Source organism: Trichosurus vulpecula, chromosome 5 (assembly GCF_011100635.1).
Source record: "Trichosurus vulpecula isolate mTriVul1 chromosome 5, mTriVul1.pri, whole genome shotgun sequence".
Classification (NCBI taxonomy): domain Eukaryota; kingdom Metazoa; phylum Chordata; class Mammalia; order Diprotodontia; family Phalangeridae; genus Trichosurus; species Trichosurus vulpecula.
Genome location: NC_050577.1, coordinates 255,846,645 through 255,918,733, shown reverse-complemented (window position 1 = coordinate 255,918,733; position 72,089 = coordinate 255,846,645). Strand labels below are relative to the sequence as shown.

The following is a 72,089-nucleotide window of genomic DNA, read 5'->3' as shown; positions in this document are numbered from 1 at the left end:
GAACGTAGGCAGATTTTATAAAAGTTGCCAGCTTCATTTGATACAATAGCACAGGCTCTTATCAAGTAAGGAGTTCCCAGCTTGATGTACCCCGTGCCCTTTTTGGGGACAACCCCAAATAAGTCAAGGATGGGCAGGGAGGCCAGAGGACAGAAGACAGCTGGAGCATACTAAAGAGAGAGAAGGAAGGAAACGCAACTTGGTTACCAGGAATTCTACCTGATTTCTTGGATAACTTCAACTCCATAGCAGGAGCCCTAGAAAAAAGTAATCAGGAAGAAGAGCTATACTTGTAATTTCATTGATTTTGGGAATTCCTTCCACCAATGCAAGTTGGTACCTCCTCAGCAACTTGCAGTCTTAGAGAGTTGCTCAGGGCATTAAGTGATTGCATGTTTTGTTGAGGGGAGCACACAATGTGTCAGGCAGGATAGAAGCCAGGTTTTCCTGATTTTAAGGTTGCTTCTTCATGTACTATGCCACAATGAGCCCTGAAAAGTCAGCAGTTAATGAGTAAACAAAATATTAGCTATTACTCTACCATTTTCAATTTTTTAAAAATTACTTTTCTGGGACGCTGTTGTTTCTGTTTAACATATGTTGGACTGGATGAGCCAAGCATCTGCCCTTTCATTTTATGACAGCAACACCAGTGCCCTCAGGGCATCCCTCCTGACCCCTCTGGATGGTTTTCCAGGCGTCTTACTCACTTGGGACAGACTCCTGCTCTCCTTTCTGGCCTTCTGGATGCCTTTGCTTCCACTTATCTACTTGGGGATGGAGACTTGGCTTTCTGCCTTTAAGGCTACGCCTTGCATCATTTGTTAAAATGAATGATTTCCTTGGTGACCTTTATTTTAACTTCATCCACGGGATCCCTTACTCAGTGACCTTTGCACATTGGATATGCAGTGTACAGGGTGAAACCCGACACCATAGAAACACTGATATGATCACATTAAACAAGATGAGAGGAAACAGAAGGGAGAAAGCAAGAGAGGTAATAAAAATGCTTTTAGATCAGAGATTCTTAACCTTTTTTTGCATATGATGGCCCCCTTTGGCAGTCTGGTAAAACCTGTGGACCTCTTCTCACACCTGCGATGTTTTTAAATGCATAAAATAAAATCCCTAGAGTTACCAAGGAAACCAAGTATATTGCAATACAGTTATTAAAGTATTTTTGAAAAAAATTCATGGAATCCAGCTTTGTAATCCCTGTATTGAGGCCACCAAGTGGCTGTAGGAAAGAGTTTAGAATGAAAGGAGGTTTTGAGTAGCTGGGAACAAAACGCATGGATTCCATTTATCCTTTATTTACTTTTTTTTCTCTCTTGAGGATCATGGCCATATGTCCCCATAAGCCTTCTCCCAGGAAGCCTCCCTTTGAACATCTGTCTTCCATGTGCCTAAAGGTTCTATTCTCCCCCAGCCTCGCAGAAATCGCCATGGGAAGAAGCCTCAGTTTATCTCTCTTTTGTTGCTACTCTCTAAACCAGTAGATTCTGATATCTCTACTAATGCTGCCCTTGGCTCAAAAGACCTTAACTCATCCCAGCTCCCTTACTAAGTTTCTTTTTAGCAATCCGAGAAATGAAATTATAATTCCATTCACAAATTATGGACAAATGCTTATGCTTTCAAGAGGTTAACTCTTGCAGCCTGAATTTGACTTACTTTAAAAATGTTAATCTTGAAAGTTCATCATAACCTGCTTCGTGTTGATGCTTTAGCAAGAAATGATGTTTAAAGCAGTAATTCATATGCAGTAATAGCTACCCCAAGTGATCTGTTCCAGCCTCTTGGATTACCCTTTTTTGTTAGGATGTCGTAAAGTTAAAATTGTGGCTTTCTTTTTTTCTCCAAGAGTTCATTGTCTTTTTATGATGGGGATACCTCCTTTGTGCACTCAGCCCAGATATTTCTCATTAGCCTTAGTAAATTTCATGGTTTGGCAAGCAGGGATTTGAACGGAGGTATTACCTTGAAAATGGGTCCAGACTCCTCACATGTGGCTGTAGCAGCATGAATGAATGGGTCTCAAAAGACGTGTATCAAAGTGTATCAAAGCCGACAGAGAAGCTTCTAAAATTTCCCCATCTGCCTAACAGACTTGGCTCACGGGCTGTGTGCCCTACTCACGAAGGCCTCCCATTGAGGTCTCTGTCTGTATTAATCTTGAGCTGTAATTTCATTGATTTAAGGAATCTCCAACATGGAAATTTATTTTAATGTTGCAACTGATCCAAGACTACAATCCTAGAAAATTGCCAGGAGCAGCGAGAGGTTAAATGACCTGCCAGCAGTCACACAGTTACTATGGGTTTAGATGTTATACTTGGAACCTGAAGTCTTCCTGACTCCATGGCCCACCCTCTCAACACCATCCCTCGCTTAGGTGTTTCCTCTCTGGGGGAAAATCTTTAGAGAAGATCTGCCACCAAGATGCAAGAGCAGAAGTAGGGACTGAATTTTTCTGCTTGATGCTGGCCCTGTCTCCCATCTTATTTTAATGCCTTTCAAACTCCAGGGCTTGACTGGAACCATGTTCTTTGTCTTCCTTCTACAGAATTCCAATGGGATTTACACTGGCTTTATCAAAGTTCAGATGGATTTGTGCAGACCTATCAATGCATTAACTTCTTGGAACCCAGAAAAACACGCCTCCAACAATAATGGCTGCATGAATACACTTCACATCAGCAGCACCAACACTGTCCGGGAAGTTATTGAGGCCTTGCTCAAGAAGTTTCTAGTGTCTGAAAGCCCAGCCAAGTTTGCACTTTATAAGCGTTGTCACAAGGAAGACCAAGGTAGGCTGCTGTTTAAATTGTGCTGTTTCCTATTCCTGGGCCTCTTTATCATGATCATTCCTGTGTCCAGGGAACCTTCAGTGGCTCACCGTTGCCTGTTAACGTTTCCGACCCTGACTTGTCCATCCTTTTCTCAAGCTACTTTTTTTTATTGATCAGTAAGTAAATATCAAGTACCTAGGATGTGCCAGGTACCATACTAGGCACTGAGGATACACAGATGAAAAGGAAACCACTTCTGCCTCAAGGAAATTCCTTTCTTTTTGATAAGATCCCAGAGCTGCAACTGACCTCAGAGGTCACCTTGTCTGACCTCTTTTACTGATGGGGAAACTGAGGCCTAGGGAGTTTAAATCACTTGACCAGAGTCACAGAAAAAGGAGGTTTCAGGGATGGGATAAAAATCTATGCCCTCTTACTACAGGGCCAATGCACTAAGTTCAAGTGTGACCTCAGACGCTTATTGGCTGGGTGACCTTGGGTAGATCACTTAACCTCTGTTTGACTCAGTTTCCTCAACTGTAAAATGAGGATAATAATAACCCCTACCTACCCAAGGTTGTAGTGAGGATCAGTAGACTAATACGTGATTAATATTTATTTTGTTTAATTTAATTTAAGCTTAAGTATTAAGCTTAATATTAGATATTATTTAAATACTTTAAATATTTAATTTTTATATTTAAAAAAATGCTTAACACAGTGCCTGACACATAGTTAGGTACTATATAAATGGTGGTGGTGGTGGTGGTGGTGGTGGTGGTGGTGGTGGTGGTAGCAGTAGTTGTAGTAGTAGTATCATCCAGCTAGCTATTGACTGTCCCTCCCCCCTCTAAAACACACACATGTGTATGTATATGCATGAACATACACACACACACACACACACACACACACACACACACACACACACACACATATTACTGGGTGGTCCAGGGGATAGAACACTGGGCTTAGAATCAGGGAGACTCATCTTCATGAGTTCAAATCCAGCCTCAGATACTTTCTAGCTGAGTGACCCTGGTCAAGGTACTTAATCCTATTTGCCTCAGTTTCCTCATCTGTAAAATGGTCTGGAGAAGGAAATAGCAAACCTCTCCAGTATGTTTGCCAAGAAAACTCCCAGATAGGGGCTTAGAAGAGTCAGACACCACTAAAACAACAATAATATACTACTACTACTACTACTACTACTACCACTACTACTACTACCACCAACACACACACACACACACACACACACACACACACACACACACACACACACAGAAAGCAAGAATGAGTTGCTTCATATCACAGTAAATTTCCAAAGTGTACCCCTTCTATTGAACTCTCTCTCTCTCTCGTTCATTCATTTAATTTGTATCCAACTCTTCCTGACCCCACTTGGGGTTTTCTTGGCAGAGGTACTGGAGTGGTTTGTCATTTCCTTCTCCAGCTCATTTTATAGGTGGGGAAACAGAGTCACATAGGTAGTATTTTAGGCCTGATTTGAGTCGATCCAGGCCTGGCACTCTATCCACTGATCCTTCTAGCAGCCCACCCCTCTCCCTTGTGGGATAAAACAGCTCAGCAAAACCACCCACCCTAGTGCCCACTTTGAGAGTGTATGCACCATCATGCATTTGTAGACTCCCAGCTCTTCGCAGAGGACAGAAGCGTATTTCGTCATCTCTTCTCTGGTAGCCATTGACTCTTGCTAGGAAGTAGCCTTTGAGACCTTTTTAATTAGAAACGCTTCACTACATACATGCCTACATACTTGGCAGTTCCACGAGGTCTGAGGCACCGGTCTCCTGTGCCCAGGGCTTACTTTGGCAGGACATAACGGCATCCCTCCTCAGGAGTGAAGAAGAATATCACACCCACATCCCTTTTGGTTCATCTTCTCTGTTACTAGAGCAGCTATGTTGGATGAGTCAAAAGGGAATAAATATATCCATTGTTGGATGTTCTGTACAAGTGAGTCCCAGCAAACACGGCTTATCCCCAATGTTCATTTGACTTTGAAGTGTCTATATTTCATCAGTCACCCTTTTAATTTTTTTTTTTTTGCCCACCAGTTCTTTGCCCACTTCTTTCTGCTTGCTTAGAAAAATTATTAACAGGCAACAGTACTGTATGTACATATAGTCCATATGTGCTTTTAAATTAAAGCTATTGACTTTGAATGTGGAAAGATTTGCTTGATTTTTTTCATACATAAAACCACATGTTCTTGTGACAGTCTTTTGAAAGAGCTTCAGCATGTGACTTAATTGATTTTATTTTTCTGAAAATAATGAGAACAGCGCTCATTGTGCTTTGCCTTACCTGTTTTTATCTGATGCGTTACTTGCCCATGATGGTGATTCGTTCATTTTAGTAATGGCCAGTTGTAGTAAGATGGAGTAGGTATAGTGGACAAATTTCTTTGGCGGATGGGAAGCAGGCTAGTTCAATAGATAAAGAAGTGCTCTGTAAAATGGATCTATTGTTTCCCTGTGCAGTTTACGCGTGCAAACTCTCAGACCGAGAACACCCCCTTTATCTGCGTTTGGTAGCAGGGCCAAGGACAGAAACTCTGAGCTTTGTTCTGCGTGAACGTGAAACCGGAGAGGTAAGTGGTATTCCTTACTATTGCTGTAGGGTGTATCATCCCTGTTTATCTCAGTGGTAGTTGACCTTTGTAACCAAGTGGGACAAGGAGGCAGAGACAAACTCAGTGTCAATCTGCCGTTAACATTTTAGTAACCTTTTTTTTTGTCTAATATTTGGGATGGGGTGGGAAGAAACAGTATTTTTAAAAGGTCTTTCAAGAGCAAAAGGGGACATAGTAATTTCATTGCTATCTCTTCAATCTTAATGTTTATATAATTTTTTTTAAAATTATTTTATTTTATTTTGTTTTTTGGAGGGGGGAAGGCAGGGCAATTGGGGTTAAGTGACTTGTCCAATGTCACACAGGTAGTAAGTGTGTCAAGTGTCAGAGGCTGGATTTGAACTCAGGTCCTCCTGACTCCAGGGCTGGTGCTGTATTCACCGTGCCACCTACCTGCCCCTATATACATTTTTTAAAAACAGAAGTTTATATTTTCTTATATGCCCATCTTTCTTGTTCATATATTGAAGTGTTTGTATTTGTTAATTAAATCACCATGTAAAAAATGGTGGAGGACCAATGGAGGAGGACCTGAGTTCAAATCCGGCCTCAGACACACCACTTACTACCTGTGTGACCCTGGACAAGTCACTTAACCCCAATTGGCTTGCCCCTCCAAAAAAATGGATTTTGGGGGCTGGAATTTTGTAGTTGGTCTCCAAAGATTTCTTACACGCTGATGCTTTTACTGTTAGCTTAATTCTGAAAGTTGACACTTGCTCATTCCTAAGAAAAAGTTTCTTTGCCAATTTGTTGTGAACGGGGAAAAAAGGAGTTTCCTGCTTCTTGGCTAGCAAGACCCTGAATTAAGGACATTTTAAAAAATTTCACAAGATAATAGTAGATTTAGGACTGGAAGGGAACTTTGAGGCCTCCTAGCTCAACCCTCAAGTTTTATAGAGGAGGAAATTCAGGGTCAGAGGAGCAGGATTTGAACTCTGACCCAGTCAGTGTCCTTTCTGTCGCACCCATGTTGCCATGAATGATTAAGACATCATGCTTGCACCTGTGTACTGGGCAGTTCTCTCCCTCAAGGAAAAATGTCTTTAGGGCCGTGCAGTCTAAGGAGAAAAGCTTTACAATGACCTTTGGACTAGTTGTTAGCTTCATAGTTAAGAAATCTGTCCAGCCCCTTAATCTCAGTCTCCCATCTATAAAATGGGAGGGATAATAAATGACCTTGGGCAGGATGATGAAGGTGAATGAGAGAAATTAATATGAGACGATCTATTCAGCAGTTTTGAGCTACCAAGAAGGAAAAACTGCTTTTATAAATTATTCATGTTACTTTTTACTTCTGCAACTTTTGAGGCTTTCTGAATACAAATTGCCGTTGTTCGGAAAAATACTATTTTGGAATTCTCATTTGGATTCTTAAAAGGGCGTTCTGTCCATATATTAGCATTTCCCCTGAAAGCTCCAACTACAAACCCTTGCCTATCCTCCATAGAGTTTTATAATTTGTATTGTGCTTTTAAGTGATCCCATCTGGTTAACTTAATTTACAAACTCCTGAGGAGGGATCCAGCTTTAGCTGGTTTTGGAATGTCACCTCACACGTTGTTAGAATTCAGTAAATATTTAAATATCATAAAGTATCTTTTTAAAGGGAACCATTGTGTCCCCAACTGCTTCGTTTGATTTTCTGACAGGCTAGGGAGCTTCCAGGAAGGATATCCTTTCTGCCAGACTGATCATAGGCACCGATTCTCCCATTTATAATCGTTTAAATTTAAATTTATAGTTTATAACCTGAGGTACTGAGAAATGGCTTGGCCAAGGTCACACAGCCAGTATGTGTCAGAGACAGGACTTGAATCTCCACGTTCTGACTCTGAAACTGACTCCCAATCCACAATGCCCCACTGCTTCTCTTAACTATACAGTATATGAGGTTTCTCTTGCTTCTTAATAATTTCAGGATCAGCTGAGAGTTTGGCAGATATGACAGGTTGGTAATACTGGCTTATTTGTTCATTTTTTCCTTCCACATTTATTAAACATAATATGCATTAAAATCTTGGTGGTTTTTTAAAGCATTTTTAATAAGGTAAAAGTAGTATAGTGTGAACTGTCATTCCTCATACTTCCTTCACACAATATTCCTCGTACCTGGAATCCCCTCCCACTTGTCGCTGTCCAGCCTTAGTTACCTGTAAACCTCAGCTGCAAGGACCTTGGACTATTGATTCCACCCTATCCCTGGCTCTTAGGCTCAGAGCTTTCAATCTGGAAGGAATCTAATTACAGCACTCATTTTACAGATGAGAATACTGAGTCCCAGAGAGATCAAATAGCAGAGTTGGGATGTAAATCTTTTAGTCATGAGAATGAACCCCAAAACTGAAATACTTTTAGAAAGAAATTTATTAGGTCTTTTGGTGAAAGAGAGTGAGCTAGAAAGGAGGTATGGTTCCCTCTCATCCAGGTGTGTATACACACACACACACACACACACACACACACACACACACGTATATACATACACACATATATACATATATACGCACATGTACATATATGTATATATTCACACATATATATCATATAGAATTTAGACAAGGGTACCTGCACACATACACAGTTAAGCAGTTTTACCCAGAGAGCTAGGTGGATTGAGATAGATTATCGGTAAATGTAAACATTTAATAAAATGTGAGCAAAGCCAAAACACAAGGGGAACCCAAAATACAAGCTTATGTGGATACAGAACAATACTTGGGTCTAGGTTTAGGTGGATCCGGGACCTGCTGGTACCCACAATTCCTTGTCATCTCCTTCATTCCTGGGGAGTTATTGAGGTCAGGACAACATTCTGGGTTGAAACAATTTCTAGTCACAAAGTTAGGTTCAAATGATAGTAATAAATAATGAATAATAATCCACAAACCCAAGTCCTCTGATTCCAAATCTGGCATTTTTTAAAGTCTCAAGATGTAATATTATCTTTGTTTTACTAATAAAGAAAAATTTATTCTGTTATAATAAATACCGAACTTTATATAATGTAATATACATATTGTATATTTATAATCATATATTACATTTAAAATATCTCACATAATTCACTCATTTATATAAATAATGTAAATATTTTTATTATTATACTATTTATAAATATATGTGTTAGAATTTTTATAAATATATGTTCATAATGTTTATGTTTACATCATTTATAATAGAATATATTTCATATAACAGAATTAATATAAATGTGTTATAATATTTATAAATATGTAAGCACAATAAATTTGACATAAGTAAAATAAGTTTTATATAAATATATTTAGGTTTATCTGTTATTCACAGTATAATGATATATTTCATATATTATAAATATAGAATTTACATAAACATTGCTATAAATATTTATAAATATATTGATATATTAAACAAAAAATAAAGTTTTATTTATTTTGTCAAATATTTCCCGGTTATATTTTAGTCTAGTTGAGGCTGCAGTGTTTTTTGACACTTGCTCTAGGCAACTTTTTGAGACTCTAAGCTATAGAGACCTGTTGACCACATCTTGGGAGTTCTCTGTACCAATGAAATCTCAGGTCCAGTTTCTTTCCTTCATCTACTTTGTCCTGAGCACTGTATTGGGTGCTGGGAGATAAAAGAGACCCCCCACACACACACACACAAAAAAAATAGCAACTGTTGTAGCCCCATAAGGTGCACACAGTAGGTAGCCAGTAAGTGCTGACTTGGGCAGCTAGATGGTACAGTGCATAGTACCAGGTCTGAAGTTAGGAAGACGAGTCTTCCTGAGTTCAAATACAGTCTCAGACACTCCCTAGTTGTGTGACCCTGGGGAAGTCAGTTCACCTGGTTTGCTTCAGTTTCCTCATCAGCAAAATGAGCTGGAGAAGAAAATGGCAAACCATTCCAGTATCTTTTGCCAGGAAAACCCCACATGGGGGTCACAAAGATTCAGACATGACAAAAACGACTGAACAGTAACAAAAATACAAAATGCTGACTCACTAAAGTACCATGTGATGTATTATTCACTGCATCTATGTGTGTGTATGTGTTTCTTTGCCCCCTGCAGTGGGAAGCCTTCAGTCTTCCTGAGCTACAGAACTTCTTGCGGATCCTGGACAAGGAAGAAGACGAACAGCTTCAGAACCTTAAACGGCGCTATGCAACTTACAGACACAAACTTGAAAAAGCCCTCGAAGAAAGATGGAAGCTGGATTAAACAGCAGCCCTGGACCACTCAGGAATAGTGCAGGCTACTTAAAAAAAAACAAAAAACAAAAATTAAAAAACCAACAAACTCAGACGTAGCACGCTCAGTACAGTCAACAAGGCGGCAGCAGGTGTGCTCTTAAATGAGCTGGTTTACAGTTCTGTGATGACAGGTTACCTCTCCTAAATTTGTAGATTTAGTCCCATTCGGCACCTGGCACCTATTACCTGTCTAAGGGACCTGCAGGCTTATCATACCACCCCAGAATCCCCTGTTGGTGAGTGGCATCACCCTTCAGCAGGCTGTAAATCTGTGGTAGATTGCTAACAGGATTCTAGGATGCTTTGAAATATGAAGGATAGGGTGTGGTTTTCCCTGTACTTTTTTTTTTTATGATTTTATGGCTTTTAGCCCAAGAAATCTACAAATTGGTTATTTTTTTAAAAAGCTGAAAGAAAAATCCAGTGTGAACAGTTTTAGGCATCAAACTATACTGTTTTTCCTGTTATTAAACAGTTTATGATTTTGCATGAAAACAGCCATGTATAGTGGAAGGCATAAGGAAGCTAGGAATTTTTGAGAAATTTTTGAAGGCTTTTTGATGGAGTAGAACTAAAGAAAGAAAATAGTAAGTTAGAAAGAAGGCATGAGTAGAGACAGGAATCCTTTGGTGGCCAGCAGTGGAATTGTGAGTAGTTTGGTTATGATGATAAGAGGGATGTGGAAGTTGCTTATAACTCACTTTTAAAACAAGACAGTTTTAAGGTATAAGATGTTCTATATATGGGATGACTTGATTTCTTGGGGGGAGGGGAGTAAAGAAAAAGCCAGGTTGCCCCTGAGGTTGCCATGAGGACTGAGGGTTAGCCACTGTACCTTATAAACCTGGGCCTTTGTCTAAGCAGAGCGGTACCGTCAGATAACTTGGGATAAGCTACTTTACCTGTATGAACCTACCAGGTGTGGAATGGCAGGTCTGTTTCCTTACCAAACAGACCTAAAACCAAGAGAGGCACAGACCAGTTTCCAAGGAATTATGAACACTGGTGATGCCCAATGATGTCCCCTTAAACATTTTAGAAACCGTGTTGCCATTGTGTGGTTTCTATTACGTGAGGTTGTTTCCTAGGAAGGTCTGTCTTTGTCCTTAGCAGAAAAGACTGGAGGAAATGAATTATTTCACCTGCTTTCTCATGAAAAAGACACAGGTCAGAAGCTGCATCTGATTCTTATTTTCTAGACTAAAGTACTCAAAGCCTCGTGGAGCATCCATAGTCATTTCTTTCCTTCCCCTTCTCCTTCCATTCTACCTTTTCCTCTATTCTTTGGAGTCTGTGATATTCCAGTACTGAACCAGGATGTGTTACGTTGCCAGGTTCTCCCCTCCCCATCCAAGACTGCTCAGCCCCTGGCAGAATCAGAGCATGTAGGGGAAAAGGAGGGGAAGAGTTTGTATTTGACTGCTAATGTAACTGGTATTCTTACAGAGACATTTATTTAAACAACAGATGCTCGTTCCAACCAACCAAAGAGATGGATGGGTGTGCAATAGAAGCCTTTCTCAAATCAGGTTCAAGTAACTCCTCACTCGAGTAGTCCTAGCATAAATGGTTTATTCCAGTGGAAACATGAAAAAAGAAAATAAAGTCTGCTTAAGTTCAAGAGGGCCCATGCTGCCCATTTTTTACTCTAGACATTTATTATAAATTCCCAAGGAATTGTTAACACTTTAGTGACACCTAATGGCTTCTTTGCGAAACTCCAGGGTGGTTCAGTCCTGTGCCTCTTAATCTGCAAACTGTGCCTTGTTGTTGCTTCCTCTCCTCATTTCCAGACTTTCAGGCTGACTTGATGAAGAACAATCGTTGTGTCCTAATCGTTTGTGGGTTATGCAGTACTACACAAGTGACTGAGACAATCATATCTTCTGCAACTGTTAAGGAAAAGGTTTTTTTAAATGTAGAATGATATAAAATATGTTTGCCACACCATGTCTGTTTAGTTTGCATGAAACTGTGTAGGGCATGTATGAGGTTTTTTTAAGTGACGTTATCAACAGACACTTTACTGTAACGTTCAGGGAATGCTGGTATTTTCTTTTTATTATTCAGACCACAGCCTGGGTTTGAGTATTCTCTTAGCAACCACCACCTGACTTTTGACTAACCTGTCCCAGTTAGATGAGAAGTTTCTATTTCTTGAAACTTTGACTTTTCCTATTTGAATGCTCCTAGGATCTAACAGTAGCTGATGGGTATCTGTGAATTATCTTTTTTCTTTTTTTACTTGAAGTAGATTGTCTGTAAAATAGGCATCCGCATTTTATATGATCCAGAAACCTCAGTGGTTGTCTTAAATGCACTACAAGTTATGATTTGGAAAACTTACTGTATTGAAATTTGCAGGTCTAGAAAGACTGATTTTGTTGTGTACTCTATCCCCCATTCCCCTGCAACACTGGTTACTGCAGCAGCTTTTAAATGTTTGAAAAAAGAAGTTTTTTTAAAAGGTCTGGTCTAGCCAAAGAAATATTTTGAGTTTATTTTTTACCAGTTGCTATATTAAATGACCTAAGTTTTGCTGTAGTGTTGTTGATAGTCAGTATGTGATGGTACAGGAAAGAGGTTGAAGTAAGGTGGTGGTAATGCAGGGAAGCATTTTAAATTGTAAAAGTAAAAAAAAAAGTTTTTTTTTTAAAGTTATACTATTTATAATTTTGACAAGTTTAATTTTATTTTTATAGGGAAAATATTTTCCCCTGAAAATTGTTTCTGAAATGGCAAATTGTGGTTCCACTTATTAAAGTTGCAGTTGTTGTTTGTTTGGTGTTTGTGTGTTTTTATTTAATGACATTTTACAAGTAATTAAAGACACCTGCATCAAAGGTCGCTGGGTAGGAGGGAAGAGCCTGTGGCCCGTTTGGATGGGTCTCTACCAGAGTGTTGAAAGTAGAGTATATTTGTTCTTTTTAAATTGCCTCCTTAGGAAAGATAATCTAGTTGGTCACTCTCTGTGTTTCTACTTTGAATTTTTGGTTTAAAATCCTTGCCCTATATCTGACACTCTCCCCAGAGCCCCTATCTTGGACCTTTAGAATGGAAATAGGAGTAGGTTCTTTGTTTACATCCAACATTTAAGGTGAAGTTAAAATTTTGTCTTCTCTTCATTTATTTATTTGTTGATGGAGACTTGGTCTTGGACCTTAATTCTTGGACTTGCCAAGGCTGGAAGTGTGTGGTGGCCACTGATGGCAAGTCTTCGTTGCTGATCAGCATAGAAACTTTGACCTGCTGTTTCTGACCTGGGCCAGTTTGCTCTCTCCCTTAGGCAACTTGGTAGTCCCCATCTCCTGGGGCTGGACTTAATGAGGACCCCTGATTGGCTTTAGGTCTAATGTAGCTCAGAACCAACTCCCAAGCTTAATCAGTTGCCAGCCTCAGCCTCCCCAGTAGCAGGGATTATACCACTCCCAGCTCCACTGGGATGACCCAAACCATGTAGGTTCTCTCACTTTCCTCCTCTTGTTCTCTCCTCTGAATGACAGTGACAATTTTGACACCATTGGATTAATTCCTAGGGAGACTAACAATGAGCAGAGCCAGAAAAAGGACCCTAGGACTACAGATTTGGAGCTGTAAGGTCACCACGCCCAATCCCTTCATTTTACTGAGAAGGAAACTGAGGCACAAAGTAGTTACTTTTTGTATTACCTGTGTCATGTTACCTGCCCCCACAGGCTTTTCAGAGGACCCAAGGCACTCAGTTCTAATGCTGTGTCCTTCAAGAGGTTTTTCTTTCATTCTCTTAATTGTTAGTGTCTTCCCCAGCATCTTTTCCACCACTTCTCATGAATGCTTCATCCTTGGTAATATGTTCCATCCGACTGAAAAAAAGGCCAAGGTGTCCCATTGCATCCAGGGCCATCTCCAGTTGTCCTGATTTATATCAGGCCACTGGACCCAGATGGTTCCGGAGGAGAAAGTGAGGCTGGTGACTTTGCACTGCCCTCCCTCGCTTAAATCCAATTCACTTGTAAGTCATGGCATCACCTTTCTGATGTCATGATCCCTTCAAGAAAGAAGGACAAGCAACAGTGCCCTCCCACTCACATTTCTGGTATTTGCCTGTGAACATGTTGTATTCTCCCAGTAAGATCTTTGAGAGCAGGGGTTGTCTCACTTTTTCTTTGTATTCCCAGGACGTTGCCCAGTGCCTGACATATAGTAGGTGCTTAATAAATGCTTGTTGATATCTAACCTAGAAAAAAGAATATTAAAGGGTGGGGCATAATATCTTTCTTCAAGTATTTAAAGGGCTATCAAGTAGAAGAGGGGCTAAGTAAATTTTTTTATTATTTTTTTTTGGCTTTGGATATTGCAAAAACAAATCTAAGCTTGCTGTCAAGAATTAAATTAATTTAAACTAAATTGAAACTCCAAAAGTGGAATGGTTTGACTGGGGAGATACTGGGTTGTCCCTCATTGGAGGTCTTTAAGCATAGACTGGACAACCACTTTCTGGGTATGTTATAGCAGGGATTCCTTTTGGGTACAGTTTAGTAGATGGCTATTAAAGTCTTCCAACTCTGAGATGCTGTGATAACTCACCAGCCTGGTAGCCCTTTCTGGACATACTCCAGTTTGGATTATAGGGCCTTTTTGAGGTCATTTAGTGTAGTTGTGTCACTTTCCAAATGAGAATATTTCACCTTTGAAAATTCATTATCCAAATGCCACTTTCCAAACTAGGAATCAAAGGTGTTAATTGACCTGTACCCAAATTCATACATAAATACTAAATAGCCAAACAAGGGCTCAAACATCAGTCCAGTGGTTTCTTTCCAACCCACCACCCTGGTGACATCTCTCCTAAAATGAGAATAGATTTGACATGTGACTGGGAGAGAATACAATCCCCTCTCCCATCGTAGACACTCTTAGTGTTGCTAAAGATACATTTTGGGGGCTCCTGTGCTGTAGCCGATTCATGAGCTCTCAGTCCGCCAAAATTCTGAGATGTATTTTCCCCAAACTGTTGTCGAGTCATCATGCCTCCTCCGTGGGTGTGGGACTTCACATAAGCAGGATCAAATGCAATTATACCATTAAAAGCATTTTCATATACATCAAGTGCTTTTCAGCTGCCAGGTAACATTTAATGGTTGTTAATGATTAGTACAGCAGGGAGGCACCTGAGGTTAAACCAGGCTGCACAGCAGGTGTGCTAACATTTTTGATTACCTAGGTAGAATCATTTCATGGCTCAGAATTTAGAACCATCTGCCAACTTCTCTTGAAAAAAATATTCTTGCTATGATGTGTCTCCCAATGCAGACACTCAAGAATTTCACGCATGCCATTTTTGGAACACTCCCAAAGGATTCAAATTCCATTCTTAGAAAGAAAAAACATGATGCCATGTTTTCCCAGATTTTCAGGTAACATACCTTCAGTGGGCATTTATCTGAAGGCCAGTGCTGTGAACCAAGTCTACTTGGGTAAGATTAGGGCATGGTAAACTCGATTTTGATCATTAAAAGGTCAGTAATGAAAACTTGGACCTCTTTGACTTCTGATATCTAAACATTTTTATCCAATTTCATTTTTCTTGCTCTTCGCGCCCATGGAAGAGGAAAAGTTTTGGAGGGTTGGCTTTTTAAAAAAAAAAATTTAGTGGGACCTCTGATTTGAATGTCATAGGGAACTCCCAGTGAGGAAATGCCCTCCAGCAATGCAGATCCCTAACTATACTGTGATTTTATAACCTTAAAGAGTTGCCAGGGACACTGAAAGATTAAGTGACTTGGGTAGGGTCACATATTTAGTGAATCACAGGGAAGACTTTAACACCTTTAATAGTTCTCATCACATAGTCCATAAACATTTATTAGGCACCTACAACATGCCAGGCACTGTGCCAAGCACTGGAGATAAATAAAAGAGGCAAAAGATGGTCCCAGATCTCAAAGAGCAAAGTCTAATGGGGGAGAAAACAAACATGTATGAACTATAAACAGGATGATTAGGAAGTAAAGAAGAGAGGAGGAAAGGTAGTAGAATTAAGAGGGGTTGGGGAAGGTTTCCTGTAGAAGATGGGATTTTAGCTGGGACTTTAACAATTGGGTTTGTTTTTTGGTCATTTCCTTCTCCAGGTCATCTTATTTTATTTTAAATTTGTTTTTAGTTTTCAACCTTCACTTTTATACGATTTTAAGTTCTAAATTTTCTCCCCTCCCCTACATGGCATGCAATCTGATATAGGCTATATGTGTACAATCATATTAAACATATTTCCACTTTAATCATTAAATAGGCAATAGGGCAGCTAGGTGTCTCATTGGATAGAGCACTGGGCTTGAAATCAGGAAGGCCCAAGTTCATGAGTTCAAATCCAGCTTCAGACACTTGCTATATGAGTCATCTAACCCTATTTGCATCAGTTTCCTCATCTGTAAAAATGTGCTGGACAAGGAAATGGCAAACCACTCTAGTATCTCTGCCAAGAAAACCCCAAATGGGGTCACAGAGACACCACTGAAAAACAACACAACAAACAAGTCTAGGAAGTCAGGCATTCTAAATATACTGTGTGTATAACTGAATTAGAAAATTGGATAACAATTTGGAATTACATGAGAAGTCATTAAGCTGTCCATATACATTATTCTAAGTATATCACTACTGGGCACGAAAGACCAAACAATGCACCCCTCCTCACCATATAGTCTTAGCAACACTTCATAGTAAAAAAAAAAAAAGCATGAGTGTCCATTGAGTGTGGGAAATATCTGAACAAATGCTGGCATATGAATTTAATTTATTAATTTAAACTGGGTAGGACTTAGTTGAATTGATGCAGAATGAAGAAAGCAGAAGCAAGATAATGGGAGACAGGACTACACTATTGTAAACACATCAAAAACCACACCAGAAGTCAGCAGAGTTGGGATCTGACCAATTTCCCTCGTGGAGAAGTAATGATGGAATACCTCCCACCACCACCTCTGCCACCCCCCACCTTTCAGCAGAGAGCTGCAGTGCCACAAATGTGAAATAACACAGGACACCAGAAATGGGTAGCTGTGTCTGATTTTGCTCCAATGTTTTTCTGTGTTACACAGGGAGAGTATGAATGGGGGAAAGGTAGAAATAACTGGTATAAAAACAAAAAGGAGGAAATAAAACTCTGAAAAAGTCTTACCATGGATCTACCATGAAATTGATTTTAAATATCAAAGATCAAAGATGGAGAAGGATCCATCTATCCAAAAAATATTTACTGCAACATGTGAGAGTCAATAACTCTAAAGAAAGTGAGTGTCAATCAATTAGAGAATGGCTGAACAAATTATGGTAAATGGATGTAGTGGAATATTATTATAATGAAAGAAATGACAAATATGAAAAATTTGAATTCAGAAGGAAATAAGCAGAATCAAGGGAACAATTTCCTCGGATCACCCCATTAATGTAAGTAAAGGAAAAGAACTTGGATCAGGGTTTTAAATTCTTACAATACAATCATGACCTCAAAGGATCAATAAAAAAAAAGGTGCTGAGACATACTTTTTCAGACATAGCAAATGTATTGATTTGTTATTGTTACAAAGGGGGAGGAGGTAAGTTAGTGGGAAGTGACAAATGGGGAAAAATGTTAAAAAATGTAAAAAATACAAAAGAAAAAAGTTCAGAATGAAACACAAACTGGGCAATTACGTTGCTAAGTTGCCAAATTTCACACTCGTGTTTTTTAAAAACAAACTACATAACAAGTTCATAGTTTGATATGTCTGAATGTGTTGATGATTAAGTTCATATTTTTAAATTCTTTTAAAAATGATTTTGAGAAGCCAAAAGCTAGCAAAAAACAACTCATCATTTAAGATTTGTATAATTCATAATTATATAATCATAATTTACATTTGTAATCCCCTTAGAATTCATTAGATTATAAGCTTTTTGAGGACAGGGACTGTCTTTTTCCTGTTTTTGTATCCTCAGTGCTTGGCATGTAGTATGTGCTTAATAAATGTTTATTGCTGACTAAGATTTTTAGATAGCAATACTAAAATACCAACCTATGTTTTCACTTAGCAATTCTATTATATGATGGAAATAAGCAAGATTGTTGACCTAAAGAGAAGACTCTCCCCAGAGTTGTAGGATAAAATGCTCTAAAGCAATGAGAACTTTAGCAGCTTCATTTAAAAAGTGAAAGAATGGGGTTCAAAAAAAAGAAACAACAAAAACTTTTCCTACCTGCCATGCTTAAATACAAAACAAAACACTGTCATCCTCTAGAAAAAGATGTGCAATAATGAAATTAAGTACAATACTGTAAATCATTACCTGCTTTAGGTGGACAATACTGGAGACTAAAGACTGAAAATAATGAATCAGTGCAGGAGAAGCCTTTTAAGTTTGAAACAGTTTTTTCTGCCTGTTAAATCTCTAGCTTTTTTAAAGTTTTTTTTTTTTTAAATAAGTTCCAGGAGGGAAATGGAAGGTGCTGAGTGAAGCTCCTTTTGTTGTTAAAACTGTAAGAGAAGGTGTCCTTCCTGGGTTTGACTGAGCCAGGCCACATGGTAGCAAGAGAGCTCTGTGTCCATACTTCCTGTTTTCAGAAATCCAGGTATTGTTCCTTCCTCTCTGTATCTCGTTCTTTCTGGGTCTGACAGACGTGAAGATTTTGTTGCAAACTTCAAAAGAGACTGGGACTTGGCTTGGGCTTTTTTTTTCTTGGTTAATGATGAGGCCTGGCTCTTATTTTCTCCAAGAGAGTCCATTTGTTAATTATAAGGCACCTTGGTCTTTAACAAGGGAGATCTGGTTTGTGTTACCTAACACATACACGTGTAGTTTCATCAAATAAGCCAGCCCTTCACAATCCAACTTTCAAGTTCAGGGAGCCAGGACATCCGGAACTAATTAAGCCATTTGTGGTTGCTTTCTTTGAAGAGGAGTGTGTAGGGAGGGGCACTTGCTTTAGTGGTCTTGTGCATTTACAGGTTCAGTGATGTTCATCTTGCTCCCACAAAGATACAAGCTTTAGTATCTTGCCAAAACCAAGATTCTTCAGGATCAGTCACTGCTTCTGCGTTCTCTCTTTTCATTCCTTAGCTCTTTGTCATTTGGCTTCCAACCTCATCACTTAACCAAAACTGCTCTCTCCAAAACCAGTGGTCTTTATTAATTTTTTAAATTAAAATTTTTATTTTCAATCCCAAATTCTCTCCCTTCCTCCACCCCCTCTTGTCCATTGAGAAGGCGAGAAGTACGATACCCATTATACATATAAAGTCATGCAAAACATATTTCCACATTAGCCAGTGGTCTTTTAATTACCAAATCTAGTGGTCTTTTTTCAGTCTTCATCCTTCTCAACACCTCTCTAGGCTTTTGTGTCACTACTCTATCCAGTTTCTTTTCCTATCTATGTGATGGCTCCTCAGTCTCCTTTGTTGGCACTTCATGCACGTCATGGTGCCTGAATATGAATGTTAAGACGTATCTCCAGCCATTTTTGCCCCCGAGGTTCAGGCCTGAATTGCCTATTGGACATTTCAAATTGGATGTCCAAGCTACATCTTAAAATCAACATGTCCAAAACAGAACTCATTTTCTTGCCCCAAAACTCTCTTTTTCCCCCAAATTTGCCTATTTCTGTCTAAGGCACTAACAATCTTTCCAGTCTCTCAGGTTTGTAATCTTAGTGTTATCCTATACTAACTCTCCCTCACTCCACAGAGCCAATTAGTTGCCAAATCTTGCCATTTCTGCCTTCACAATATCTCTTCAATCCAATCCCCTCCATCTATACCCACAATTACCACCTTAGTCCAAGGGCCTAAAAGTGTCTCTCTAGTTCCGAGTCTATGATCTTATGTTTTTTGTCTTAGCTACTTAGAAAAACCTTGTCTTTAAAAAGCTGGTAAACTGTTAATACCCCTTGGCACAGAGATCCCACTACAGGGCATATAAATCAACATCAAAGACAGAAGGGCCCCAGATATGTGTGTGTATATATATATATATATATATATATATATATATATATATATATATATATATATATATATATATAAAACTTAGCTGAGCCTTAGTTCCTCATCTATAAAATCAAAAGTTTAAACTAGATAACCTCTAGGATCCCTTCTAGCTCCAGAGCCGTAATCCCAAGGATTAAGGAAAGAGTCTTTCCCCCCTTCATAGACTATTACTACTTATCAGGCTAATGGGGTGGAGTGGGAGAGAAAAAGGGGAGAGAGGGAGTTCGGCTCTCCATTTGGTGCCCCCTATGTGTTGGAGGGACACATGGAGAGATTTTATTTGGGTCTCCATCTGGATTTTTCTACGGCTTGGTAGGGAATTCACCTGGAGCAGGTCAAGTCAATAAGCATTTATTAATTGCTTACTGTGAGCCAGGCACTGTGTTAAGTACTGCAAGCTTAAAGAAAGGCAAAAAATAAACAAGGGAATCATGGTAACTTGGAGGGATTTGAACTAGTGAAGTAGTTCAGAGGTTGGATTTGAGGAGTAGAAATTGAGGAAAATTTGAAGGAAAACAATCTCCGGGTCCAGAGACTGGACCAGATTCTATTTAAGTGAAAAAGAGAAGCAGAACTAAGGAAAATTAAGGAGGACTGGGAAATAGAACCTGGAAAGGTAGAGTAGAGAAGAAGGAGAAGGTAGGTGACAAAACAAGGCAAGGTAAATAAGAAAAGGCAAGTAGAATGATTTAGAGCAAATGAAGAGAGCAGATGGATGGGTAGGGCAAATTGGATGAGAGAAGAGTTTGGTACCAAGCTGTAGGGGAGATGGGTGCGACTGTGGAACGGTGGAGACTGAACAAAGGGAGTTGAGTGGGCATTGTCAAGTTATTACGAGGTGGCTGAGCCAGTTTTAACCACGTTCTTAGGACTGAGGTGTAAACACCCACAAATAGTTCAAAGAAGAAAGCTGAAAATCTCAACTGTTACAGAGAGAAGGGAAATAGTACAAAGACTCACATAAGTTGTGTTGTTTTGGTATCTCTGCCACAACCAGGGATGGCTATCTGTGTTCCAAGTAGAGGCTGACCTCCCTCCGGGGGAGGTGAAGAGACTCAGAGAAGGTCTCTTCACACTCCAGGTTGTTAGGAAAAATGAAGTGAGTCAACATGGGCTAAGTGCTTGGAATACAAATACGAGTAGGAAGAGAGTTCTTCCCCCCCAAAGGAGACCATATTCTAATGGTGGAAAATAACACCTAAAAGGGAGTGAGGAGAAAAGCGGTCCCAGTAAAGGGATAATGGTAGAGGGGGTCCAGAGTGTAACCTGGAAAGGAATGACCCAAGGCCCTCCCCTTGGAAGTTCTGAGGGTAGCCATCCAATCAGAGCAAGAGGCTTCTGGGGCTGAGGCTATTTCTAATGTGTGGATTCCAAGGCTGGAGTGAGGCTTCAGGACGAAGAACTGGGACATGAAAGAGGAAGTCCAAAGTGAGTCTGAAGAAGGAGTATTCCTAAAGAAAACACTGAGGGGTCAATGAGAAAAAAAATAATGATAAAGGTTGGAGGGTGGGGGAAGGGAAACAACAAGTGAAAGAAGGGGGAGGTTTGACCCTTGGCAGGACACTGGAGAGTGGAAGGGTGTTACACAGATACACAGAGGTGATAATGGAGGAAAAGATGCACAGTTGGGATTTTAAAATTGCTTTAAGGCTCTTCCTGAAGAGGACAAAGCTGCTTGTCCTCCAAAGGATGACTTAGAGCCACAGAAGCCATCGGGTAAGATATTATCCAGGAAGGGTCAGAGGAAGGTGGGGGAGCATAAGTAGCTGGTGCTGTCCTCAGCCATACTGAAGCAGACCTTGGCTGACCTGATGATAATAGAGAAGTCTACTATCTTCCCATGGCATGTGTCCCCTACATAAGAGACATCCTCCCAAGGTTTATCAAAAGAATGACAACTCCCCACTCTGATAATTCACAGGCACAGAGGACACTGCCAGAGGGAATCGAAAAACTGATGGCAATGATTATGAAGACTTGGGCAAAAAAGCAAGAGCATATAAGGCACAGGTCATGTTTTCCTTACTGTTGCCTATTGAAAGTGAGAGATAGCTACTGCCCCTGAAATTCCTCCTCCTCCTCCTTCTCCTTCCTCCTCCTCCTCCTCCTCCTCCTCCTCCTCCTCCTCCCTCCTCCTCCTCCTCCTTCTCCTTCCTCTTCCTCCTCCTCCTCCTCCTCCTCCTCCTCCTTCTCCTCTCTCATTCTTGGCCTCCTCTGATTTGTGGAGTGCCTATTAGCACGGTAGTACAAGCAATGGTGTAAAGATGGCTAAATCTAGGACTCATACCACCCAAACCAATCATGAAGACGGCACAGAAATGGCATCAAGAAACCTAGGTCACAGAGATACAAGTGTCTGAAAGGGGCTGATCTCGGTTTTCTGAGAAACATGCACTTTGCCCAGAAACACAACAGGAAGGGGCTGAAGACAATGCAGGCCAACAGCACCAAAATGACCAAGGCACAAGCAGAGGTGGCCAAGACCCTGAGCCAAGACCAAGGCCAAGCTTCTCAGTTTCAAGATGCCCAATGCCAACAGGCCCACTGGCAATTTTGGAGCCACTAAGTACTCAGGCTCCAGAGTTAGCACCAAGTGCACAGGCCTTGGGTCAAGGCCACCAAGTCTGACCCCAAGGTTACAAGATTATCTGATCCCAAGGCAGCCAAGTCCAAAGCCAAGGTCACCAAGTCTGACTCTAAGGTCAAAAAGCCCAGTGATTCCAAGGCTGCTAAGCCTACTGATCCCAAGCCTGCTGAGGCCGCCCACCCTAAGGCAGCCAAACCCAAAGGTGATGGAGCTAAGGCTACTAGTTCCAAGCCTTCAAAATAGATGCTTCAGGACAGAAAGACTTGTTTAAACCCTAAACCCACTGTTGTTGTTGTTGTTTTTAGTCAGGGTATGATAATTCAGTATTTTGTACAAATAAAGGAAATGCTGAGTCATAAGAAAAAAAGGAAGGAAGAGAAAGAAAGAAAGAAAAGGAGAAAGAAAGAAAGAAAAAAGAAAGGAAGGAAGAGAAAGAGTGAAAGAAAGAAAGAAGGAAAGAAAGAAAGAAAGAAAAAAACAGAAGGAAAGATTGGGAAGTGAATAGCTGGCTAAGAAAGTGGGATTTGGATTTGGATTTCTGTACTAGGATTGAAAAGATAAACATAACAAATTCCTGGTAACAGATAAAGTATACACCTAAAAATAGCTGGTCAGAATCTTTCACGTGTTTTACAAATCTAATCAAAGGGCTTTTAACCAAAAAGGATTTGGAAGATAGAAGACTGCCCCCCCCCTCCCAACCCTCCTACCATGTGTGTGTGTGTGTGTGTGTACATATATATATATGAAATCACCCTCAAATTAGGCAGAGAGTATCCAAGAAACAATATCAGTTGAGCTACTTAGAAGTTTGCCAAAGTTTAGGCAACAAATGAAAAGGTAGAGATCCTAATACAAAATTTGATGAGGTATCACTGAAACTGACTAAATCACAGCTTTGGATAGATACACGCTATTCAAAAGAAAAAAAAGGAGCGGGGCATGTTATATTAAGAAGTTATACTTGTGAGGAAATACAGGAATCAACATGAGAAAGCATGATGGGAAATATTTGGGTGAAGGTCAATGAAGTGATTCTGTCTTTGGAATATACTACAGACTGCATGGCCTGAAAGAAGAAATGGATGAGGAGTCTGGGAAACATCACATGGCTAGTCATGATATAACAATGAGAGGGGACTTCAATTATCCAGCTATCTTGTTTGTGACTCCGCCAAAAGAGGAGCAACTAAATAACTTCTTGACGTGCCTTAGTGATGACTTCATCCTTTAAAAGGCAGAGAAATCAACAAGGGATGAAATTCTCTTTCTGAATCTGATTCTCCATAACAGGGAGGAACGTTACTAGGGTGGAAATCATGGGAAGTGACCACCCCCTCCTAGAGTTTGCGATAGAGAAAAAGAAGAAATCCAGGCATTGCCTGACATGTACCTTGGATTTGGGAAAAACAGATATCAAAGGGATCAGAGGAAAGATAGGTAGCATTGCATGGACTGAGATGCTATGGGGGAAGGCAACCTGGGAGAGATGTGAAATGTTCAAAAATGAAATTCTGAAGACACGAAGGAAAATAATTCCAATGAGGAGAGAATTAAAGTAAAACAACAAAAGTGAATATAGAGGAAAAGGGAGAAATGATATTATCTCTCAAAAGAAAATTCTAGTCCCCAGTGAACTCTCCAACTATGTGGAGCTCTCCCAACAGGACTGAGGGCCCTGGGACTGGCTTAAAGTCATCCCTTTACCTTCAGGTGGTGTGCTCTTTGTTGGCTCCCTACCCCTTCCTTCTTTAAAACCCTATTCAAATGTCACCTCTTTTAGGAAGCCTTTCCTCATCCTGCTGTCCAGGGTTGACCTCCCTCCAGATCAGACAGACAACTTTGTTTTGTGACTTTCTTTTTTTGTTTTGTTTTGTTTTTTTATTTTTATTGTTTTGTAACTTTCAAATACACTTCTCATGATGTTATAGTTTATGTTGATAGATACAGATAGATAGCTATGCGTTATATGTAGATAGATGATAGATATTGTTATATGTAGATAGGTCATAGATAGAGATATGTGTTATATGTAGATAGACAGATAGATAATAGCTAGATAGATAGCTATGTTATATGTAGATAGATAGATGATAGCTGTGTTATATGTACATAGATATAGATATATAATTCCATCTATGCTGTGTCTTGTTCCCCTACCACACCACCCTGCTCCATGAGGAAAAGTGGCCATGTAGTATTATTATTAATTTCCTCCCCTATTACCTAGAAACAGTGCCATCCCCACAATACACCCTCAGTAAATACTTATAATATCTCACTGACAGTTCTTTGAGAATATGGCCTAACCTACTTTGGTACTGGAAGGTGGCAAATCTCAACTTAGACCCCAGCTATACTTGTCTTTCTTATTCCACTATCCACTGTGAGTTTCTTCCCCATTTCTCCCTACCCAGCATAGTCAAGTGTTGTACCCTTTGCTGAAGGAAAGGAGTATCAGGTGTTAGGTCAGGTGTTAGGTGTCAGGAAGATTTGAGTTCAAATCCAGCCTCAGACACTTAGCTGTGGGACAGTAGGCAAGTCACACGTCCTCTGCCTCAGTTTCCTCATCTGTAAAATGGGGATTATTATAGCATCCAACTCGTAGGGTTGGTGCGAGGATAAAATGAGATACTCGTAAAGCATTCTGCAAACCTTAAAGCACTACACGAATGATAGCCATTATTATTGTTCATTGCTGTACTTTTAGCCCGTTGAAGACAGCACATGAGTTCTCTGCAGTGAGATCTCTTTGCAGACCTTAATCATGAGTAGCGATTTCTCTGGAGGAAGCACTATCCCCTTGGTCCCAAGCAGATGATCTCAAAGTTGTACTGACTGATGGCAAGCTCCTAAAATGTCGAGGTTGTGACGCATGAACAGGAAGTGGTTCGGTCCAGGGGGAAGAATACTAGATTGATAGTCAGGAGTCTCGAGCTTCATTCCTCCAGTCCTGACACTGGTTCACTTTGGAACATCACTCACTCCTTCTGGGTCTCGGTTTCTTTATTTGTTTCTTTCAGAGCATAAGCTCCCTGAGGGCAGGGACAGTTGTTTTTGTCCTTATGTCCCCAGCATGTAGCACAATTCTCAATTCTTTTCACACGGCAGGCATGAACTTAAATCAGAGTCTTTTGAATTGAATCTGTAAAACTGAGAGGTTCGGGGTGTTAACATGCTCTATGCCTCTCACAACTGAGGAATTAATGACTCGGGTCTAATGAGAGCTGCTGCTTGACACAGGTGCCAAGAGGTATCATTCGCATGTGTTTCCTCTAGAGTACTCATCTCTAAAGTGGGGTGAATACATCCCCAGGGGGTGCACAAGAGCATCCATAGGGAGACACAATGGAAACAGTTATAGGATCAGATTTAAAGATGGACGAGACCTTTGAGGCCATCAGGCCCACCTTCCTCATTTTATAGTTACTGTATTTCCCTGTGTATAAGATGCACCCTTTTTCAAAAAATTTGGGGTCTAAAAACTGGGTGCGTCTTATACAGTGGTTGCAGATTTTTTTTTTACTTGCATTTCCCTCTTTTTCACACTTGTTGTCTTTGCGCACATTGTTTCACATTTGTTACCGTTATATCAGGTTATGTTTTGCCATGTTCTGCCCAGAAATGGCTCAGAAAAGATTTTCATACAGTGCTGGATTCAAGTTAAAAGTGATCCAGTTTGGGGCAGCTAGGTGGTGCAGTGAGTAGGGCACTGGCCCTGGAGTCAGCAGAACCTGAGTTCAAATCCGGCCTCAGACACTTGACACACTTACTGGCTGTGTGACCTTGGGTAAGTCACTTAACCCCAATTGCCCTGCCTTCTCCCTCTCTTAAATAAATGATTTTTAAAAATTTTTTAAAAAGTGATCCAGTTTGCAAAAGTGAATGGAAATCGTGCTGCTGAATGTAAGTTTGGTCCTCCTCCAACTGAGAAAACAATCTGAGACTGGCTATGGGAAGAAGAAACCCTACTGAAAACGCCATGGCAGAAGAAAGCCATGAGAGGCAAGTCAGCAAAATGGCCTGATTTAGAGAGGGAATTGAAGATATGGATTGAAGAGCAAAGGGCAATTGGAATTCCTGTGTCCCCAAAGGTGGCTCAGCTTGAGGCAAGAAAGATTGCTGATGAAAAAGAAGTTACTGATTTCAAAGGAGGACACAATTGGTGCTTCAGGTTCATGAAACGGAATGGACTAAGCATGCGTACGTGCACCGGACTTGCCCACAAGATGCCTGAAAGCTATGAGCAGATGAATAAAACTTGAGTTCAATAACTTTATGTAATACATTTTCTTCAAACTTCAGGCCCCAAAATTAAGGTGAATCTTATACATGAGGAAATACTGTAAGTGACTTGCCCAGGGTCAGACAGCAAATATTTGAGGCAGGATTTGAATCTGGCACTTTATGGTTCTAAGTCCAGTGCCTTAATCACTATACCACTCTCTCTCTCTCTCTCTCTCTCTCTCTCTCTCTCTCTCTCTCTCCCCCTCTCCCCCCCTCCCTTCCCCTGTCTTCCTTTCCTTCCTTCCTTCCTTCCTTCCTTCCTTCCTTCCTTCCTTCCTTCCTTCCTTCCTTCCTTCCTTCCTTTTCTCTCTCTTCCTCTTTCTCTCTCCCTTCCTCTTTCTTTCCCTCCTTCCTTCTCCCCTCTCTCCCCCTCCCTCCCTCTCTGTCTCTCCCTTTCTCCCTCCATTTCTCTCTTTTCCTTCCTCTCTCCTTCTCCCTCTCCCTTCACTTCCTCTTCCTCTCCCTCCATTCCTCCCTTCTTCTCCCTCCATTCCTCCCTTCTCCCCCCTCTCCCTCCCTCGCCCATCTCCTCCCACCACCCCCTCCTCTCCTCTCCAGCTGTTCTGAGTGCTTGTAACTACTGCCTTGTAATCTGCTGCTCTTTCCCTTTGTTTGCACTCAGCAGGGGCAGTGCTAGGTGATGGCTAGCCACCTGCACCCTTTTCCAGGCAGTCAGTCATTCTCTTCGTGGTCCCCTTGCAAGTCCAAATCCTTCCTTCCCCCCCTCATTACAATGGCAGAGCACATCTTGTTTGTCCCCTGGCCTGGGCTCCACCTACCACCTGGACCTCTGGGGGGTCCCGGCTAAAACAAGGACTGGTAGACCTTGCCTCCATGAGAGCAGTGACCATTCTAGAGGTTCACCCTCTGGAGAAGTCATGACAGTGTGGGGCATACAAAATGGGTGGGGGGAAGGGGGAGCAAGAAAGTTTGTGTGTGTGTGTGTGTGTGTGTGTGTGTGTGTGTGTGTGTAATTTAAATACATCCTGACGCTGCCTGTCTGGGCTCTTCTCTTGCATCTCTGCCCACCCCTGCCTCGGAACAAGAAGAGCACATAGTAGCCCAGAACGAGTTAGAGCGAGGAGTAGGCACATACCAGTGGGATTGAGAGCCAGTAACAGCAGTAGCTAACATGAGGCAGCCCCAGTGCTGTCGCCAGTTGGCTTGGGGCTCAAGTAGAAAAGCAGAAAACACTTTCAGATCATCAGTCCTGCTCCTGAGACTCTCCCTGCTCCAACTCCAAACACATCAGACAGCTAGCTGGGAATCAAATGAAGGTACTCCTCCACCGGAAAAATAGGGTACCTGGGCATCTTGCTGTCTGCTCTCTCCTCCACACCTGGAACAGTCACACTTCAGACCTGTAACCAGGCCTTCAGAGAACCGCATCCCCTCTCCCTCTCCCAATCAGGGAGGATGGAAATTTACCAGCTGAATTTCAGCAAAAGCCATTGTAAAATTGGTGCAAAGGGGACTGAAAAGTGAGAGCCATCAGTTAGCAATCACAGCCAGTAATGCATTTCTTCCACTTGGATCTCTATACGTATCAAAAAACAAAACCAAACAAAATTCCTGAACTTTGAACCCAGATGTTAGAATAACTGTATCAAAAAATAATAAAGCATATTCAAGCACATTACTCTCACTAAATCAAATACTTAATTTTAGTGAGAGCAAAAAGGTTTTTATACCATTAATAAAATATAACAAAATTATTTTTTAAATATTTATTTCCTGCTTATCTCATCCTTATAAATTTATATTTTATGTGTCTATTTTATACTGTACAAACATTATATATGACCTGACATTATACATTATACCATATATTCCAAAATACTGTATATGTAACAATATATTAAAAGTACATGTTCAGAAGGTTATACTGATGGGGTTCATAATCCGAAAGGTTTCTAAACTATTGCCCTGGTATCTTTGTAGCCCTGTGTATTTTACTTTATGCATTCAAAAAACATCATTCTGAGAAAGGGTCCATAGGCTTCACCACACTGCCAAAGGGTCTGTGACTTAAAAAAGGTTAAGAAGCCCTATTCTAGACTTCTCCAACATTCCCTTTGTACCTTCTCTTTCCTTCCCCACCTTTTGACTTTCTTTCATATGTTGTGCTTCCCATTAGAATGTAAGCTTCTTGATGGCAGGGACTGCCTTTTTTGTTTGTTTGTTTATATTTGTAGTCCCAGTGCTTAGCAACTTGCACGGCATTTATTAGGTGCTTAATAAATGTCTGTTGACTGACTTTAAGGCCTTTCTATATATCCAAGCAGGAGGCGAAGCCATTGTATATTGGAGCCACTTTCCAAGGACAGAGAGGAGGCAAAGGAACTGTGACTCCAGCCTTTGATTTGAACAACAGGTGCCCGAGTAATGAATCCAGAATCTTAGCATGCTATGGGCTCTAAATCCCTTGTTGAACAGCTGCTGTAAAGAGTTTATCCATTCCCTCTAGATCTTCTGTTCTCCCACATACTGATTTCTTTGAGTTGCCAAGAAGCCAGACGAACACAGAAAGGATGCTCACACCCAGAGCCTGGTGACCAGAAGCATATCAGAATAGCATCTGCCAACATATGGTATGTTAAGAAAAGCTTTAGAGTCATTGGAGCAAAGAATTTTTCCATTTCAGGCAGCATTTTAGTCACAGTAGCTGGAAGCCAGAGGTCATTCCTCCTCTGCTTATCGGGACATGCATTAGTGAAAGGAGCAGTGTGTAATCTACTTAATCTGCTCTTTTTCCAAAGAGGGAAGGATTTTCCTGATCAGCTGTTACAGTAGTTCAGACCTTTCAGGCTACTCAGAGTCTTAGAAAGTGACACATTTTTGCCCCTTTGCCAGGCTTCTGGGACTCATGTGACCTACTGAGGTGTATATGTGCCTTGATTCTCTCTTCCTAACCTTTTTCCCAGTCCCTCCCCATCAATTAGCTTTTAGTTTATTATTTCTATAGTCTTTTTAGTTTCTATTTTATCTATTTCTCCTCTAATTTTCAATATTTCCTCTTTCGTGCTTACTTTGGGTTTGCTTGCTAGTTTTCTAATGTTTAAAATGCACATTCAGCTCATTAATCTTTTTTCTAAAATTTATTAACATATGTTTTTGGACATATTAAAGAACTGCCTCCCAGAAATTTTGTTATGTTGTTTCATCATTTTCACTCTTTTTCACATAATTATTTTTTCTATGATTTATCCTTTGAACCCATATTACTTCACATTTCATTATTAAGTTCCTACTTAGGTCTATGTCTTTTGTTTGTGCTCCCTGATTATTAATTTTATTGCATTGAGACGTGTAAAGGATATGTAACTTCCCCCTGCCACCACCCCAATCTATATAAGGAATGGCTGCCAGAGACCCCATTCCAGTTTTTTTTTTCCTTTATTCATTTAATAGGCATTTTATTTGCTTTCCAGAATCACCTTTGACTATGCTGTCTTCTTGAGGATCTTCCTCATGTTACTTCGTATAGTGGGAGAGAAGGTGACAACTCAGTGGAACTTAGAAGACCCTCTCAGTTTAGCCTTGGTTGCAGACAGAGGTGACTGCAGGTTACCTACCAAGCATATCCTATACCAGCTCTGACCAAGAGCGCTTAGTCTTTCTCAAACGATTAGTTCTGGTGACCAGGGGCTATCTCCAGTCACCTTGACCTATATCTTGCCACTGGACTCTGATGACTCTGGAGGAGAGAGTGAGGCTGATAACTTTGCACAGCTCTGCCTCACTTAAATCCAATCCACTTGCAAGTCAAAATATCACCCTCCTGATGTCATTGGTTCTCTTTGAAAAGGATAAACAACAACAATTTGGTGACCTGGGACTTTTCTTTCCCATCTTTTTCTGTCTTTTCTCAGAAGTGCCCAGTGGAACCCAAGGGTTACAGGACCCCTTTCCCTTCTCTTAAGGGAGGCTGCCTCCCCATTTTTTGTAGGCTTGTACTTCTATTACCCCCCAGCTGCTGATTTCTTCACCCTGTCATAGCTGGATTCTCTAAATCTGAGAAAACTCCATGTTCTTGGTCAGCATCTTATCTACAATAACATGGGGAATCTTAATGGTAGTTCTCAGACCAATTTGACTTTTGCCTCCAATACAGCAGAAGGCAACATCATCATTACCACTACCACCACAACCACCACCACCACCACCACCACCACCACCACCACCATAACTCACATTTATATATCTCTTTAAGAACTGCAAAGCACTTTATACATTTCACACTGGAACTTTATAACAGCATTGTGAAGTAGGTGCTACCAGTATTTTAAAAATATTTATTTTTAATATGAACTTAACAAATACTAAATGTGCACCTATTTCCATATGCACAGAAAAAGAGGATTGTACATGAAACTGCCCATCTCTGTTATGTAGGGCTTGATTTTCTTTTTAAGTATATAGCAAGCTTGAACTGTAGCTTTCAAAACTGTCTTGCATATCTGTGCTTCTTTTGTGTCTTCCTTCTGCTCTCTTCTATTAAAACATTGCTTCTTTTATGTCTTTTTTTTTGGTCATCTTATCCTTATCCACACCCTACCTTGGTCTTCCACTCTGTCCCCTGGCCCATTAGAGAAAACAAACAAATGACCCCTTGTAACAAATATGCGTAGTCAAACAATGTGTGTGTGTGTGTGTGTGTGTGTGTGTGTGTGTGTGTGTGTAGGGATTTGAAGCCAGGGAAGCTAAGAGGCAGAGGTGAGCAAGGAAAGCCTGTCAAGTATTGGGGCATAGCCAGCCAGTACAAAGCCACCTGGTTGGGAAAAGTGGTGTGGTGCATGAAGCACAGGAAGGGTGCCAATGTGGCTGCACAGTGGCTCTCTATCCCCTGTGCATGTCACCTCTTTCCTTGCGCAAGTAGTATTTTAATAAATGTTCACTGTAGAGCAGCTCAGTGGTGCAGTGAGTAGAGCACCATCCCTGGAGTCAGGAGGACCTGAGTTCAAATGTGACCTCAGATGCTGGACACACTTACTAGCTGTGTGACCTTGGGCAAGTCACTTAATCCCAATTGCCCTGCCTTCCCCCCTCAAAAAAAAAATAAAATAAATGTTCACTGTATTGGGGCCCAGGTCCTCTGACTCTATTCCTTACATTTGGCTTAGATTCATAAAGGGGAATGGAAAGAAGGGCAATGGAAAGACGGATGAAGGGGCAGCTAGGTGGCACAGCTGATAGAGCACTGGCCCTGGAGTCAGGAGGACCCTGAGTTCAAATACAGCCTCAGACACTTGACACTTACTAGCTGTGTGACTTTGGGCAAGTCACTGAACCCTGATTACCTCATCAAAAAAAAAAGAGGACCCTGAGTTCAAATCCAGCCTCAGGCACTTGACACTTACTAGCTGTGGGACTTTGGGCAAGTCACTGAACCCTGATTACCTCACCAAAAAAAAAATGTTAAAAAAAAAGAAAGAAGGATGATAGCTACAACATATCATTACTAATCACTAGCACTCAAGGAGTGGTAGGAAAGATGACATCAGTGGCAGGTATGATTGGAAAAGGAGGTGGGCCAGTGATGTAGGGAAAATGAGGGCTGACCAGCAGACAGCCTGAGGATTACACACTGGGATCCACAAAAAATTGAAAGCCCCAGTAGAAGACCACCAGGGTATTGGGTTGATGCTTGGTGCTGGCTTTAGATAGACATGGATAAGATTCTCTGCAGGTCGAGAAGGCCTAGATTGGTTTTCTTCTGTAGTCAAGTCTAGCGTTTATATTAAACAACTACTATGTGCCAGGCAGGCAAGGTGCTAAGCATTGGGGATATAGGGGAAGGCAAAAAAGTCTCATCTCCCCCATCTGTAATGAGAGAGTTGAACCTCTAACTTTCCTTCCAGATCTAGCATACCTATGATCACTGATCAAACATTATTAGGGTTTCCCTAATTGGGGGGTCTATGAGCTTTGTGGATTTGTTTTTATTAATAACTTCTATTCTTAAGCCCTCTAAAAGCACAGAAAAAGGGATCCATGTTGGTCCAAGCCATTGCCCCTAGGTTAAAGTTGTATGTAATGTAAGCTCTTTTCATCTACCACTTGGACACCTTAAATGGGGGAGTCTATGGCATGTTCTGCCTTCTAATGCAAAGAGGAGGGGAGAAGGGGGGAAAGGGAAAGGGTGGGGACCAAAGGCAAGGTTCTGCCTCTGAGTTGGCCCAATGGAAGGAGACAAGTGTGGTCTGGGGAATAAGCTCTTCCTTTTTTCAGTTGGGAGAAACGAAAGTTGCCCTCAGCCTTCTGTGGAAGCGTATTAAAACCTCTTTTTTAGTTCAACTGTAAATATTAAGAAAGAAATATTTCTCTAGTCTAAAGTCATTTTCATGCTTACCTGAAGAAAGGAATCTTATCAGTACATAGTCAAACTTCTCAGGAAATAATGCCATCCACTAAAATCCTTTACCATCTCTCTCTTTAGGGTCTGGTAAATAGTGAGTACTTAATGCTCTCTCTCTCTCTCTCTCCCTCTCTCTCTCTCTCCCTCTCTCTCTCTCTCTCTCTCTCTCTCTCTCTCTCTCTAAGTCCCTAGAAAATTGGCTATGTGTGGTAACTAGACTTAAAACCAGAAATACTTCATATCTTGTTAAAATAATTTCCATTTTCCCCTGAAGAGATTAGGGTATTTATTAGATGAAGGAGTTCTTTCGATTACTTCAGTTTTATTATTCAGTTATTTCAGTCATGTCCAAATCTTTGCGACCCCATTTGGCATTTTCTTGGCAGAGATACTAGAGTGGTTTGCCATTTCCTTCTCCAGCTCATTTTACAGATGAGGAAAGAAGGATAAATGACTTGCCCAGGGTCACACAGCTAGTGTCAGAGGCTGGATTTGAACTCACAAAGTTGAGTTTTCTTGATTCCAAGACCAGTGCTGTATCCACTGTGCCACCTAAGTGCTGTTTTACTTTGGTTACCAACTCTTTTTTGGAGGGATGGTGGAGATAAGTGGTCATAAAAGGATTGCGTGGCCTTCGAAAAATGATTCTCCAAGACTAGATAACTAGTGCTCTAGATCGATGAAGCAAACTATTAAATATTACCTTACCCTGATTTGTGTTACTATGTTTTACCATATTATGAAATTTTCCTTGTTCAGGAATCCTGTAAATGTTCCTTCAAAATGGTTTGTGAGAAGAAATATGTTGAAGGCATGAAAGGATTCTATCAGTTTGGACATCTCTCACTCAAGCAGGATAAGCTCAGATTCCAATAATGAACATTAATAAAAATGATTGCTGACAGCCTTGGGCTCACAACAGAGTACAGTATGAATATTTATTTCTTCAACACCTCCACAGTGACATCTGCTGGTTACATCTTAGTTACTGAATCTAATTACCTTTTCTTAATCTTCATTTTTTCTGAGCTCTCTACAAATGCTGACACTGTTCACCATCTTTTCTTCCGAGGCAAACGGGGTACAGTGACTTGCCTAGAATCACACACCTAGTAAGTGTCTGAGGCCAGATTTGAATTCAGGTCTTCCTGACTTCAGGACCAGCACTCTATCTGCTGTACCACCAGCATTTTAATCAGCTGTCATGGGTTCAAATATCACCTCTACTGAGGTAGGCTCCCAAATCAATATAATAATATTACATATACAATATAATAAGCCATAGTCTGTCTCCTGAGCTCCAGTCGTATATTACCAACTGTCCCCTGGATATTCCCAAATGGATATCCTATAGGCATCTGAAACTCATGGTGTCCAAAACAGAACTTACTATGTTTGTTCTCAAACCTTCCCCATTTCCACAATTCCCTGTTACTGTTGAGGGTGCTATCATTCTTCCGGTCATGTACATTCACAACCTATATGTCATCCTTGACTTATTTCTCTCCTATACCTCATAAATCAAATCGGTTGATTCTATAACCACATCTCTTGTATACAGACCTTCTCATACATCTGCTATACTTGTTTAGGCTCTCATCACATCTTACCTGAACTATTGCAATGGCTTCCCAATTAGTCTCCCCTCCTTAAGTCTTCTCACTCCCATCTCTCCTCCACTCTTAGCCAAAGTGATTCATTAAATTTTAGGTGTGACCATGTCTCTTCCTACTCCATACATTCAATTGGTTCCCTATTCCCTCCAGGATCAAATGTAAAGTCCTCTGACTTTTAAAACCCATCATGACCTCTATCCTTGCCACTTTTCCAATCTTCCTACACTCTATTTCCCTATACGTCAGCCATACTGGCTTTGTTGCTATTCTTCACACGACACTCCATGATACTTCACCTCCCATCTCGGGGCTTTTCCAGTGGTTGTCTTCCATGTCTCCGGTGCATGAACAGCACAGAACTGATCCTTTTTTGATTAATAGGATCAAATGAGTGGTTGGCAATATTCCCCAGTGGCTAAAACTTATTTTTAAAAATTATTTATGATTAAGTGTGATTTACCAGAAATAAAACACAAACATAAAATCATGAGTATACTAAATCATACTAATAACAAAATTGTTTTATCATTAGATTAAAAAAATTTAAATATAATATCCTTTTTTTTAAACAATAAAAAGTACAGGAAGGGAAGGAGTTTCCCTTAAAGCATTAGAAGATATTTATTCAAACTTTAAATCCACAGTTATATGCAAGGAGATATTTTAGGATTTTTCCAACTCTGACCATGAGCAAAGCAAGGCTTAATATGACATGTCATAATAATAATCATATATATTTATATATAGTTTTAATGTTTCAAAGGGCTATTTGAGACTATCTCATTCAAGCCTTACAACAACCCTGTGATGTAGGGAGGTACCATTATCTCTATTTTACAGATGATGAAACTGAGGCTTAGAAAAATTAAACACTACACATATGGAAGGTTTTTCTATTTTGGGACCAACTCAAGCCTTGTAACACAACATTTGGCTGGTCTTTGTTATCCAGACCTCAGGATCCTCAGCTCTTACAGGCTCGAGGGCAGGTATTCAAAATTCTTCCTAGCTGTCCTCCCCAAACAATCTCTCAGAGCAAAAATGATTCTCAATCTCACGTGGATCATAGGAGAGGGTGTCTTAGGAGGGGGTGTCTTAGATTTTTCCATCATCCTTAGTTGTCTACTATCAGCGGAACAATTTGGCTACAAGGACCAAGTGGTTTCTCAGCTTTCTATTCCCTCATGGGAGGGAAGAGCAGCTTCCCTTTTCTCCCTAATTCCTCATTTTATAAAAAACCCACTTCAAACTTTTTTGCCTCAATGGGTTAAAAATATGGTCTTTATCCAGCGGACTCATTCTTTGAATCCACATACTCATACTCTCTTAAGTGCCTCTCCTGAATGATCCTCTTCTTAGCAGCAATCACTTTGGCCAGAAGGGAATAACTCACTATAAATTCTGGTACGTAACCTTTCCTTCCCTAGAATCCCAGAGAACAGAACTAGTTCAAGACTTCCACCAAGTTCTTTCATCCAAGGTTTTCCATTTGACTTCCATAATACCCCAAACCTAATCTTGTCTATTTTCCTCTCACCAACCCTTTTTTCTCTTTGGAAATGTGAGGTTGTTTTTATTTTTCGACCTAGGGAGGTCATCAGATGACACCAATAGTTTCTCATATCCAACAGAATCTAAAAAATCTATTTAAGAAGGTAGGGGTTGCTTAATTTTTATCTTTGTACCCCCAGAACCTTGAATGGTGCCTGGCACTTTCCAGGTGCTTAATAAATATTTGCTAAATTGTTAAATGTCTTCTGTCATAAATTTAATGGGTCAATCCCTTTCCAAACCTTTTAAAATGGCTGGCAGATTGGATGACTAACATCTATATTTTGTTAGAGGAAGGTGGTTTCCCTCTACGCATTGAGATGAACACACTCCATTGGAAATATGCAAAGCAGTTTTTCTAGTTCTTCTGACTATCACACACTTTTGCAAAGCATCATGGTTGGGATTTAGACTCCTAGCAATAATTTCACATTGGCTTCCAATGGCTATTCTTGACTTGACCTCCCTCACCACCTTTGGGTGGTTCCACAGCATAATCACTGCTATTAACAGCTGACAGTAATGATCTTTCCATCTTTAGAGAAACCCTAGTCACTTAGCAATGAGTTTGTTCTTCCAAATATATCTTGCTCCTGGCAGCTGTTGCAGGCCCTCTCCTTCCACCCTATGAAAGTCAGGCTAGATTCCATTCCACACCTTGCATCCTCTGTTCTCTTGTTAACAACACCCCCCCCCCCACGCCACCCCATCCTACATGTCTTCCTTTCCTGCTCCTTCTATCTTCTGGTCATCCCAGGGATGACCCTAAAAGACACTGCATCTCTGGCCACCCTCTCCAGTACTGGTCGGACTTTCTCTCCTGCCCCTTAATTTACTGGTCCTAAAGGAAGAGTGGTCTTACTCTCCTTTGCTACTTCCATCCTTCCCTCTGTTGCCATCACTCAACAACTTCTATTCCTTTTGAGGTTCACTCTATTCAGATGTATCACCCACCCCAGATCCTTATGAAAGCTCCCATATCATCCTTCTTCCTTTCTCAAGAGGTTCAGTACTTGGTTCAAAGTCTTCTTCTCTGCCCCAACCCCTACCTTCATGAATGAATGAATATTTTTAAAAAACACCTTAATAAGGATTTCTTATGTAAAAAGTACTGGAGATAGAAAAGACAGTCCCTGATCCAAGAAGCTCACATTCTAATAAGGAAGACAATATATATGGTTTTCAGCTACAAGTTGGATGGAAAGGTCCCAGGGACCTTAGGGTGCTGGGGCAAGGCAAAGGTAATGCATCTTCTCTAATGTTATTTTCACTGATGAAACCATGTTCATTTCCGATATTGAATCATTTGACAGTGCCAAGGATTCTGGTGTTGAGAACTTTCATTTCTGGGTATTCAGTAGCTGTGACTGTTGGGGAGATGAATGCTGATGCATCTGCAGAAGCCATTGCTAGGTAACATCTTCACCAGAACCGATTCCCTGGACAGTGGCTTGAGGGTGGGGTGGGGCTGAGCTGAGCTGGAAGCAGGGCCACAGTGGGGTCAGCACTGCCATTCCCAGGGCTCTAGAACTCAGGATCCTGGCCTTTCAACACCAGAAATGGTCATTGAGGTGGGGGTGAAGGTTTGATTTGTCTGGAACATACCATGTCCTCATCACACACATTTTCTCAAACACTAGCCATCAGTCTCCTCAGCTCTCATGATCAATACCTTCACTCCATTTTAGCCATACTCATGGAAACCTTTCTTCATCTCGCCATTGCTCACAAGTGTTCCACTAGCATGATAAAGAATTTTGAAATTCTTCTATATGACCATAACTGACCATCATTCCATCTCTTTCTATATCTCACTCCTCCTAAACCTATTGTTTTTATGGTGACCTCGAGTCCCTCCACCCCTCAGTGTTCTCCCAGGCCATCATCTCTGCTCTCACTTCGCTTTTCTTCCTTCCTGTTCTTGACTCTATGAACAGTCAACTTTACACTACATTCTGCTTTGAAATTACTTTCCCCTTGTCCTACTGTAACCCTGCCCTGCTAAAATGCACTCCCCTTCTCTGTTCCTGCTTAAGTGGTGGTGAAAAAAAGTCACAGAACCACAGAACCAGAAGACACCTGCAAATTTATGTTAGCTAATCTCAACTGGGTTGTCATAGCTATGAGGCAATCCTTCTACTTCTCCCTAATCAATTCTTCTATTTCACCCTCCAGTGGCTATTCCACACTTTCTCTTCTTCCATGAAGCCTGCTGTAGCACCCTATCTCCCCACTCTTAGGTGAAGACCTCAACTCTTATTTTACTGAGAAAATAGAAATTATTTGCTGAGTTTCCTCTTCTCCCCTTCTCTGTATCTTATCACCATTTAGTCTCTGAAAAAGAGGAAACCCTTCTCCTTACTAAGGCCAAACCATCTACATTAACCCTTAATCTGATCTCCTCCCTTCTCCAGTAATTGCTTCCACTATCACCCTAGGTAATCTCTATAAAGGTAAAGAAAATAGATTGTCCTGTGACAATCACAGAGTGGTCTCTCTCTTAGTCATTGCTGGCAAGATTCTTTCCACAGTCCTCCTTAAAAGGCTGATCCTTCACCTGGAAGATAATCAATTACCTGAGAGCCTGTGTGGCTTCAGAAAGGGCCAAGGATCAGTAGATATGGTGTTTGCTGCCCGACAACTCCAGGAGAAATGCCAGGAGCAGAACAGAGGTCTGTATATAACGTTTGTAGTTCTGACCAAGGCCTTTGATACTGTTACTTGTGAGGGATTATGGAAAATTATGTCAACATTTGGTTGCCCGGAGAAGTTCATCAGCATTGTACATCAATTTCATGAAGGCATGTTTGTCCAGGTTCTAGATAATAGACGATGCTCTCAACCTTCCCAGTCACCAATGGAGAGAAACAAGGCTGTGTTCTTGCTCCCATGCTCTTTAGCATGATGTTTTCAGCCATATTGTCAAATACTTTCAATGAGGATGAACACAGTATAAAAGTCACCTACTGCACTGACAGTAAATTCTTCAACTTGAAACAGCTACAAGCCAAGACCACAGTGGAGGGAACATTGGTGCATGATTTTCAGTTTGCGGATGAGTGTGCACTCAATGAAGCCTCTGAAGCTGAGAGGCAACAAAGTATACATCACCTAACCTCTGTAATTTTTAATCTCGCTGCTGGTTCCGTCCTTGCTGCCTATATACAAATATTTCTAAGTTTCCTTCATTCTCAAAACAAAAAACTGTCACTAAACTCTGATATGCCGTCTCTCTCTTCCTCTTCTCAGTTGAACTCCTTGTAAAAACAATTTACATGTGGTGCTTCCACTTCCTCTCTCCTCACTCAATTCTACACTGTTCTTTGCTCTCAAATCCCCTGCCCCCATGTCCTGTTACCATATATCTTTTGCCAGACTTTAGTGGTAGATTACTTCTACCATCTATCTACTTTCTCCACTCCTACTCATGAGAGCAACTGGAGGGTGTCTCATAACCACGAAGACATTACAAATTCATCTTCACTAATCACCTTCCCACTTTCTTGGAAGATATACTTTCTTTATCCTAACACTGCCCGTTGATTCCTTGTGTGTCTAGTCTATTAAGGCTGTATTGATCTCTCTCTCCATTATATCCAGTCTCAATCTTCCTTGTGGTGCCCGAGTCCATTACAAATCTATGCTATCCTTCTTAGCCTCAACTGGGCCCTCACTGCTACACAGTAGTCTTTACTCGTTTGGACTTTTTCTCTCTGTGCCTTTCTCAAGGTCCCTTTGGCTCTAAATCCTCATTGTTCATCTTTGTATTTCCAATGCTTAATAAACCTCTGAAGACTCAAATGGGACCAAAGTATCATTACTTTTGAGTGTGAAAATTACAAGTAACCAGAAAATACTACTTCATCTACCATTTCCCTATATGGGACATCATTCAAGATTTCTTTTAAGCTAGGTAAGTACCAAGCCAGACAAAATCCAGACGCTAGTTCAACCTCAAGGCTGGATATTAAAATCAAAATTTACAATTTAATAGTTACCTATCTAGGCAGCTAGGTGGCACAGTAGAGAATGCTGCACTGGAAGGAGGCCAGAGTTCAAATCCTACCCAAAACACATAATAGATGTGTGACCCTGGGCAAGTCACAACCCCTCAGCCTGTTTCCCCATTGGTAAAATGAGGAACGAAAATAGCTGGCACCTCACAGGGCTGAGGCACAGGATCAAGTGAGAACCTTAAAGCACCATACAAATGCTCTTGAGACTACTATTAATGAGGTCAAAGCAAGTGTCAGAATTCATCTCGACAAATCTGATTTACTTTGTTTTTGGTCAGATGCTGCAGTTGGTCCTGGTGAACTACAACCCTCTGTATACTCAATGCAAAGTGGGCCATCTTTTCCTATCAACTGTATTGCATTAACATTTGGTTAGAGCATAGATTTGTCTCTGTTACTGTATAAGAGGAATGGCCTTTGTTTTCTTTGAGTGACTCAGCTTACCTCATTGAGCCTCTGGACGCTGTGGCTTGCTCTTCCGGGGCAGGAAGTTCAGCAACCATACCAGGAATCAGAACTTCCTGTGTGATGAATCATGGGGCTGGCTGAGGGGAGGTGTTAGCTCCAGAACCTGGTCTACGCTAGGGGGAGGGGCCAAGTCAAGAACCAATCGGCCCTGGTCATTCAGGCGGTGCTTGATGATGTCAAAAACTCTATAAGAGGGGAGAGGACAGCTTGAAGCTCTCTCTTTCCTCTTCCGGTTGGTGTGGGAAGCAGCCGCAAGCAAGCGTGACTCTGGGCCAGCCCTTGTTCTCGGGCCGAGCCCAGATGTTGGTAACTATGAATTGTATTGGGTCTGTCTGTTGATATTTGTAATTTGTTTGTATTTTGGTTTTGAGGTTCGGGGTGCTGGTTTGTTTTTCCCCTGAACTAAATGAATGTTTTGAACCTCAGGGTGCTGGTTTTTTCCCCTGAAGTAAGTCAATGAATCTGTATTTGGTCTGTCTCTTGATGCTTGTCTGTACGCTCCCCTGAACTAACTGAATGCTTAACTGAATGCTGGCATTTTCCCCTGAACTAAATGATTGTCGGTATGCTAAGTGAATGCTGGATTAAAGTAAGCTGGTCAACCCCTTCACCGTGCTTTCCTTGTTTAAGCAGATAAAAAGAACCTGTGCTTTCCCGGCAGCTTCCTGGGTCCCAGCAGCCCCCTGGTGCCGGCTGTGGGGGAGGGATCTTACTCCCCCAGAGAAGCTGCTAGCTGGATTGTTAAACCATACTGGCACCATTCCTCAGCTAGATCTATTGCTGCCTACAATTGATACGGGTAGTAGTCTCACAGAAACAAGAGCTAATTAAGTCAGTCAATTCGAGGCACAATGGGTGTTGCCTTTTGACAGGATTTTCTAGAAAGCCTCTGATATAAAGGGTAGTTCCCTATTTAAAATATTTCACACAAGAATACCTGTCTCCTAAACCAGAGCATGGTTTTAGCTTTTGTCATTCTGTGTTCTAGACTAGTGTACACAGAATTGTTATGGTAATTAGGGTGGGACTTTTTTTTTTTTTTTACTGTTTTCTTTCGGAATGCTGAGGTAAAATCAAGCACCTTTGATGAGTTAGTTTTGCTTTTCAAATGTAATTGCAAGCAAAGTGGGCTTTTTGTTGTCTTTGTTTTGGAGTGCTTCTCAGCACTAAGGAATCTTTGATTCAAGTCTTTGACCTGCTAAAGAAACAAGAAAGCCTGGTTCACACAGGTTTGAGTTGCATGGTTATGATGCCCTCTGACCCTGAGAAGGGTATGTAAAATCTGAGGCTAGCGTTTCGTTTTGGGGCTCTTACTCACCGGAAGAGTGTCATGTGATTTGACCAGACAAGATCAGGGGTAGCCATTGTTAAGAGCTACTCCTGCCCCCGGGGCTTTGAAAACCCAGATGTTGGTGATTCTCTTTTTGGTAGCTATGTATATGATGTCTTGATCAGACAAAGCTTGTCTGTTGATCTGCTTCTAGTTTCTGTTTGTATTTGCTTTGAAGTTCAGGGTATTGGCTTTTCCCTCTGAACTAAGTGAATGATATATGTATGTTTAATTAAACTCTGACTGTTAACCCCTTAAAGTTGCTTTCCTTAGAAAAGCAGATCAAAAACCTGTGCTAGCAGCCCTCATGTGTGCTCTTGTTGTTGGTCTTCCACTTCCACAGCAGCTGCTGGCAACATTGCTGTTACAAGAATAATACACACAAAAACAAGATAACATTTTCCATTAGACAGTTTAATTCATTGAAAAGTGCAGCAGTGAACAGGGTCCTTGGAAGGGCACTTTCTAAACCATATGAAATGATACAACAAAGCAGGGGAATGGTTAACAAGACAAAAATCCAAACAATATGGCTGTACCTCAGCAGCTTTATAACCAAAGTACAAAAAAAAATGAATTATCTGCTTTGGTTGTTTGGTTAACTGAGACAGCCTTCCAGTGTAAATTCTGGTAAAGTGGTGTTAAAGCCTTAGTTTTCTCCTCATGTAGATCTGGGATGCCTTTCCCCCCACATAAGGTCCCAACCCCAAAATGTGACATTATAATGTACCATTGAGAAGTTAAATTTCTGTTTTTCATGTGCTAGGGAACACACACTGCCAAGATTCTCTATTTCAAAATCTGCTGTTTTGTTGTCTTAAGTGAACTTGTAAAGTGTCTGAATCTGACAGATGACTTGAAGGTGAAAGCTTCCTAAAGGAAGGTTCATAAAACAAGGCCTCTATCCATCTTAACAGTTACATGGCTCTTGTGTAATAAAATGTGCAGACAGGACATAGTCATCTTAAGAAAAATTAGCACAAATACTCCAGCCACAACGTGGAGGGTCAACAAGTGGTGAATAACCACCTGTGAGAGATCAAGTCTTTTTTTTTCCCCTGGAGATGGCACCAGGTTTTAGAATTGTCAATACCACCCCCCTCCTCCCCCCCCAAAAAAACTACCCAAAACCAAAAACAAACCCAAACAAAACAATAGCTCCTTTGCACAATTTTTACAAAGGATGGAAAACTAATTAACAAGACTTGGGAGATGGAAAGGAAAGAGAAAGAAACCACTGACCTTCTCCAACCATCACTTGAATGAGGGAATGGTGGCAGTAATATCCTAGGCAGTTGGCTTTATTCTGTTTTTAATGTTTTGTGTGATTTTGTGTGGAAACTTGAGTAAGGGGATTTTCTCAAAGACTAAATGGGAAAATACATTTCTTTTTAGTTAAGGAAAATGGTAGTATTTATTTTTATCAGTAGGTATATTGTGTTAGATGAGAATCAGTTTGCTTACATATCATTTCACCCTTGTAAAGAATCAAACAATGTAAAGAACCAAAAAGTCAACTCCCATACTAGATATCCTGGTTTCTCTTACGTCATTTCAATCTTAAGAATGGCTTCTCAACACTAACTATACATCTCTTCATGTTGCTATGGGTTTTTCCACAGGTATAACATGCAGAGGTTAATCTGAATTGCATATCTAAATCAAGAATACCACATGAAATAGGAATCATGTAAAAGGATAACTCCTATGGCTATTAACCCAGAATTGCTATCTGACTACTGGTGAAAAAACAAGACACTTAAAGCTTCATGTACAACCCTAAATAAAGCTAAAAATCTTTTTTTTTTGCCTGAGACAAGTCAGTCCATTATAAACCACATATTCCCTCTGCCTGTCCTTCTATAAATTGGTTTTCTATTTTAAAAAGTAAATAAGTTAGATATCAATACTGTATGGTGTTAAGATCCCTCAAGGTGGGAAACATAACTGTTAGTTTTGCTCAACAGTGAGACAGGCTAAAACATTAGTCTTCCTCCAATATATGAACAAGGGTTAAATCACAGAAGACTCTTACAATTCTAAAGTATTTAATGATTTTAGAGAGGAAAGGGTCAGAATTATTTATACTTCCCAGTCAATCACTGGAGGAAGAGGATGGGTGGGCAATGGGAACACACTTGTTTTCTTGCAAGATGTGAAAAACAGCTTTGCCTGCAAATTGGCAAAGAGGAATCAAAACAAAAAGTCAAGACTGGCTTAAGAACCAAACTACTTGACAGGTATTCAGTGGAAAGGGTAGTACTCTAATCTGTCAACCTAAGACTAAGCTTCCTATAGCAAGCACTCAAATTAGAGCTCTCATCAATGCCCTGCCATGTGTTACTTCTCAGTATCACAGGGAGAACACTCGGTTTTTTTCTGGGTACAATCAGGGATGGTTAATCATAATGACATAGCAGCACTTATTTTACTTACCAGCAGCTCAAGAGAGGTCACTTTGAAAATACCAGCTATGTGGAATTAGTTGTTTTTTTTTTTTTGAATGAAAGCTTGCTGCTGAATTAAGGTAATCTGTTTTTCTGGGGAGGTTGTCTAACATTGGAAAAAAAAAAAAACCAAACCCTAAAAGACAGGAAAGGACCAGTCTATGAAGTCTGGGATGCTGCCACACTCATGACAGGAGAGTTGGTGATATTGCTTATAGTCAAAAGACTATGGCACTTGTTCAATTGAGATCATGAGTCCTATTATGGTGACTAGAATTCTATGTTGGTATTTCTGATACGAAAACGCTAAAAATCTGAAATACTGCAAGAGGGATATGCAGGTTAACTTTTGTACCAACAAGGGCAAAAAATTGAAATATTTATCTAAATTCATTTGTAAACTCATTTTTCAGTTGTCATTCAGATACAGAACCACAGGTCATTACCAGTAACTCTGGGTTCATAAAAGTATACAAAATCCTCAAATTGCCGAGTAAATGGATCATAGGTTGGCCACCTCTGACTGTGGTGGGAACTGGAGTTCACAGTTTTAAAAACATATTGCACAAGGAAGTCAGCTGATTAGGTTTTTTCCAACTAAGATTTAAAATGAGTAGCCAGTCCAGAAACTCTTCCAGGCATGGTCTTGATGATTTGGAGAGAGACCTACTATAGTCACTCCAGAGGGAAATGTAGGAATCCAACTGCATAGACTAGGAAAAGTTACTACAGAGATGGTTTTAAAAACCTTCGAGTCCTGATACTGCCACCATAATTGCTGAACATGAGGCGTGGGTCAAACCTATACCTGAATGAAGATAGAGAAAAGAAAAAAAAAAAGGTTGTATCAACTTTAGTTATCATTAAGAATTTTCTTTCTAATAATAATCCTGCCATTGGAAGAAGGCAGGAGAAAAACAGTCCTTGACTTTGACAAGTAGCTAATCTAAGAGGCCTAGCTCCTCTGGACACCAGGAAGATCTCATGAAGCTTGCAAGGCAATGCATCATCAAAAAACAGTATAAGCTGGGTATGATTTGCTGACAGGATGCAGATAAAAGAAACAAATCAGAAATGACAGACAGTAAACCTAAGGATGGGTTTTTCAGGAGGTGAAGGATTGTGAGGGGAGAGCATTTTAGGAATAAATGTGATGAGAAGACATGTAAGATGTAAGACATATAAAATAAATGCTTTGGGAACATTAGTTTTTAGTGTTATTTCAGAAAATCCTATAACGAAAAAATTAGTTTCTCAGAAAAATTTCAGGCATAGTCTAATGGCTTCACACTAGTAACACCACAAAGTCAGACATTTGAACCGGTTATAAGATTCTTATAAAGTGTCCTCTTAAAACCACCCCCAAATGTAATACAGTGGAAAGAAAACGTTTAGGATTCAGGAGACCCACAATCGACTGATGACTGTGTGACCTTGGGAAAGTCATTCCTTTTTGTGTGTCTTGTTTCTTTACTTATCAAATGAGGGAGTAGATTGTGACCCTTTCCCACTCATTGGATTCTGTGCTTTCAATTGCATACCTGTTACCTTTTACAATTTCTGAAATACAAAATAAAGATTTACAACTTATAGTGCTAGGGACCTGGAATGAAGGCTCGTGCTCCCGGAAGATGGTTAGTGATGCTATTTGGGCCATCGGAAAATTAAGAACAAGCACCCCCTAGATCATCACTACAGGTCTAGGCTAGGTGATGCTACTGCTTTAATACACAGTCGGGTAGGCAAGGGTGCATGAGGGCAATCTTAGAATCCAGCAATGGAATGGTTGGGAGTCTGGTGGCTTGATTGCAAAGAGTTAGATTTCTATAAGTTTTCTATACAAGATTTTATATCATGGCAGCTGCTGAAATGCTGAGAGAGACAAGTGTCCAGGAAAAAATGGTTTCCAAAGTATTCGTTGCTGTAGACGTGCATCTGTTTATCTGGCTTGATAAGTGGCTGCTATGCTCAAAATGAAAATTCTGTTTGAAAGCTGCAAAATCAGAGGAAAGTTATGCTTACTCTGCAGAGGTCTGAGCTTTCTAATGAAAGGAAACAGTTCCCATAGCTGCATTCCCACTTAACTGGTCTGTGCACAAAGGACCAAGAGCAGAAAGCTAGAAGGTAAAATTTTAATCCAGTCCCTAGTGACTTGATATGCAGTTATCTAGCAGAGGTGGGGAAGCTGTGGCCTCGAGACTACATGTGGCCTTCTAGGTCCTCAAGTGGAGCCCTCTGACTGAATCCAAACTTTACAGAACAAGTCCCCTTAATAAGAGGATCTGTTCTGTAAAACCTGGACTCAGTCAAAAGGTTGGGCCCAAGGACCTAGAAGGCCACATGTGGCTCAAGGTTGCATGTTCCCCACTCCTGAAAGTCTAAACTGTCAAAATCATTTTAAAAATTTGAAGTAAAATATGAACCACTATAGAAGTATCATGTGATAAAAGGAGACAATTTAAAGTCAGAATCCCTTATGCAATAAAAGAATGAATTTGAGCAATTTCTCTGGTGTATGCATTCCCTCCAGGGTGCAGAACACAGTACCATCTGTGACTTTTCATTCTATTCCATTCTTATCCATATCTTTCTGAAAATCCTTCACAGAGGACCTACCCATGACCTTCAGGGCCCTCTCTCTCTCTGGTTCTTTCATTACTTCAGAGATATCAGTGCATAACTTGGGCAACCTTATCCCTCACACTTGCTACTCTCTAAAAGCAGCAAGATGGCATTGGTTTCAAGACTTATAAGCAAGACTTATAAAGCAAACCTTCTGCAAACCTTGTAAAGTGTATATAACTGAGTTATTTGGAAATGTGAAGTGGACATTTAATGCAGCAAGAAATCTCCAGGCTCCAGTGTGATTCCTCCTTCAATATTTTACAATATCATCCCCCCCCAGCAAAAATCTGGGTTCTAGTCCTTGGTTCAGCCTTTAGCTTGGATGATCTTAGCCAAATTGATGCAGTCTTGAAATGTTTTCTCATCTACAAAAGGAGAATGCTGGACTAGATGACTTCCAAAGTGCCTGCAAGCCCTAATGTTCTGATTCTGTAAAGCATACTGGCTTAGAATACAAGGTGGGGCTGGTGAAACTCTGGCCACTTATTTGGATTCAAATAACTTCTCAAGAGCACTAAGTTTCTAAACCCCAAATCAGTAAGGAAAAAAAAAAGAGCAGGTGGAGACACCCACATCACACAGACCGTATCAGGTGCCACTGAACAAAGAGCCCTAAAGGCCAGAGAGCAATTTAAGAGGTATGAGCTTAGCTGGCAAGTAGCAGCATTTACAGCAGGGTTAGAAAGCACTCATGTGGGCCTCGGTCTTAAGCTCTTTCTCAACATCTCTCTCTCAGCACAGGGGGTGTATGTACTGTTTCAATAAACCACAAGTGAAGGCAGGCCGAGGTTAAGTGCCTTGGCTGGGGTCATGTGTCTAGGAAGCGTCTGTAGGAGGATCTGGACTTGGGTCTTCCTGATTCCCAGTCTAAGGCACCAGTGCACCACCTGAACATGTGCATCTACGTTTTTTATCAATGTATGGGCACCTTTAGTGCAGCTCTATCCATCTAGTGACCGTTACTCTAGCTACATGACCAGTCTGGTTCCTTTTCGGTCCATACACTTCCCTAACTTTCTAATGCTGCCAATTATTGTATGCAAGTCAGTTGGTAAATATGTTCCAATCTACGTGTCCACCATAAGCCTCTCCATTGCTCTTTGGAGATTGTGCCACTATGGCCTGCAATCAAAACCCATCACTAGGAGAACACTAGTGGCGTCAGGTCCAGCTGCAGGTGAGGCACATGTAAAGCACCAAGCAATTACCTAACTGTAATACAGCCTGCTCTCTTCTGTCAATTCTAGACCCTTGCCATTATTTTTCTGCAGCATCTACCTACCTACTCATCCAAGGGTTCAGGAGTAACATCTGGACTCCTTCCAATGCTCACACAAACTATATGAGGTGTGGCATTGGAAGAAAAAAAGACAGTAAAAAAGCTTATTTTGCTAAATGGTAGAAGCCACGTGTAATGCTGGCAATGATACAATAATAATTTTACATGTAATATTTCATAGTTTATGACAGCCTTTCAGATATCTTCTTTTCTCAAGTAACCCTGGCAGACAAATAGCAGAGATAGCATCCCTGATTTGTGGAAAAGGAACTGATAGGGCTGGGTCCTGACTCCATGTTTTACTCCTAGTTCAGCATCCTACTGCTTTACGCAGCTTTGCACAGTTCCATTTGTGGCAAAAAATAGTGAATAACCAGGTTTTCCTTGTTTATCAAGGATTTATTTTACAATCAATTGCAAGAGGAGGAAAACTTACCCGGGATCAAAAACTCCTGGTGTGCGGCACGTCGGTCCAGAACAAGATTGTAACATCATTAGCCGATAATTCATTTTCCCTAAGAGCTCTGGATCAATAGTTTTAGCAATGTTGTCAATCTGATGAGGGTCAGCAGTTAGATTATAGACTTCCACAAACACCTATGAGATTAGGGGAGAGAGAACTGGATGCTAAATATGAATACTAAAAAAAAATACTAAAAGTAGATGTCTTATTCACAAGTAATATAGCTAGAAAATGACCAGAACTGTTCAGATACAATGGCTTATTCAGAGTCAATCTGGCTAAGGTATTAATTACATGAATTATAATTATCAGCATATTCAGGCTGATCATCTCTAAAATTATTCATTACGATGCATATATTTAAGATATGCAGTAAAGAAAAATAAAAAACCAAAAATGAAAATCCCACTTCGCACAACCTGAGGTTAACTTATGTCTGATGTTGTGGCAGCTGATGCCTCGATGTTGGTTTTCTGCAGCTACTACCAGCCTACAGCAACAACCTCGGCTGGGTTGCTCTCTGCTTACTAGGAAGCTATCCGTATGGTTAATCATGCTTAAGAGTGGATTTGGTTCACCCTCCTGTGAGGCTGTAGATTTAAGAATTCATCAGCAGTTACCTACTTGATCTGTACCACATGTATCACATAGCTATCCAACTTCCACAGTCAATATTTTGTATAGTAATTTGGTATGGTTTTCTTCTAGCGTGTATATATTCCTTCCACATATTTTAGATATATAGTCCACATCCAGACAATATAATTCTCAGCAGGTTTGTAGATAGAATGATAGTTAAGAGGTATGTGATGAATATTGGCCCAAACCTGACTATATTTATCAAAAAATTTCAAGATAAAACAGGGTAAGTCCTAGAGCAAATTCTTATCCTGACTCTTGAGGATATCACAACATTAACAAGCAACTACTCACGGAAATTTTTTTTACAGATTTGTACCAATTAATGTCTGCTAAAGATAGCCCTTCGTCCCAAAGAATGAAGTTGAAGCCTTCCACCTTCACTCTAATGATGGCAGAACAACATGAGAGGGAGTTATTGTGGCAAGACAAATACTAAAGGAAGAGAAGGGACCTGTGACTTCACTTGTTAAACGGAACTCCCTTATGAGTAAACTTCTACTAATACAAGTTGGCACCTTCTCAGCTTTAGAGAGCTCCCTGGGGCACCAAGAGGTTCAGCCACACAGTCGACTTGTGTCAGAAATGGGACTTGAATGCAGGTCTTCCTGGCTCTGAGGCTGGCTCTCTCATCATTATGCTATGTCACCACTCTGGAGGTAATGTCATTCAACTAGAATGAGGTCTCCCCTCATTTAAGTTGGGGACAGAAGACTTTGTTATGGAGAACATAGCTGTAGGAATGAGTTTATGAAAAATTAACATACTGGATCTTTCTGGTTATGCTGACTTATGCTGGGGAGCTCCAAGTCTCCACGCCATCCATGGAATTATTCTACAACAGATGGAGAACTCAATCTCAAGGAACAATGCATTGGCAAAAGACAAAGTAGGGGTGGAGCCAAACTAGGTATATCTCACCTCTTGATCATCAAATTCGCAATACTGCAAATTCCACGACTTGGATGTTGTCCTCACACAAGCATATGTGTTATTATAAGCATCTTCACATACACAGTCTGGAAAACATTGCTGTCAAAAGATTAAAAATAAAAATAATGAAGACCATTCACTCAGTAACAGATGTCTAGCAGTCTACATGTCATTCTCAAAGCTATAGGTAAAGTGGCAGCGATGCTGGTCATTAGAATTCTCCACAGGGACAGGGAGTTTGCGTTTTGTGCAATAATCAATTCCAGCAGTTCTCAAAGAAGGTTGGGAGTGGGAGGAAGTTGATGCTACTGGATGCCCAAACTGTCACAAGCCAAATTTTCAATATGCATATTCTTTCTCTCACTACGAGTGCCAGCTATTCTAAATTCTTTGTAATTTAAATGAAGGGTTTTATATTAAATGGGAAGAAGGAATAGATTTCTTAAAAAACTTATCAGAGTCAACACCATAGCCTAAGGCAGAAAAACGTTTTATTCTCCAAATACATTTCTCTTTTAGATGGCTGGATACCACCACCAATTACTTGCAAGGGATGATTAAGGGCCTGACTGATGAGGGCCTATTGTCAAAGCAAGGCTACAGGTTTAAGCTCTATTTGGATTCTCTGTACGATGGTTATAGATGACACACCTACTCTCTGCTCTTTCACAAAGGTCAGCCTTCAGATACAAGGGGCCCTCAGATAGATGAGCACCTCACTACTACTGGGGAGGGGAGAGGGGGGAAGCAACACTCAATGCTTCATTGATGTGTACATAAGATTAGTAAAGATCATATTTCTACATTCTCCAAGAGTCTTGTGACACAGAACAGGATACTGGGATCTAAGATCAAAGGTTTCAGCAGGGGACATTTTCTAGGCCAGTAATGACTTGTAATAAAATTCAAATTACACCAAAGTGGGGAAAAATTAAGCTGCCTCTGCTTACACTGACTCCAGGGCCCAAAGCAGGACAAGTTGGGTCGGTAGCATTATAACCTTCTCCTTGATATTCCACCAGGACATCCGATCTCCAAGTCAAATTATTGGTCCCTCTCTAAAAAGGAAACACAGACATTTTCTGTTAAACAATCAATGTGCATCATGGAAAAGAAACACAAATTTACTTACCCAACTGCAGAAAATGACTCTTGGATCTCAGGCTAATTGGTCTCAATTTCTAATTAGTAGATTTGAAGCCACATTAGGAAAGAACCAAAACAGAACCACAAAATAAAAAAGGTAATGCAAGCATTTAAGCGTTCACTACATGCTAGTGCTATGCAACAGGGAAACAAAGATTAAACTGAAATAGTCCCTGCCCTCAAGGAGATTACACCACAGTAAATAAGTAAATAAAAGTAAAATAAATACAAAGAAAATATGGAGTCTTTCTTTTTTGAGGGATTGGGGAAAGAAATTAGGAAAAGCCTCCAGAAGGTGCTGATTGAATTGGGCTTCAGGTAAACTAGGAATTCTCAGCAGCAGAGGTGAAGGACGAATGCATTCCAGGCAAGAGGGAAAGCCAATGAAAAGGATGAGAGATGAACAAAGAGCAAAAAGCCCAATTTAGCTAACCCATAGAGGATGTGAAGGAGGGCAAGACTGGAAAGGTGACTTTCAAGGGTTAGGAAGGGCTTTCTTTAAAGCCAGAGGAACTTTATATTTGAGTAGAGATAACAGGAGTCACTGGTGTTTGAGTAGTGGGGGCAGCGGGTGACAGTCATGCCTGAGCTGCAGCCAAATTGCCAGTAGCTGAGCACAGAGGGTAGTTTAGAGTGGAAAGACTGGAAGCAGGGAGACCAATTAGGAGGTGACAGTAGGTTAGGTGAGAGACTGAGACCCTGAACTAGGACACTGGTTGTAAGTGGAGAGAAAGGGATGGACATTAGCTCCTGTGGAGGTCTAACTGACAAGACCTGGCACTTGACTGGAGAGGTGAACCAAGCGAGAATGATGCTAAACTGAAAACGTGGGTAACTTGGAGGCTAGTGGTACCTTAGGCAGAAAGCAAATTAGGAAAAGGGATGGGTTTAGAACAATACATCAAGGTAGCTTTTGTCATGCTGAGACTGGGAAACATCCTACAAGCAGTTGGTAACATAGACTGGGAGCTCAGTAGAGCAGCACAAAGATGACTGAGCAGTCCTGCCATTCATATAGCCATCTTGGACCTTGAACATTTACTAGCAACTCCCCTAAATATCAGAAACTATATCTTTCCAGTCACAGGAAAAGACAAGAAAGTACAGAGGCTTGAGGGACTGGCTTAAGGCTACAGAACAAGGTCACAGAGGCAAAGGTGACACTAGAACTCACCAAAATACTTGCTAAGTGGCTATTACAATTGGGGCATGCCAACAACCACACTATGGGGTACCTGCCCTCAAGGGACTTACCATGTTTGGGGGAGAACAAATGAGGAAGAAAAATCAGAGCTCAAATTGGATTCTCAAATAAAAAGCATTTAGAGACATTTTAAAGGAAAAGTAGTAATAACATTTTCCAAAGTTAAAGAAAAAGCAGCATACAAACCAAGGAGGGAAAGTACATAGAAGCGCCTTTCACATTTAACAAAGCATAGCTGAGTGAATTAAACAAGGGGTATTTGCTGGGTCCCTTTCCTGGGTTGCTTGGAGAGGACATTGATTGACTGACTGCATCATCGAATCAAGCCTCAGCTCCCTCCGAAGTCCAATGCTGATGCTTCCTGAACCACTTACCTTGTCTGGCTGCTGGGGTGAAAGCTTTGTAAAAACCCTAAAGCCTCTGCGGAGGTAACAGGAGGAAGCAGGACCATTCCCTTGCAGCTGGGGTGGTCAGGCAAGGTCCAGGGTGGGCAACCGAGGCAATACTAGAACTCTGAGGCCTATTTTCAGTCGAATCCTTGGTCATGGGCTATTCTTCCACCCAAGGGCAGAAACAGGAACAAAAAGTGGAAGGTGCAGTGGAGCAGACCCAGGGGTCTGATGGGGGGTTGGGGAGAGGCTTTTCTAACAATCAGGGCTGCTCAAAAGCAGAATGGGTGACTGGGAATCACAGGGCCCTCTCTCCTCTGAGGCTAGAGTTATAATAATAACCCACATTTGTGTAACGCTTACCATGTGCCAGGCACTGTGCTAAGCACTTTACAGTTATTATCTCATTTGGTCCAGACTCTGAGGCACCTTCCAACTCTGGCTTTAGGGCCAGAAGAACAATGAGCACAAGGTAGGAATTGATACCTCTGACCCATCTATGCACTCAAGCCTGGTTCCTTTTCCAGATCCCTAAAGAAATAGCATGTCCCTAACTTACAGGGAACCTGACTTTTAGAGGATACACAAATACAAAGGGATCTATGATTTCAGAATAGACACTTGCTTCCACCAAGGCAAATGACAAGCTGTCTATGCCTTTTGTATTTAAGTGCCATGGATTTGAGACATAAGAGGTTAAGTGGCTTGTGCAAGATCACCCAGGTGCTAAGGGTCAGATAGGCTTTGAAGCCTTGTCTCTAAGCCCAGCAGTCCACCTACCATCCTAGGTTGCCCCTAAACCCTTAGAGAAGGTTAGGAATATCATAGCATTATGGGTAACAGATTAAAATGGAAGCAGCTAAGCAGCACAATGGAGAGCTGGGTGACAGTGGACCAGGCATTTAACCTCAGCTTTTTAACTTCATCTGCCTCAGTTTTTTCATCTATAAAATGAAGATAGCAGTGCCTACCTACTAGGGCAGCTGTGAGGATCCAATGAGATATTTGTAAAGTGATTTATAACCTTTAAAGCATCATATAAATGAGAGCTCTTACAATCAGCTATTATTAAAAGCAACCCACACTTAAATCCTCTTCTGAAGGTTGAGATGATGAATGCAAAGCACTTTGAAAATCTCAAAGCTGATTGTCAGTTGCTATTATTATGGCATATAAGCAAAGTGCTGACCAAAGGCCTGGCAAATGAGGTGTCTAATGTCCAAATTAATTAAATTCAGAAAAGCTCATCACCAGAAGGGTGGCCACGGCAACACAAAGACCATCTCATCTATTGACAGAGACGAGGCTTCATTTTGAAGAAAGTACCTGTTCAATGAAATCTTAGGGCTTTGAAATATTGGAGTCAGAGGACATACATGGTTCTGTAACTTTTCTATCTGTTGTAAAGAGAGGTAAGTTAAAATATCTGTGCAGTTTTACCATAGTAACCTCTAGGAAAGAAAATATAGGCAGGGGAAAAAGGTTGGGTACTTAGGGACTTAGTGATCAATTACTTGGTATTTGCCATCACCCTCATGGAAATGATAAACTTACCAACAGGGGTAACAGGGACCTTCCATCCATTTGGGTCTTGTTCAAGTCATAGCCCGCGATGTCCAGAATAGTGGGACCCAAGTCAATGTTGGAGATGAGCATCTGTGGGTACAAAAAGAGAACTAAGTCTAGGACAAGGCAGGTCTGGTGCTGCCTCCAAATGCTTGTAGACTGATCCGCAAAAAGTACTCCTTATACACTGATGCTTATGCTACACTATCACCTAGTTGCTTTTGCTTTAATTATTTGAGTACAAGGGAAGTAAAAATAGACTGTATGGAAACATGGTACAACTCACTTTTTTCCCCCAAAAAACAGTCACCTTGGAAGACTTATTCACTGCTCACTATATTCCTAGAACCAATTTATAAGTGATAATTTGGGGTAGGGAGGGAATACACTCCCCCTAATCCCCCCAAAACTTTGCACGGATTGAATATCAATTGCAGCTGGTTCCAAATGACATTATTTTAAAATAAAAAAAATCCTGAACTCTCAAAAAAAAAATGTCTACCAGAATTAAGGCTCCCGAAAGCAATGTGATATAAGATTTGCAAGGAATTTCAACAAGGGAGCTTAAAAAATAGTTTAAGCATTAGAAGCATCATTTGAATAAGTGCAAAGCCTCTCAAAGTAACTATGGTGGAGGGAACACCATTCATCTACACAGGGAAGCTTTGCTACATAATCACTGCCGTCTTGCTCCAGCTAAGTCTGTAAGCTCTTCAAGAACATGTACTGCACACGCTTCCTTTCCCACAGCACCTAATCCAGAACTGGGCCCCAAATAAGTACCTTAAAGTTTGAGCAAAACTGTTAACGAATAGCAGATAATGAAGAACAAGATCGAAGTGAATATTTATTAGTTTCTGAAAGGAAAAAACGTTCTCTAACTCCAGGCAGAAGCCAGAGCTACTCGTGAAGAGGATTTTTTGGAAACATCTGGCTTCCCTACCACTTCTATTTTTCCAAATTTGACGGAATAAAAGCAAGGACATGAACAAAGCCCAGCATTCTACCAATTTATTTATTAGGCATCGATTCATCAGGGAATCACATTTTCACCTGACTGACAGCTGTGACATTTTCTGAGGAACATAAGTTATGTTCTATCCTTGGGGTGCCATTTCATTGGTTCAAATCTAGCATAACTCAGTAGCTGCTGGAAATAGTGTCTACCACAAAACAAAAGGAAGATGTTATCCAAAGCATCTGATAAACTAAAAAATAAAATAAAAATTCAGTGCCTCCAAAGGTTAGCGAGGCTGGCAGTTATTGACAAAAGCTCAGTTTAAACAGAGCTGCAAGAAGAAATACAGCCTGTCTTCTCTCTCTATGGGACTTAATCTACCATAATTCACTACCACTTGCAGCTTCTGCTTTTTAAAAAAGCTACAAGTTCTTTGGTTTTGGGTTACCTTTATTATTTTTTTAGACAGACTCATAGTGATGTCGATCAACAAACATTTGTACCCAGTTTTCATGTGTAAATGCCATGCTCAATCAAAGCAGAACAGCATATCCAAGACAACTCTGTGAAATTAAATATCATAATCTTATGAGGTTTGAGGCAGGGAGGAGAGATGGTGAATGCTTTAAAGAGGCAAGTTATAGAATTAGTACCAATGTCCTATCAGTCTTTTCAGAAGCGACCTAAGAGTTGGAGGAGCAGGTCAGACCTGAAATAACCACATTGTGTACGCCAAGAATGCGAATTCTGAAAGGAGGGGAAAAAGAATTTCAGTAAGGGCTTTCCCTCAGCAGAATCACCACCAGCAGCGGAGCCGAGTTAGAAGTGCTTTCTGTGGGCATACGATTAGAAAAAGAAGAAATGAGAGAAGCCAAGAGAAAGAGAGAAAGCCCTAGAACACGTGGGTTCAACAACATGGAAGTCCTCTGTGACTTTTTGCTCTGCCAGCCCTCATTCTCCCAGTGAGCTTGTGCAATGTTGACAGAGAGCAGAGGCTGCAAAGAGTAAGAGAGACAGGTACTTAATATTCGATCAGAGGTACTTTAAAAAAAAGGAAGGGTGAGAAAGGGAGAGTTAACTAAGGAGTTAAGAGTGTGCCAATTTGGTTATAACTTTGATTTAACATAACTAGTGGGTAAAAACTCATAATATAAAATTTATATAAAATCACAGACTACCAAAGGAATTTATTCTTTTTTTCTCCAAATAACTACAATGGAAACTCAACTTGTAAATCCTTCTTCCATGTTGTTGCTCTTTCCTCTAAACTAATAAGATGGTCAGATTTATCTCGGATCATATCAGTTTTTTACAGGTCAGATAAGAAAAGGTTCTTGAGAAAAGGAAAGTTTTTCCTCTCCAAATCATGCCCTGACAAACAGTCTGAAGAAAAAAACCCTAAGCATTTAAGTACAGAACTGAGGAAATAAAGGGTCTTGTGAAACTCTGGGACACAGGTGCAGTTGTATACACCTGTGGTTATTCTGAGAGAATTAGAGTTAAGTATTTGCTGAAGAAACAAGGAAACAGGGAATAGTAATGCATTCACAAGGCCACCTCAAGTTCCCAGACAGGGACACCGTGGCTCTGGGGTGCAGACTTCCGGCAGGGCAATCAGGAAGGGCATTTTTGTTTAACCAGCTACTGCGCCAACACTCCCTCCCTCATCACCAGGGAAGAGAACAGAACCTCCTTTGCAAGAACCAGATCTAATCTTTATCTGCACAACTCAACTCCCACTTCTGGAACACCCTAGAGGTCATGGTGTTTCTGTGTTCTCTTTTACCTCAGTTTCTTTTTGGCTGGGCATTCTAATTCCCCTTCCAGACTGTTGCTGGAGCTAGCCTGCTAAGGAATGCCAGCCTGTGTCCTCCATGCTCCACATCACTGATTCTCGGTCCAGGCACCGAAGGCATCCTTCAACCTGGCCCCAGCTGGCTGACCCTTTGTATTTCTCCCCTTCACAGTTTGCATCTTCTCCTTGTGCCATGTCTCAGTGCTTTGTCTCATGCTGTGTTCCTTGCTTAGAAGAGACTTCTTTAAAGTCTCCCAACCTCATTCTATTCCCCCAACTCAAGGAAAATCACCCCCACACCAGCAAAATTAGGTCTCCTTCCAATTTTTTGTGGTACTTTGCCTGGTGTTCCCTTGTCAACCACTTGTATAAATGTTATAACTCATAGCCTGACCAACCCTGCCCCATCCCCCAATGAAACTGGAAACGTGGAGGACTTTTCCTTCTACCTTTGTATTTCTAGTTTGTAGCAGTCCTGTTTACTCAACAAACACTTGTTCTTACCTGGACTACCAGTCTCAAACCTAATCCTAATCTCACTCAAATCCATACCCCTTTCCCCACCACAGTTAATGTAACAACGACTCCTCCTTATACCAAATAACTTTAAGCAGGAGAAATATTTTGGCTAAATATCATTCTTATCCCGGATTTTAAATTTGCAAACACACAACAGAAAAAGCCCTGGCTTTAAATTCTGGCTCTGCTGCTTACTACTTCTTTTCTACTATTACCCCAAGACGATGAGTGAGTCATTTCATTTTCCTGGGCCTCAATTTCCTTATTTGTAAGAAGAGAAGATTAACCTAAGATTCCCTTTTAGAAGGATCTAAATTTTATGATCCTCTCCACCCCATAAATAAAAGAAAAAACCCTAAGGCCACTGCACACTATATTATAGGGGCTGGCCACCATCCACCACGGAAAGAAAGCTCCAAAGGATAAGCTCTGGTTCACAGCTTTGTCTCACCAGCCTTTATTTGCTGAAGGAATTCTTTAGATTTGACCTGCTTAGGAGAGCTGAGCTTTACTCGACAGACTCAATTTTATGAACATTTTCCATATTTTACCACATCCTCCTTCTTGGTGGTTCACGGAGTTTCTATGGCAGTCGGTTCTCCTGTTCATGGAAATACTTATGTCACAAAGATCTAGAGTCAGCTCTGAATGCTGCACACTTACTGAACGGTAACAAGACTTTACAAACAAAACCACTAACCACAACGAACACTGGGTGACCCAATGACTTGGGAGCAAAAGGGGCCTGATATCTGGTATGTCTAGTTTATGACTGCAAAGACAAATTCACATTTACATGTTAGGAAAACCACTTTTTCCCCTCCAAAAAAAATGCAGCTTAAGAGGAAAAGTGGGCTAAAGAACAAACATGTCCTCTGAGCAGGTGAACAAGTCAAAAGCTAGCATTTCACTGAAAACTCCAAAGAGCTACGTGATGCTCAGATTGTGTTTCTGAATCAATTTTGAAAATTGTGACAAGCCTGTATAGGTTTTCTTTCAGCTTAGTATCTTGGAATTACTAAGAAAAATTAATGGAAGAGTCTCAGATGATGTGAGTCTTCTACTATATCCTATCAACTAACACAAAGTGCTAAATCGAAAAGTATAATATGTTTATTTTACTGAGAACCTGCTTGCCTTTACCTATCTGAAGAATGTAGGGTAGTAAACCTGAAAATGCTGCACCCAGAGGGAAAAAGTAGCTTAACGAAACTGGGCATAAGACCACTGTGCTAACATAGCAGAAAAACACAATCTACGAAGACTCACTGTGTATGCCAAGGACACTAATTCTGAAGACAAAGTAAAACCTTTGAAAGGAGGGGAAAAAACCATGCCATAAACATGAACTCATGTGTTAACTCAGGCCCCAAGATACAACTTCTCCACACTGTTCATTCATGTGGAATAAGCCTTCTGTGAGGCTCATCATCTCACCTGATTTGTCTGATTTGCTTTGATCCCAGGCCCTCGAACCAGTAATGGAACTTTGATATCAAATTCATAGAGCTGGCGTTTGTCGATAGGCAAGGAGAACTGCCCTGAAACACAGAAACATGTGTTAAGCAAACTCTAGCTGCACTTGATGCCATCCATTTAAGAGAAGAGAAACAGTCTCTTATTCTCTCTCTCCTAGATCAATAGTGATTTGTATAAAGGGTAGGCTGCCTTTGATCTTCTGCACTAGAACGAATAGAAGATGTCTTTCTCTACACTTTCCATGGCACGATAAGAACTGTCACAGCCAACATTTATAGACCACTTACTATGTACTATGTGCCAGGCACTGTGCTAAGTGCTTTACAACTAGCATCTCATTTGATCCTCACAACAGCCGAGAGAGGAAGGTGCTGTTATCATCCCCATTGTATTGATGAGGAAATTACAAATAAAATGTAATGACTAACACCTTAAATCCTAGACTCACAGCACGGCCCAGCTCCTTTTTCCATCCTAATGGATCTGTCTTACATGCACATGACAATAGCAAAGAAGGCCTCAGACACTAGTTGCTTGAACAGAAATGTTTTAGATGAGTCAGCCTTCTTCCTTCCCTCTGATCTATCTAAAAGTTCAAGTAGGGGAAGGGAGAGCTAGAGGGAAAGGGAAAGATGATTCCTGCTGTTGTTTTAGTATCAAAGCTTTCTTATTTCAGTGATTCAGCTAAAGCTTTACAGGAAAATCGTTTCTGCCAAGGAGACCTTCCTCCCCCATCATGCTCCTCTTAGAATGACTTCCCAAGGCCTCCCTAAATCTGAACTATCCTTTGAATGCCCTCTCCAAGCTCTACAAAGCCTGCCTTGACTACTTCTGCAAAGGTCCCTTCTCCCTTGGCTGTTGCACTTAGTACAATTAATTCTTCTTCTTATTTATTTCCTTCGGTGTACCTCTTGTCTTTCAAGCTTTAAAGGTGAGGCAGGCCTCCCTAGTGCCTGATATTTGACAAATGATTAGAGAAACAAGATGATTTGAGAGACCAAACCAGTCCCTTACCTGTATGATAGCCATTGTCCGATGTATAAAAAATGAAGGTGTCATTTAGCTCCCCATGGAAATCCAGCCTCCTTACCAATTTCTCTACTAGGTCATCAACTGACAGCAGAGTTTGCCACCTGAATGTGAAGATAATTAATGAGGTAATATTTTTAGTTATCAATGATTTAAGAGTATCAATATTTTTGACTAAATTTGTTGATCTGAATGTCAATATTTTTGACTAAATTAAAAAGATTGCTGTTCTGTACTATTTTTTTCTAAATCAGTTAATTCTAATTTTAAATGCTTTACTGAATTTCAGAAGTTTTATTATACCCTGAACTATTTTAATTTAAAACAGGCTTTTACAATCATATGGCATCATTTTAGACTATCTCTTAGAGAAGGCAGAGGGGAGAGTTATAAGGAGGATATAGATAGTAATTCAATAAACACTGATTAACATAGAAATAATTGTAATATTCTCATCATGCACATCATGTATACACTCTAAAACACTCCTGGGACTAAAAGTGTTCTTTACAGTCATCCTGTTATTTTGCTTGGGTTACCATCGAAAAATTCAAAATCCTCAAGGGCAATCATTTTATCCCAATATTAAGTACAGAGACTTTACTTGGGCCACTTTAACAGGTGGGCTTTCCTTCAAGACAGGGACATTGTGGTTATGGGATACTATTCCTAACCCAGAAGTCTTAAAACTGACCTTTTAACAAGTCATAGAATCTACTAATTCTGCAATATACCTGGGTCAGTCCAAGCAAGGGTTAAATAGCTAATTTGCCTGAACAATGGCCCTTTTCTGAGACATTGGTTCATACCCATGGATGAGTTTTGACTGGATCTTGCCCATCTGCCCCAGTACCACCCAGAGGAGCTGCAGTGGCTAATATACAGGGAGTAAATGTTTTAGGAGCTCCTGAAACACCACTATGGTAGAGATAAAGGAGGAATGCCTACCTTTTCCTAAATGCTTCATCTAAAAACTGTATTGAAGAATTAGTCATTGGGGTCTTGGCTTGCCTAATTAGCCAATGCTTGTTCTAAAAGTAAGAAAAAAAGTTAACACCAAAGAAATGCCACCAATGGCAAACAACAGCAGAGAGTGGGAATGTCAACAATTTTTGCATTTTAGCCAAAGTAATAAACTCCTTAGATATTCCATTCAGGATCACTCAAGTAGCTGCCCCAGCATTACTTTTATTTTCATTTTTAAAAAATGACCATTTATTTTCTTCATAATAATCTTATGAATCTGAGTGGGAAAAAATTTTTCAGTGGAAAAAGTATTGAGACAAATAGGTGAAATTGAGTTTTTACTTATCATGGCTTTCTCTTATTCATGTTCACGATTCCTTACTTTATAAAAGGTTAAAAAATTAATTTTACCATATAATTAATTTTAAGGTGCTAGTAAGTTCATTAAACTGGGCACCTGCATCCTCTCTTTTGGCCATGGCCATCATCTTGGCCATCTTACTTCAAGGAAAAGGAAGTAAGTAGCATCAAAGGTATGACTCCTCACTAGACACACCTCCACTTTTGTCTCTTCTGTCTTTACCTCAAACCAGCCAGTTACCCAGTGGTCCTAAGCCCCCAAGAATAAGGCTAGCTTATCAGTGGTAGACTGAATGATCATGGTCGATTAAGCCGCCCTGATAACTTGAGTGAAGATCAAGGAACTTTCTTATTAAAGCAGAGGGGGTAGTTTGGGATTCAGGAAGTTACATTTCCCCCAAACTTTAGCTTCCCCATAGAATGGACTCTCTTAAAAATATATATAGCAAAACCCTGACCTATGCTTCTGAATCAATGGCATACTAACAGACAGTTAGTTATCCTAACTTTCTAAGGCCTAAAAGGAAAATAACCAGGTTAATAAGCACACTACAACTATTGTTCAACCAAGAATAGGGCTTTAAGATCTTACCTTCCCATGGATATTAAAATTACTGTTTCTTGGTGCACTGACATTTTGGAAACTCTTTTGATATTGGGGAGCAGCTATCCAAGGGGAGTGAGGTGCTGGAGTAGAAATCATCATGAAGAAGGGCTCAGAGTTTGACTTATAGTCCAGGAAATCCAAAGAGACGTTAGCCTGAAAAACACAAAACGTAACATCTCTCAATCATCTATCCATTAAATAAGCATAGGATGAAGGGTACTACTGGAGTTCACAGATTTTGGATAGTCCAAGATTTTATCCCTCAAGGAATTTACTGTCTGATGGCCCATGCCTGGACATAAGTATACTGTGGGATACAATGAATCAATAAGCACTTATTAAGCACCCAGTACATGCCAGGAACTATGCTAAATGCTGGGTATACAAAGATGAAGATGAAATAGTCCCTACCTTTAAGGAGTTTCCAATCTTACCAAGAAGCAACATTAATACATAACAAAATGAATATAAGGTATACACAGGTGACAGTAACTGAGTTGAGTTTTGAGAGAAACCAGGGATTCCAAATGATTCAAGTATAAAGGAAGAACATTCTAGACATGAAGATGGGAGCATCGTGTGTGGCTAACAGTAAGTAGGCTGGTGTGGTTGGACTACAGTGTGTGAGTGTATGAAAGAGATAAATGTGGAATCAGCTTGGAAAGGCAGGCTGACCCAGAGAGAAGGGTTTTAAAATTACTGATAGACGCCTGTATTTTATACTAGAAGCAACAGTGTACAGCTTTTGTACTGGGAGTGACCATTGTCAGACCAACACTTCAGGAATATCACTTTGGTGACTGTATGAAGATGAATCTGAGACTTGAGGCAGGGAGACCATTTAGGAAGACATTACAATAGTGTATGCAAGAGGTGTTGAGGGCTTGAAGGGTGGCCTTGTGTGAAGATAGAAAGTGACAGATATGAGAGTTATAGCAGTACAACTGGCAAGACTTGGCAAAGAAATGGATATAGGAGATAGGGAAGAATGGAAGAGTATATCTGTGTGAAAGGCACTCTCAACAGTAATAAAGAAAGTAAGGAAGAAAGGTTAAGTTTGGTAGAAAAGCCAACTTAGATTTTGGGCACGTTGAGTTTGAAATTGGAAATGTCCAACAGGAAGTTGATGAGGGAATACAACTTAGCAGAGAACACTGGGCTGGATTTGGAAGTCAGCATAGAGATGTTAACTGAACCCATGAAAACTGATTAGGTAGTACAGAGAGAAGGGGACTTATGACAAAGCTTTGGGACACACCTACAGTTTGAGGGCAAGAATGATGATTTATTCTTAAATACTATCCATATTCCCAACTTGAAAAATAAAAGTTTGAAATAAAGTAGCAACCAAAGTCTCCATTTTTATAAAATGAAATGGATACTTCCAATTTTCCAGGTTCTACTGACACACAGACATATGTTCTGTCAATCACACGACAAAAAGGATAGAAACCAGGTTACTTTCTCCTTTACTGACTGGAGTTTACTGTTCCTGATTACATAGAAGGTTAAAGGTGAAAGGAACTGTCTTCTAGTATTAACTTTTATCAATGTACCTTTGAGCATATTTCATCAACTCAGGAAAAGAAAAAGGTCAATGAAGTCATTATCGTAATTTGTCTATATTAAAACAAAAAAAAACACACCAAAAAATGATGTTCAGTGCTAGTAAGTTATTCCACTTCAACCTACACAATATGATACCCTTGTAGAGTTTTAATCTGTGTGATCATAGTCATTTGTGCTATTGTGAAGACACAGTAACATGAGTACTTAGGAAGTAACTACCTTACTAGCTAGTTGACTTCTTTCCCTGTGTTTCCCCACAATTCAATACAATCCAACGTTTTCCTCACCTTTTTCCCCTTTTCCATCAAGATGGTTCTAGGAACAGGGAAGATTGGAAACATTTCACAATTTTTTTTAGATAAACTAGAAGAGTGTCTCAAGTGTAGTGGGTTGCTAGACTGAACCTTTGATGTACAGGGGAGTCTGTGGTAATCTATGATTTCACCTTTGTAAGAATTCCCTTCACTAATTAAATTAAAACAAACTCCAGTACAACTAATAGCAGTTTAATGAGTTGTTATGATCCCCTGTGCAAAATCATCATGTGGCAGTAACCTTTTGATGAAAAGTCTGGAGTGTGACAAAGGCATAGGAAAAAAAAGTGAGGGCCATGATATAGAACTGGAATAAAAATTCAATAGAAAACAACAGACAACTCTGTCAGGAGTTACCCTGGAGTCCATGAACCCCCTAAAGTGCTCACAAATTAGCTTAAATATTTTGATAACTTGAAATTTCAATATGTTTAGCTTACTCATCCTATATATTATTTTGTAATTTAAAAGCATTCTTAGAAAGGATCTGTGCCACCAAAAAAAAAAAAAAAAAGGGTAAGTAGTTCTGATCTAGAAAGTGAAACATGACTTATTTTAATGCCTTGTGGAGGAAGTTAACCCTCAAAAAGGTTCATAGGTTGGTCAAAGTCATCCCCCAAACTGCTGAAGAAACTGGTATATAAATGCAACAATGAGTGTTTAAGGAGTAACGAATACGAAGAATGTAGGGAAAACATGACAAGATTTATTGGGTGACACAAGAGGACCAAATAAACCTCATGGGAATAATTTAGATAAAAACCACATGCAAATCACTGCTGGTACACTACCCTTTTTTTCAACAATCAGTATGCTAAAAAATGGAAAGTTACCTGAACCATCATTATGAAGTGATTTTGCTTAATTATTTTATAGGGAGGGGCTGCTGCATCAAAACAAATTTTTCTGAAAAGGGTTCAAAAGTAGAATTTTGAACACAACAATTTTGACTTGGATAGAAAGATCTTTATACACTTTTAAGTACTAAAAAAAATTGAGTCATGTGGTTTTAAATTTCGTGTAGAAGCCTTAGTTATAAATTAGAACAAATTACTATAGCATAAGCATCATTCCTCCTAAGTTAACAACAAAGGTCAAAGGCTTTCTGGACCCTAAGAGTTCTGAATCATGGACAAAAACTACAATGAGGAAAGAGTGGAGTGCCTCACCAGCACATCTGTCAGGTAGTCCAGACTGTAGTTTTCACCATGCCTCCGTGCCTTCCCATTGATTGAAAGAGTATAATTGTAGTACTTAGAATTCTTCTCCTGTGAAAGGGTTAGAAAAAAAAAATTGTGAGGTTTGCAAAGAAATGGAAAGCCTCCTGAAACTAGGCTGGGTTCCATTATTACTAGGTTAAAAGAACAGACAGTTATCTAAGACAATACTGTAAATACATTTTTGAAATTGTGATTCATAAGTTTAACAGAAATCTTTTTTTTAATAGCTTAACAGAGATCTTGAGTCAATTTTGAGATTAGACAATTAAATCCTAAATTATTCAAAATTCAATGAAAAGAGAAAGGCTGACTTTTGGAGGGGGATGGGGGAAGAAAAGGAAGATTACAAATATAGATAAGAAAAGGGAAAACATAAAGAGGTAACCAATCACCTAAAATGCCAGCCTATGCCATGGCCAAGTAAAAACAAATCTAAAGTATGAACATAATGTAAAATTTCTTAAAGGACATTTTGGGGGTAACTTAGGATTGTGACTATTCAAGTCACTCACCAATGCATACCAGTAACTCCACCCAGGAGGCACATGCTCCACTCCTCCAGCATCCAGGGCTCCATACTAAAAGAAAACAGAAAAGTTAGCTAGCTCTCAGTTATGAGTAGCTAGAAGAAATAAGTAACTTGGCATTGTCAATAAGCAGCCAAAGAAAATTCAATCCTACTTCGAGCAAACACCATGACTTAATCTGCAGAGCCACATACAGGCTAAGTGTGGAGCCTATCATTCATATAGGCTCCTACTACTTCACATGTCCCTAATCAGCCTGATGTGAAGGTATAATTCATTTCTTTAGAAAACTGATAGAACGACAAAAACGTATTTGACAAGGTTTAAACAGTGTTCACCTAAGACAATTAGAATCTTTGCACCTTAAAATTTAGTTCTTAAAGTTTCTTAGATAACAACGGGTCAATTATAATTAGAATGGGTAAAGGAATGCCTTTCCTTCTTCTTCACTCCACATTTGTGACACTGCTCTTTGTCAAGTAAACAGTACCTCCAGAGCCACCATTTCTCCCCCACATCTCACAGTCTTCAGGCTAAAAGTCAAAGCTTGAGTCTGATACCATAAATTCTGAGACTGTGTTATGAGAAGAAAATAACATTTCACAAAGTGCCCTTGAAAGCAGAGTCAAATTATGGGAAAATCTGATGCTTTCCAAACTAGGCTTAACTTGGTACAGAAAGTATGTTAATAGCTTAGCTGTCTTAAGCTTCAAAAGCCAAAGTGACTAGGCTGTCATGTGCTTAACTTTGGCACACATTTTTAGAAGAACAGTGTTATCCAGCCAGCTGCAGTTAATTTTACAGTTTAGAGAAAGTTAAAAATGGTATAATCCTAATAGTATGTGCATGGGGTAGAAAAGGGCAATGAACCTGGAGAGAATGAGGAAAGAGACCAATATAGCTAATTGTCATACACTCATCCAAATCCTTGGGGATTGGGGTGGGAGCAGTAGGGAAGGGGGGGTGAGGGAAAGAGGGAGGGCATCTAGACATCACTTCAGAGTCAGGCCTTCAAGTTTTAAAAAAAGGCTCAAAGAATGGAGAAACAGAAGCAACTATAAAAAGAAGGAAAGAATACTAGGTCTTGAGTTTCTATGGAAAGTAGTGCTTGTTTAGGGTAAGACACCAGAAATTTTGGAGATTACAGTACATCCTATGATAACATATTGATATTCCGTACCTCATTTAAGTACTTCCCAGCAAAAAATGTCTGATAACCACACATAGACCTGAGGATTGCTGGGAAGGTATACGGTTCTTGAATCTTCTGCCATAACTTACTGCTACAGTTTCCTTCCAAAGTGTTGTTAACAACATGATGATTATGTGGGTACTTCCCTGTTAGAATGCTGGCTCTGCTGGGGCAGCAAAGGGGACTTGGAACATACTACAAAGAGAAGAGAAAAGATAAGTCTCAGCAAGAAGATTTCACTCTGAAGCTGCGTATTTTTTTTTACAATAGAAAAAAAGACAAGATTAATGTAGCATATTTTAAAAATAAGATACTACAGAATAACTAATAAGATACTACAGAATAACTAATTTCTAAGTTCAGGATTCTATAGGCAGAGACAGTTCTTTCACTAAGTTTTGTACCACTGCCCATGAAACTGTAATAATGCTATAGTAGAAGAAAAAAAGATTAAACTACCATATCAGTAGGTCTATGTAGGATCTAGTAGAAATTAAAACAAAGAAAGCATCTTACTCTCATGGAACTTATAACTCATTTGGAATAACAGAACATGAAAAACTTATAGGCAAACTATAAACTGTGCTCATACTTGCACTGATTATAACATTTTTTCTTGAGAAATTATCATTTACGATCCCATACTTACATAAAGCATACAAGGATTTTTTCATTCAAAATTTCCTTCTCAATACTCAATTAAGGGATATCAGTACTCCCACCCCCCAAGATAAGCATATTAATCAGAATAGAAGAATATAGGCTAGCTGGTTTTTCATGTTTCTAATTCTAGACAAAGATTAGCTACTACTAGGTGTAGCTCTTGGAAAACTGAGGTTTTAATATGATTAGGAAGATAATTTTTTATCAAATGATCAAGGAGACCATTCCTAACAACAATGCTCAGTACTTAGCATCACAACTACTAGGTAGAAGACTTCTTTTTCCAAACCAAAAGGTAAGCCAACTAATTTGACACATACGTAGCTAGGCCACTTGTTTACTAAGCAGGAGAGAAGCTATGACTATAATACGCATGAATTCAGGAAGCAATGAAAACTACTTGTAAAGTTTGTTGGATTACCCAATAGTTTTCTAGAGGAAGGATAGAAAACCCCATCATGTGAGACAGCCAAGAAACTGATTTAGATGCCAGCTGTCTAAGAATGTAGTGCAGCTGAGGGCAGATGACATGACAAATACAGGCAATGAAATGCCTAGAATTTTATTTTGTTTGGAAGAGAGGGATGGAGAGGGGGAGAAGTTAGTTTAAGAGCATGACTAGATTAAGTAACAGAAAAATGCTGCATTGTAACAACTTCAAATTTAGTTTGATTTTCAAGAAACATCAGATCAACATTTAATTTGCACTTTATTTCTGAGTTCTGTGGTATAAGGGATTTAGGAAATATACTTTTCTCCTTTCAGGAAAACTTTTCAACCTAAAGTTTTGACAAAATTCAAACCTATTTTCCTCACAACCAAGACTAGATACTATTATTTAAGTTAACAAAGTCTTTTCTCCCAATGATAGCACAGCATGATAGAAAGTTTTCTTTTCAACTTTTTAGCTAAAAAGAAAAATGAAATTAGGTTCAAAACTTACAGCACTAGAGAAACTCATTCCCATGTCTGCAATGAGGGCCTTGGTTTTCTTGAGTGGAGTCTACAAGACAAGCAGTTATTAATTAAAGGATCCTATGAACACTAGGCATTAAATTTAAAAAGAGCTCTATATAATTGTTTCTTTAAGGCTGGTTGCCCTGTTCTTTTTGCACCCATTGTTTTGTTTTAATATCACATGTAAATAACCATGAGAATCACAGAATTCTGGAAAATGTTCCCTAAGCAGGGTTGGTTATGGTCCAGATTGCACCAAGAGTGAAGTGGAGCTGCTAAAACCATGTGAAAAAGTCAAGCTTCATGGGCAACAACTGTCCCAATCCTGCAATACCAGTAGTTTTAGTGCTTCTATCCAATTCCCATTTTGCAGGATGGTTCTGGACCAAGGACTAAACCAATTACCTTTCTTCTCTACTATTGGAATAATGAGAACTTTGCCATCATCAGTGAACTTTTTGATTTGAACTTGTATCTACCATAACTTTAACAAAGGTACAAGGGGCACTGAAATTGTGCTTAGGACGTGACTAGGGTGTTTTCATACTCTATGATCCCATTGCTAAGTAGAGAGCAGAGAACCATGGAAGATGTGAAATGATGAAAAGTGACACAAGACATACAGACTACAACTATGTAATGAAAAAAACAACTGAAAATTACTGCTGTGAAATTATAATCTGATAGAATACACTCTACACTCCCTCATCGCTACACTTCTTGGGGATTCTAGTAATCAGTAACTCCCCTTAACTGTCTAATGAGGTGACTAAAAATCAGTGGAAAACCCCCTACGACTATGCACTGCTAAGGCTCACCTGTCCAGAACAATATTTAGACATGCTGAAAGAACAGGCAGTAGGAGGGAATAAGCAATAAGTCTACCCGTTACCAGTGCAAAGGAAGTCAACAGTAGTCAAATTCTAGTTTTAAAAAGTGATTATCAATTATATAAAATAAACCTTTCACAATTATAACACAGTTTACAAAGCTCCATCACATATTAAAATCTTACTTGGTCGTAATAACTGTGAGAAAACATACTCATTTTACTGAGGACCAGAGAGGTATAAATAATAAATGTGGGTGGAATTTGAAAAATGATGGCCGAAAGCAGTCTTCAAACAGAAATTCTAACAGGTTTGCACTGGCATCCCGGGGGTGGGGGGAGGAGGAAATGAAAGAAGGTGTTTTCTAGTTAAAGATCAGGTCTGGCTTGAGGGCGAGACAACCAAGGGATCACAGAGTAGATGATTACTACAACTACAGTAGTATGAAGTGTGATATAAAAATATTTTTAGCAAGAAAAAAAGAGAGAAGCTAGATAGCCTCTATTTTCATAGACCCAGAATGTAATAGAAAATAAAAGGAAACCAGAAAGGAGAATCACCACGATGGTGAAGTGTATCAAAGTTAGTATCAGTTAAAGGAACTGGAGTTAAAGACTTAGGGAGTAGTAGGTGACGGCTGTTTTCAAGTATTAGAAAGTTCTACTTGGCCCCCAGGGTAGAACCTGGAGCAGCAGGTGCAATGGTTAGAAGCACAGATTTACAATTAGCATATCCGAAAATGCAATGGTCTGCCTTGGGGGAATCCCAGAGGTCTTCAAGCAAAGGCCAACTGACTATTTCTTGGTTAAGTTTTAGAGGAGATTCTTTGTTCATGCCTCAGATAAAGGTTTTTATTAGCCCGCCTGCTGGCTCTCTTCAAATTCTGGGATGATGATAAACTATACTCTAAGCTTAGTAAGAGTCCTGGGTTCTAATTTTGGCTTTGGGACCACTTTATTTTTGTTAATTGTTAAATGAAGACTTCAGGTTGGATGACCTCTAAAGGTTTAAAAGGTCATGGCTATAATCCAGCAAAAAAAAAAAAAAAGTATTCTGGGAAATAAAGACGCCTCCAATAACGTTAATGGGAATGCCCGGCACCACTCAGCTCTCAGTAAGGCCGGATAATTATTTTTTTGCTGTGTGAGAAAAGGGTAGCAGCTAGGTAGTGAAGGGGTTGGAGCACTGGACTTAGGGTCCGGGAAAGACGAGTTTGAATTCTACCCTTTACAGGTACTCCCTCGTTTTATCCACACAACCACTCCAGGAGGTAGGTGCTATGGTTAATCCCATTTTACAGATGAAGAAAGTGAAGAAGAGATTAAGATGCATGCCCAGGAACACCTCAGACACTTACTAGCTGTATGAATACTAGTAAATATTTTTGCTAAATCCGACAAGTCCTCCGTGCGCCTAATTCTGACCACACTTCCTTAATTTCTCTCTCTTCCTTCCCCCTCTCCCCCCACGCTTCCTTAATTTCTAAACATCTGACACAGACACCGAGGCCACAGGGTGGGATGACCCACATCGTGACTGGTGAGTAAAGTAAGGAAAAATAAGTTTAAAAAAACACCAAAGCAAGAACTCGGCCCGAGCAGCACCTGCTTCCCCGGGGAGCATTGTACCACCAGCCACCCTCGGGAGATGTGAGCCCAGGCCCGGCTGCCGGGGGGGAGGAGTCGCCCCGGGCTCCAGAGCTACCCTCAGTCTGGGGCGGAGGGCGGCCGGGGACCAAAGGGACGCTCGGGCCTAGGGAGGAGAGGGCGGGGCGGCGGCTTCTAGTGCTAGCGCACGGAGTGAAGTGAACCCTCCTCGTCTGGCCGGGGAGAGGTTTGGGGGAGCCCCGGGAGGGGATGTACGTGTGTGTGTGGGGGGCAGTTACCATGCCGCCAAGCAGGTCATCCTGGTCGTCGGTGAGAATCAGGACCACGTTAGGCCTCCGGGAGCCTGCCGCCTCCGAACCCCGCAGCCAGCCGCACAGACACGAGCCCAGCAGCAGCAGCCGCAGCCCCAGCCCCAGCGGGGTTGAGGCGGGGGCAGCCCGGAGCGGCATCGCCGGGACTGTGGGGAAGCTGAATGGGGGTGTGGGGGGAGGGAAAGAGAAGCGGCCCGAGAGAAAAGGAAAGAAAGACAGCAGACGGGGAGACGGTGCAGCTCCGACGTACGGCTCAGAGCAGGCGTTTTCTTCTTTAGCGTGGTCACGTGAGGCGTGGGAGGCGGGGCCCGCGAGACGATCATGTGACCCGTGGAGCGCGTGCTTTTGAGGCGAAGTGCGCCTGCGCCGGCTAGAGGCTGAGGGAGGAAGGAAGAGAAAGACTGAAAGTGAGACTGAGAGTGGGGGGGAAAGGGAGAAGGACTGAAAGTGAGGCTGAGAGGGAGAGAGGAGAGGCCAGCGTGGCATTGTGGAGAGAATGATGGACCTAGAGTGTGGAAGTCCTGGTGTCAAATCCTGCTTCAGACAATTGTAACAATGGAGGAGACTCTTAAATCACTCAGC

General features: G+C 40.5%; 2 protein-coding genes across 2 annotated transcripts in view; one reads left to right on the top strand and one right to left on the bottom strand.

Annotated features, from left to right (window-relative positions):
• RASSF3 (Ras association domain family member 3) overlaps nt 1-12,473 on the top strand; it is a 101,142-nt gene extending 88,669 nt beyond the window's left edge. Inside the window, exons 3-5 of the mRNA XM_036760420.1 lie at nt 2,570-2,813; nt 5,303-5,412; nt 9,512-12,473. Of these exons, the coding sequence (XP_036616315.1) occupies nt 2,570-2,813; nt 5,303-5,412; nt 9,512-9,661 (504 nt within the window). The 3' untranslated portion in view covers nt 9,662-12,473. The remainder of the gene's footprint in view (nt 1-2,569; nt 2,814-5,302; nt 5,413-9,511) is intronic.
• A 29,833-nt stretch (nt 12,474-42,306) lies between these two features.
• GNS (glucosamine (N-acetyl)-6-sulfatase) lies at nt 42,307-71,797 on the bottom strand. The gene is made up of 14 exons (XM_036759587.1): nt 71,475-71,797; nt 68,746-68,805; nt 67,128-67,334; nt 65,933-65,998; nt 65,370-65,468; nt 62,303-62,470; nt 61,333-61,415; nt 60,370-60,488; nt 59,314-59,417; nt 54,593-54,694; nt 51,250-51,357; nt 50,288-50,398; nt 48,701-48,861; nt 42,307-45,168 (listed from the first exon to the last, which is right to left on the bottom strand). The coding sequence occupies exons 1-14, from the start codon at nt 71,643-71,645 to the stop codon at nt 45,087-45,089; spliced, it is 1,641 nt and encodes a 546-aa protein (XP_036615482.1). The 5' UTR covers nt 71,646-71,797; the 3' UTR covers nt 42,307-45,086.
• Nucleotides 71,798-72,089: the final 292 nt, after the last annotated feature.

Coding starts and splice junctions, on each gene's coding strand:
- GNS (XM_036759587.1), bottom strand. CDS start 71,645: ATGCCGCTCCGGGCTGCCCCCGCCTCAACCCCGCTGGGGCTGGGGCTG. Junction 62,471..65,369: donor ACTACCTGACAGATGTGCTG/GTGAGGCACTCC, acceptor TGTGTTTTTCAG/GCTAACGTCTCTTTGGATTT. Junction 59,418..60,369: donor GGACAATGGCTATCATACAG/GTAAGGGACTGG, acceptor TCTGTGTTTCAG/GGCAGTTCTCCTTGCCTATC.